Genomic DNA, 72089 nt, shown 5'->3' with positions numbered 1-72089 from the left:
GTCCTAAAGACATAAAATCTAATTCTATAATGTTTTTCCTGGCTCAGGACAATCGTTGTTGAGTTCTGTTACCAATCTCCCGATGCAGTAGAGGCTGTCATTGTGACAGTTTTACTGTGGAAGCTTATTGGGGAAAAAAGGAGCAAGAGAGCCATCAAAGCCTCCATCTCCATCCATCCCTCTTGCAGAGGGACCTTTAAACCAAGGGCTTAGCTGAATTATATACAAAATGTATTCAGGACAGGGGTTTTCAAACTTGGCCCTTTTATGACTTGTGGACTTCAACTCCCAGAATTCCTCAGCCAGGCAGCCAAGTTTGAAGACCCCTGATTTAGAACAACAGACTCCATCCACCAGTGGCTATTCCTCACGATGCCATTGAGAAGGAATCCCATTGCTTTCATTTTCCTTTGCACAAGATTGTTCGTCCTGCCTCCGTGCAACCGAATCCCAGAATCGATGCAGATTTATCTTAATAAACAGAATGACAGAGTTGGAAGGGACCTTGGAGGTCTTCTAGTCCAACCCCCCCACCCCCACCGCTCAGGCAGGAAACCCTACCCCATTTCAGACAAATGGCTGTCCAATCTCTTCTTTAAAAAAAATCTTAAAACTTAAAAATAACTTCACGCTTATGGAAAACTGTCCAAGCAAAGGCGGGCATTTTTTGTAATACAGGTAGCCCTCAACTTACAACAGTTCATTTAATGGTCATTCAAAGTTACAACAGCACTGAAAAAAGTGACGTCTGAGCGCTTTTCACACTTAACAATCTTTGCAGCATCCCCATGCAGCATTATGTGATCAAAATTCAGATGCTTGGCCACTGGGTCATATTTATGATGGTTGTGATGGCCTGGGGCCACGTGATCCCCTTTTATTTATTTATTTATTTATTTATTTATTTATTTATTTATTTATTTATTTATTTATTTATTTATTTATTTATTTATTTATTTATTTAATTTGTATACCGCCCTTCTGCCAAAGGACTCAGGGTGGTGAACAGGGCAATACATAATAAAAACAAGATACAAAAATTTAAAATTATTAAAAAGTAATTAAACAGCGATGCCCGTAATAAATTAGTACAGATTAAAAGTTAAGACCAATTTATAAAACCCAACCCCATCCCATCAGGTCAGGCCGGCCTGATTCAAAGGCCTGTGACCTTCAATGGGGAAGCCAGATTCACTTAACAACCATGTTACTAACTTAAGAACTGCAAGTGATTGACTTAACGATTGTGGCAAGGGATGTCATAAAATACACTTATCTGTCTTACTTAGCAACAGAAATTTTGGGGCTCAGTTGTGGTCCTAGGTTGAGGACTACATGTAAAGAGAAAAGACAAGGGGCTAAATAAAGCTGATCCTTCGTTGCCAAGGAACCAACCGTTTTCCACCTGTGTTAATAGTTCAGGAAAGCTCCTGTCCCGAGATATGAAGTTGTCCCGTTCAATCTTCAGCAAAGTAGTTCAATCATTTTACAAGACCTTCCCCTTTTTGAGATAAGAAGGTCTTGCCCTAATGCTAATTCGAATAGCACTTCAGCCATCCATCCATGAGTTGGCAGAAAATTCTACTGCAGTGTTTCTGAAACTCAGCATCTTTCAGCTGTGTGGACTTCAACTCCCAGAATTGAAGTCCACAAAGCTTAAAGAGGATCAGGTGGAAAAGCACTGCTCTGGAACATGACTGCAGAATGTAGAACATAGAATCAAAGGGCTGGAAGGGACCTCAAAGGTCATCTAGTCCACATGCACACACACACACACACACACACACACACACACACACTGCTCAAGGCAGGAGACCTTGTATCCTCCAGGTCAAATAGTTGTCCAGTCTTGAGAAGCTCCAGGGATGGAGCCCCCACAACTCTGGAAGGAAATTCTATTGTCTAATTGTTCTCAGTGTCAGAAAATTTCTCCTTAGTTCTAAGTTGTATCCATCCTCCCTTTGATAAGCTTCCCTCCATTGCTTCTTCTGGTGCGTTGGACAATAAATCCATCCCCTCTTCTCTGTGAAAAGGTAAAGGTAAAGATTTTCCCTATCCAGTTATGTCTGACTCTAGGGCAGAGGTACCCAACCTTTTGGGCACCACGGACAGGTTCCGTGGAGAGAGGTTTTTCCGTGGACCGGAGGGGGCTTTGTGTGCTGCCTGCATCCCACAGATGAGGCTTTGCTTGTTTGTGTGGACTGGTTGCTGGCATGCCACAGCCCGGTTCTGGTCCACGGACTGGGGGTTGGGGACCCTTGCTCTAGGGGACAGTGTTCATCTCCGTTTCTTAATTGAGGGAGCCAGTATTGTCCGAAGATGCTTCTGTGGCCATGTGTCCAGTAGGACTATATGCCGAGGTGCATGGAACGCTGTTACCTCTCACCAAAGCGGTACCTATTTATCTACTCACATTTGCATGCTTTTGAACTGCTAGGTTAGCAGGAGCTGGGGCAAAAAAGGGGGCTCACCTGGTCAGGTGATACTTGGGTTTCAAACTGCCAAACTTCTGGATGACAAACCCAGCATCTTAACCCCTAGGCTACCACTCCCCTTTCTCTTCTCTGTAACAACCCTTCAGCTGGATGCAAAGGAATATGCAAGGGAAGAAGGCTGAATGCAAGGGATTCCACACCTGGAATACAGCATCCAGTTTTGGTCAGTGCATTACAGAAAAGATGTTCAGACTTTAGGAAAAGTGCAGAGAAGAGCAACTAGGATGATTAAAGGCCTGGAGACTAAAATATATGAAGAACAGTTGCAGGAACCAGATCTAGACAAAAGAAGGACTAAGGGTGACATGATAGCGGTATTCCAGCATTTGAGGGGCTGCCACAAAGAAGAGGGGGTCAACATATCTTCCAAAGCACCAGAAGGCAAGACAAGAAGCAATGGATGGAAACTAATCAAGGAGAGAAGCAACCTGGAATTAAAGAAAAACTTCCTAACAGTGAGGACAATTAACCAGTGGAACAGCTTGCCACCAGAAGTTGTGGTGCTTCAGTCCTGGAGGATTTTAAGATGACATTGGACAGCCAGATGGACGAGAAGGCCTCCAATATACCTTCCAGCTCTAGTCTGATTGATTGCACAAGCGTTAAAAGGTAAAGGTAAAGGTTCCCCCACACATCTGTGCTAGTCGTTTCCGACTCTAGGGGCCGGTGCTCATCTCTGTTTCAAAGCCGAAGAGCCAGCGCTTGTCCGAGGATGTCTCCGTGGTCATGTGGCCGGCATGACTAGACGCCAAAGGCGCACGGAACGCTGTTACCTTCCCACCGTAGTGGTCCCTGTTTTTCTACTTGCATTTTTACGTGCTTTCGAACTGCTAGGTTGGCAGAAGCTGGGACGAGTAACAGGCGCTCACTCTGCTACGCGGCACTCGGGATTCGACCCGCCAAACTGTCAACCATCTGATCGACAAGCTCAGCGTCCTAACCCACTGAGCCACTGTGTCCCGCACAAGCGTTAGTGACCTTTTATTAGCTGAAATATTTCCTCTGAAAAGGCGATTGGGATAAAAAGTCTGCTTTGAATATGACTCCTACGTACATCGGAGGTGGTGTAGGCCTGTCTGATTCAAAGCAAGCAAGGGAAAGCCAATTCAGAGATACCCCAGACACAAGCTAAATTAATGAAATCTGTCTGAATTGCTACGTCTCCAGTATTCCCTCTGTGCACGCATGTCTCTTTCTCTGTGTCTGCTGGTGATAATAAACCCTTGAACTGTGTTTGCATTTTAAATAGCATCCTGAATGATTCATCCCATTCAATAACAAAGGTCAATATTATGTGTTCTATCGTTGTGAAAACACACATTTCTTGTCATTCTAAGCTGCCGGCTAGACTGGGAAGCTGGAAAATCACTTTTTTGGGGGGTGGGAAAGGCAATGGGAAAGCAATTTGGTTTTGCCGTCAAATAAACTGCGTGGATCTGGTCCATGTGGAGGTTGAATTTCACTCAAGGAAAACTTTTTATGCTCATAGTATAAGGGTCTTCAAACTTGGCCCTTTTATGACTTGTGGACTTCAACTCCCAGAGTTCCTAAGCCAGGCACGCTGGCTGAGGAACTCTGGGAGTTGAAGTCTACAAGTCATAAAAGGGCCAGGTTTGAAGACCCTTGTCATAGTAGTTAGGAGCAGCATCTAATTAACTTTACCTGAACATGAAAAAGCTAAGCAGGCTTAGATCTGGTTAGTAAATGGATGGAAGACTAGAACTGTAGGCTAAACCATGCTGGCAAGGAAACAACGCTGACTCCCTCAGTCAAGAAACAGAGATTAACACCGTGCTCTAGAATCAGACACGACTGGACCTGGAAAACCTTTGCCTTTATCTTAAATGTAAGGACTACAATGTCCATCAGCCAAGCTATTTGGCTGCCTGGAAGACAAGAAATTTACAATCCAAAACAGGTGAAAAAGCACTGAGCTGTGGGGGGGGGGGAAAGCTGTTCTCAAGTTGTGTTTTAAAAATACCGTAGAGCTTTATCTGTCTTGCCAGAACGTACTGTGTTCTAAAGCTGTACTCGCATGTTGTTTGACACGTGAAACTCAGAATGTAAAGCGCATTATGTGCTCGCTTCAACCAAACCCACCCCCCTCCCCCAAGCCTCCTCATATGGTTGGCAAACTTTGACCAATTAAAAAAAAAAACTCGACAGATGAAGCCGATTGAACTACAAGGGTTTCTATGGAGATTCTCAGCCATGCAGTTGATGGCTGACTGAGAATCTCCATTGACATTTAGCAATGGACTTTGGGATGAACGCCCTCTGAATGGTGCTGCGGGAGTGTGAACGGATTTGCAGAAAACATTGTAGGCGACAGGAACCATTTGCACTTCGGTCTGAGAGGCAGACAACACGGACTCACGCCCATCAGCCAGAGCCTGTCTTCAACAGTGAAGGGATCCGGGGCAGAAAAACATCCCCTGCAGGCAAGAAGACTCCACACCCATTTGCACTACTCAGGTGACCCTGAGGACACAGAAAAACCTCCAAGCGGCCTCAACAAATCTCTAAATGAATACAAAGGACCAGCTGTCTACAAGGAGTATAAATCTGCCATTCCCCACCATTCAGTCAGAGCTGAAGAAGCTTCTTGGATGAGAAGCGAAATGTCTTCAAAGAAAAACAAGAAAGTCCAGTTGCCTTCTGAAAAAAAAGCACTTTTGGGACAACTAAAGGGTTACAATACTTATTCTCATGGTACCTTGGTGCCTTATTGTAACAGGCATTTTTTAAAAGGCGACAAAAGGTGGCCTCTTCTAATATTTAGTACCAGGTAGTCCTCGACTTACGACCACGATGGAGCCCAAAATTTCTGTTGTTAAGTGGGTTTTGCCCCATTTTACGACTTTTCTTGCCACAGTCGTTAAGGGAATCACTGCGGCTGATAAATCAGTAATCCTGTTTTTAAGTGAATCTGATTTTACTTGATCGGAAGGTTGCAAAAGGTGATGATCACATGACCCCAAGACAATGCCACCGTCATAAAGGTGAATCAGAATTTTGATCACAGGATCATGGGGATACTGCAAAGGTCATGAAAAACTCTGAACGGTCCCTAAATGAACTGTTGCAATTCAAGGACTATCTGCAGTAATACCTAATTATTCATTCAGTTCTGTTATTTTCTCTTTTAAGGACTAATAATATGGATGGTTCGGTTATGGAAAGGAGTTTAGTTCCAAGGATTCAGAATATCTGAGCAGTGCACACCCAAATGCGCCAACTTACACCAACTTTCTTCTCAACGCATGCTAAATAAAGAATATTCCTTCCCCCCCCCCACATTTCTTCTCCACTGAAACCAAAAACTCAGTAATTAGGAGGTGTAGAAACCTAAAATATAATGATATTTATTTATTTATTTTTATTTATTTATTTATTTATTATTTTAACTTATATACCGCCCTATTCCCGTAGGACTCAGGGCGGTTGACAGGGCAATTAAAATCATACCATACAAAAGTTAAAAAATTTAAAACAGTTGGTAATTAAAACAGTTAATTAAATTTAGAGCCCAAAATTTAAAAAGTTAAAACATTAAAACCCAAGTAAAACCCCTCAGTCTAGGCCCGACAGCTCAAAGAGCCAAGTTTTCAGGTCCCGGCGGAATGAGCGGAGGTTGGAGGCAGTCCTAAGTTCCATCGGAAGTTGGTTCCAGAGGGCAGGCGCAACCACAGAGAAGGCCCTCTCTCTGGGAGTCACCCGCCGGCAATCCTTTACTGGCGGTACCCTAAGAAGGCCCTCCCTGTGGGAGCGCAGAGGATGATGGGAAGTTGATGCCGGCAGCAGGTGTTCCCTCAGATAATCCGGACCCAAGCCATTTAGGTTATATTTTAAAAAGAATAACAGAGTTGGAAGGGACTTTGGAAGTCCTCCAATCCAACCCCCTGCTCAAACAGGAAACCCTATACCATTTCAGACAAATGGCCGTCTACTGTCTTCTTAAAAACTTCCAGTAATGGAGCATTCACCACCTCTGGGGGCAGGTTGTTCCACTGGTTAATTGTTCTAACTGTAAAGAAATTTCTCTTTAGTTCAAGGTTGCTTCTCTCCTAGATTAGTTTCCATCCATTGCTACTTGTCCTGCTTTCAGGTGCTTTGGAGAATAGCTTGACTCCCTCTTCTTTGGGGCAGCCCCTGAGATATTGGAAGACTGCTATCATGTCCTTCCTCGTCCTTCTCTTCATTAAACTAGATGTACCCAATTCCAGCAACTGTTCCTTATATGTTTTAGCCTCCAGTCCCCTAATCATCTTTGTTGCTCTTCTCTGCACTCTTTCTAGAGTCTCAACATCTTTTTTACATCGTGCTGACCAATTCTGGATGCAGTATTCCAAGTATGGTCCTACCAAGGGTTTTAAGGAATTTTAAGGAAATGAGCTTTCATTTTTGGGATGAAAAGTCTCCATGCATCTTTGAATACTGAGACTTGAATGAGTTTTCCTTTCAGTGGGGATCAGGGAATACCCTTCTCCTAAAAGAGACCATGGTTACGGGCAGCTATATGGTTCCCTGTTCACAAGAGTGTGAAGTCACAGCTGCCAGTTCTTTAGCTGGTGTTGCCTTCATACACATGAGTTCTTCACAGGAACCTAGGACATTATAATGTATTAGCATAGTAGATGTGTGGATCCAAGCAGTATGATCTTTTGCAGTTAATATAATAAATACAGGTAGTCCTAGACCAGGGGTAGGCAACCTTGGCTCTTTTATGACTCGTGGACTTCAACTCCCAGAATTCCTGAGCCAGCCATGCTGAGGAGAAAGGGAGAGGTTTCCAAGCTGAGCCATGCTGGCTCAGGAATTCTGGGAGTTGAAGTCCACGAGTCATAAAAGTGCCAAGGTTGCCTACCCCTGTCCTAGACTTACGACCACAATAGAGTCCAACATTTCCATTTTAAGTGAGACATTTGTTAAGTGTGTTTTGCCCATTTTATGACCTTTCTTGCTACAGTTGTTAAGTTCGAATCACTGCAGTTGTTAAGTTAGTAACATGGTTGTTAAGTGAATCTGGCTTCTCCATTGACTTTGCTTGTCAGAAGGTTGCAAAAGGGGATCACATGACCCCGGGGCACTGCGACCGTCATATATATGAGCCGGTTGTCAAGCGTCTGAATTTGACCATGAGACCACAGTGATGATGCAACAGTCATAAGTGTGAATACCAGTCATAAGTCACTTTTTTCAGTGCCATTGTAACTTCAAACGGTCGCTAAATGAATAGTTGTAAGTCGAGGACTATCCAGGGCTACCTGTATAGGATGTTAATTGTCAGAAAGCAAGCCATTTAGAATAGATCACCTGAACTCAGTGCACACAGAGATGGCTATTGCACTGTTTTAATTGGTCTTAGAATCTTGTTCTATGGAGGGAAAATTCTGGAGAACTGATCTACTGGAGGTGACCAACCTTCATAGGAGCTTTGCCCTTTTAAAAAAAAAATATCACACTTTTACCATTATAGGCCGGTTGGTTTCTCTTTAACTGTTTGGGAGTGTTTTTTGAAATTACTCAGTAGAGGGAGCCTTCAGCTGAATTTCCTTCCATGAACAGGATAATTTCCCACTGCACTTTCAGCTGATTGCAAGAGATAATAACTCACTCATCAGTCAAAGCCTGACTTTTTTTTCCTAGAGGTTCCTCTTCAAATACTTATCTTTTCCAATGTGTGTGTGTGTGTGTGAGAGAGAGAGAGAGAGAGAGAGGGAGAGAGAGAGAGAGGGAGAGAGAGAGAGAGAGAAAGAGAGAGAGAGAGAGAGAGAAGATAGATAGATAGATAGATAGATAGATAGATAGATAGATAGATAGATAATAGATAGATAGATAGATAGAAAGAAAAGAAAGAAAGGAACAAAGAAAGAAAGAAAGAAAGAAAGAAAGAAAGAAAGAAAGAAAGAAAGAAAGAAAGAAAGAAAGAAAAAGAAAGAAAGATAGATAGACAGCCATCTATCTGAAATGGTATAGGGTATAAGGTCTCCTGCCCGAGCAGAGCATTGAAAAAGAGAGAGGGAGAGAGAGAGAAATGATAGAAAGAAAGAAAGAAAGAAAGGAAGGAAGGAAGGAAGGAAGGAAGGAAGGAAGGAAGGAAGGAAGAAAGGAAGAAAGGAAGAAAGAAAGAAAGAAAGAAAGAAAGAAAGAAAGAAAGAAAGAAAGAAAGAAAGAAAGAAAGAAAGAAAGAGAAAGAAAAAGAAAGAAAGAAAGAAAGATAGACAACCATCTATCTGAAATGGTATAGGGTATAAGGTCTCCTGTTTGAGCAGAGGGTTGGGAGAGAGACACAGAGAGAGACAGCCATCTATTTAGAGGGAGAAGATGACAGAAGCAGATGAAACTCACTATTAAGTTTCTGCTACAGGAGGTTGGTCCAGATGGACAAAGAGTTTGATCTGCAAAGAAACTTTGCTGGAGTCAGTTGCTAATGCTACCCAGGGTGCATGATCCAGAAGTACAAGAACTCCAGAAGTTGTGAGTGCTCCATCACTGGAGATTTTCAAGAAGAGTCTGTCTGGAATGGTACAGAGTCTCCTGCTTCAGCAGGGGGGGGTTGGACTAGAACAGGGGTCCCAAACGCCGATCCGTGGCCCAGTATTGGACTGTGGCCCATTGGGAACTGGGCTGCGCAAGCAGTGATCAAGCGTGCGAACTTGTGAAGTCGCATTTGCGCAAGCGGCCGTGCACACGCGAAACCATCCCCTCTCTCCTGCCTCGTTACCACCGGTCCACAGAGCCGGAAAGATTGGGGACTGCTAGACTAGAAGACCTCCAAGGTCCCTTCCAAACTATTCTATTTTCTATATAGGTAAAACAACAAAAGTAGTTGTAAGCATGTGGTGTAAGTTCTTTTTCTTCAGAAGTTCAGTTTTGTTGGGTTAAATCAGCGGTCTTGAAACTTGTCAACTTTCAGACTTACGGACTTCAACTCCCAGAATTCCTCAGCCAGGAATTCTGGGAGTTGAAGTCCACAAGTCTTAGAAGTTGCCAAGTTTGAAGACCCCTGGGCTAAATATATAGGCTGTGCATCGCACCTAACAAGACAGCTCCATTCCTCTTGACTACATATGACCTTTCCGTCTACCAAGCTGAAAAACATTCCTGGCAAACTATTATTCAGGGGCAATATATATATTTTTCTTGCTATTGTCTACTCTGACAGCTGTTTGGTCATCAGTGCACAGAGAGGCTTGTCATGTTTGTACAATTAATTGCATTTGGTAGGAAGCGCGGATGATACGGTCATGGAAATAGATGTTTATTTCCCAGATCGTGGGCTTGCCTGATTATTTTTTCTTCAAATCAAGAGTACAAGGAGCCTTTGGACTCAACAAAAACAATTGAGCCCAAAATTCCTGTTGCTAAGTGAGATATTTGTTAAGTAAGTTTTACCCCATTTTATGACCTTTCTTGCCACAGTTGTTAAGAGAATCACCACAGTTGTTAAGTTAGGAACACAGCTGCAAAGTGAATCGGGCTTCCCCATTGACTTTGCTTGTCAATAAGGTTGCACAAGGTGACCACACGATGTGGGGACACCATAAGTGTCATAAATATGAGTCAGTTGCCAAGCATCTGAATTTTGATCATGGGACCACGGGGATAATGTAACGGTCGTAAGTGTGAAAAACAGCTCTAAGTCACCTTTTTCCAGTGCCGTTGTAACTTCAAACGGTCACTAAATGAAATGTTGTAAGTGGAGGACTATAAGTAGTTGAGAGAAATCACGGGGAACATCTAATTAAATTCTACCTGCTTCTTCAGAGAGAGAGAGACAGAGAGAAAGAGAAAGAGAGAAAGAGAGACAAGAGAGAGAGAAAGAGACAGAGAAAGAGAGAAAGAGAGAGAGTCACACACAGAGACAGAGACACAGAGAGAGAGAGAGAGTGAAAGAGAGAGAGACAGAGACACAGAGAGACACAGAGACACACACACAGAGACACACACACAGACAGAAAGACAGAGAGAGACACAAACACACACACATACACACACACACACACACAAAGAGAGAGAGAGAGAGAGAGAGAGAGAGAGAGAGAGAGAGAGAGAGAGAGAGAGAGAGAGAGAGAGAGAATGTTCATATGCACACATAAGCCAGAACATACTATCAAAATGGTGAACATAATTAAACTTACCAAAAAGGAGAATATTTGTAGCTCAGGGTTGACATGAGGGGTCCCTGCTGTTCTCTGAGCTTGGTGTTTTTTTTGTTTTTTTTTTTTACAGATATTCCATTTCCCAATGAAGGGAACATTGCCCTGTCAATGTTACTGATGTTCTCTGGTTGGGCTGTTTACTGTTAGCTAGTTTGACAGTTCCTTGACTGGGGTATTGTTTACTTCTTGATTGTTGGTCTGAGGTTAATCTTGGTGTTAATCTATGCTCATCTGCCTGCTGATTGCTGGTGGGGAGGTGTTTTGGTCTTTTTGTTCCCTATTTTCCAATAATTCCAGTATCTCAGGGGCTGCCACAAAGAAGAAGGAGTCAAGCTATTCTCCAAAGCGCCCGAAGGCAGGACAAGAAGCAACGGATGGAAACTTATCAAGGAGAGAAGCAACCTAGAACTAAGGAGAAATTTCCCAACAGAACAATTAACCATTGGAACAACTTGCCTCCAGAAGTTGTGAATGCTCCAACACTGGAAGTTTTTAAGAAGAGATTGGACAACTATTTGTCTGAAAAGGTATAGCTTTTCCTGCCTGAGCAGGGGGTTGGACTAGAAGACCTCCAAGGTCCCTTCCAACATTGATTATGATTTATTTGGCTTGTTGGTTGTCTCTTTTGCACAGTATGCATATTGCTTATGGTTATATTTCTATTATTTTCATTTTAATCCTGAGCTACAAATATTCTGCTTTATCAAGTTCACTACATTAAGACATTGTATTTATTGCCTACAGTTCCAAGCAGTAGGATTTGTTTTTATCCATTGTTAAACGTTTATGTTGCATTATTATGTTTCATTTATTGTTATGAGTCTTCAAGATTCTTCTAATTGTGATGGGATATACATTTGGGAGGAAAAAACACCCTTCTTCTTCTCTCAAGCCATTATAATAAAATAACAGAATAACAGAGTTGGAAGGATCCTTGGAGGTCTTCTAGTCCAACACCCTGTTCAGGCAGGAAGCCCTGTACAAAATGATTGTCCAATGTCTTCATAAAAACTTCCAGTAATGGAGCATCCACAACTTCTGAAGGCAAATAATTCCACTGGTTAATTGTTCTCTCTCAGGAAGTTTCTCCTTAATTCCTGGTTGCTTCTCTCCTTGACTAGTTTCCATCTGTTGCTTCTTGTCCTGCCTTCTGGTGCTTTGGAGAATAGCTTGACTCCCTCCTCTTTGTGGCAGCCCCTGAGATACTGGAACACTGCTATCATGTCTCCCCTCGTCCTTCTCTTCATTAAACTAGGTAAAGGTAAAGGTTCCCCCGCACACGCATGCTAGTCGTTTCCGACTCTAGGGGCCGGTGCTCATCTCCATTTCAAAGCCGAAGAGCCAGCGCTTGTCCGAGGACGTCTCCGTGGTCATGTGGCCGGCATGACTAGACGCCAAAGGCGCACGGAACGCTGTTACCTTCCCACCGTAGTGGTCCCTATTTTTCTACTTGCATTTTTTACGTGCTTTCGAACTGCTAGGTTGGCAGAAGCTGGGACGAGTAACAGGCGCTCACTCTTGTTACGCGGCACTCGGGATTCGACCCGCCAAACTGCCGACCATCTGATCGACAAGCTGAGCGTCCTAACCCACTGAGCCACCGCGTCCCTCTTCATTAAACTAGACACACCCAATTCCAGCAATCGCTCTTCATGTGTTTTAGCCTCCAGTCCCCTGATCATCTTTGTTGCTCTTCTCTGTACTCTTTCTAGAGTCTCAACATCTTTTTTACATCGTGGTGACCAAACCTGGATGCAGTATTCCAAGTGTGGCCTTACCAAGGCTGTGAGAGATACTGCAGTTTCTGGAGTTTGCTGAAGGAAAACGAATAAGAAAACTGGGAAATCCTTCTCTTTCTCTTTCCTGTACTCGATCCGTGTGATGTTTAGAAAAAAAGAAGAAGAAAAAATAAGCAAAAAAGGCACAGGTACTCCTCGACTTAGGACCACAATTGAGCCCAAAATTTCTGTTGTTGTTCCGTTGTTAAACTTCTTGACGTTTGTTAAGCGAGTGCTGCCCCATTTTACAAGCTTTCTTGCCACCGTTGTTAAGTGAATCTGGTTTCCCCATTGATTTTGCTTGTCAAAAGGTCACAAAAGGGGATCATGTGACCCCCTGGGACGCAGCAACGGTCATAAGTATGAACCACTTGCCCAGCATCTGAATTTTGATCACATGACCAAGGGGATGCTGCAGAGGTCGTAAGTGTGAAAAACGGTCATAAGTCACTGTTTTTTTCAGTGCCGACCTAACTTTGAATGGGCACTAAATGAACTGTTGTCAGTTGAGGATCTCCTGTGTGCATTTGGCATTGGGGATATGATGCCCACACATTTGAAATGGTCACGCATTTGAAATGGTCTGCCGTGTTCTTCTTCCTCTTCTTCTTCTTCTTCTTCTTCTTCTTCTTCTTCTTCTTCTTCTTCTTCTTCTTCTTCTTCTTCTTCTTCTTCTTCTTCTTCTTCTTCTTCTTCTATTTATTTTATTTTATTTCCATTTATATCCCGCCCTTCTCCAAAGACTCAGGGCGGCTTACAAGCTTAGCAGTAGCCTTCATTCTATGTATATCCCTGCTTATTAGGGCTTTCACACACACCCCAAGCGGCATTATTACAAAGTCAGCTTAATTGCCCCCAACATTCATCTTCTTCTTCTTCTTCTTCTTCTTCTTCTTCTTCTTCTTCTTCTTCTTCTTCTTCTTCTTCTTCTTCTTCTTCTTCTTCTTCTTCTTCTTCTTCTTCTTCTTCTTCTTCTTCTTCTTCTTCTTCTTCTTCTTCTTCTTCTTCTTCTTTTTCTTCTCCTTCTCCTTCTCCTTCTTCTTCTTCTTCATCATCATCATCCTGTGACCTGGCCATCGAAACTGAGCGATTATGGATGAAATGTGTAACAGTGATACCCATTGTCATTGGGGCACTGGAAACTATGTCCAAAAACTTTGCAAAATACATCAAGAAATTGCAGCTTCCTGCAATAACTCCAGCAAAGCTACAAAAAACTGTGCTACTCGGAACATCTTACATTTTAAGGAGATATCTGGTTGATACCTAGGATGCTGGCAGCAACCCGTGTCAACCATTAGTGCCAGTCAATTAGAGTGTTTAGTTGACTGAGTTTCATGTTTTATGAATAAAAGTTTTATTTAATAATAATAATAATAATAGATCCTTTGGGAACCGGAGGCTGCAGCAAAACAGCATCTGCCCAGAGAGGAGAAATACGTCTCTTATTCCAGTCTCTGTTGTTGGCAGCCGGAGGGTCGGAGAAACACTTTGAAATCGTCCTGTTGCATAAATAACGTGATATGTCAGCATGCTGTGTTTGGACACGCTGCTGAAATATCGTGTGCCAAAAGATGAGCTTATAAACATTAAAGCCACATGGGCTCTTCAGCCCAACCGTGCTGGCCTGGCTGCTGGAGCACCACTCATGCGCCAAGCTCTGCTGGAGACTTGGCCGGGGGAGAAAGAGGGGCAACGCACCCAGCCTGACCTCCCTGCATGTAGCCGGCTGGACTGCTGGGGTTGTCCAGAAGGCAATCCAGACCGTTTACAATAGGCCTTGGCTCATTTATCAAGCCGTAATTGGTTGGGCTCAAGGGGAGACCCTGACGGTGTCAATCATTTCTGCCTTACTGCAGCGGTTCATTTTTACTGCCTGCCTGTCGGAGGAGAGATTGGCTGGACTGTGAGGTGGGGCTGGAGATAGAAATCCTTGGATTAGGAATTTTATTTGTATGAGGGGATGGTAAACTCAGACGACACGTTTGTTGAATAAGCACTGTTGAACTGTATTAAAAAAAAAACCAATACAAACTTACGAAATAAAATAAAAAAAGAAATCCTTGCTGAAATGAGAGCCAGTCTGGTCTAGTGGTTAAGATGCTGGCCTAGAAACCAGGAATTGGTGAGTTCTAGTCCCGCCATAGGCATGAAAGATGGCTGAGTGACTTTGGATCAATCACTAGGAGACAGTGAGTTCTAGTCCTGCCTTGTACATGAAAGTTGGCTGGGTAACTAGGCCAATCACTGGGAGACTGTGAGTTCTGATCTTGCCTTAGGCATGAAATCCAGCTGTGTGACCTTGGGCCAATCAGCAGGAGATTGAATTCTAGACCCGCCTTATACATGAAAGCTGGCTGGGTGACTTTGGGCCAATCACCAGGAGACTTTGAATTCTAGTCCCACCTTATATGTGAAAGCTGGCTGGGTGACTGTCTCTCAGCCCAACCCTCCTCACAGGGTGGTTGTGTGGAAAATAGTAGGAGGAAAGTGTAATGGATGTTCACCACCTTGAGTAGTTTGTAAAAATAATAAAGACAGAATACAAAATGAATAATAATAATAATAATAATAATAATAATAATAATAATAATAATAATAATAATAATAATAATAATAATAATAATAATAATAATAATAATAATAATAATAATAATAATAATAATAATAATAATAATATAATGGAGCAAACAGAACTGTAGAATTGAATAGGGAGGGACCATAGAAGTCACCACTCTATGATCCCCTGGTCAATGTAAGATTCCCTGAATAATCTCTGGCAGATAATAATAATAGAATAGAGCTGGAAGGGACCTTGGAGGTCTTCTAGTCCAGTCCCCCGCTTAAGCAGGAGAACCTCAGACAAGTGACTGTCTAGTTTCTTCTTAAAAATCTCCAGTGATGGAGCACCCACGATTTCTGGAGGCAAAGCTGTTCCACTAGTAGTTAATTGTCCTCACTGTCAGGAAGCTTCTCCTTAATTCCAGGTTGCTTCTCTCTTTGATCCGTTTCCAAAACATTGTTTCTCGTCCTTCCCTCTGGTGCTTTGGAGAATAATTTGACCACCCTCTTCTTTGTGGCAGCCCCTCAAATACTGCTATCATGTGGCCCCTATTTATTCTCTTCTTTAGACTAGCCAAATTCAAGTCTTTATCCAGTCTTTAAAGACTTTGCTTTCCTTGTCAGGATAATTTCTCAGAAGGGGCGATATTTGCATAATTAATCAACTAAATGAGTATCCAACATTTGACAGACAAAGCTTGATTTCATTTCAATGCAAATGGTGGGCAGCATTGCAGACAGTGGCCGCTTTTATTGATAGACCCTCTTGATTTCTCTGTTAGTGGCCCGTCAAGGATCTTAGGTAAAGGTAAAGGTAAAGGTTCCCCCCGCACATGCATGCTAGTCGTTTCCAACTCTAGGGGCTGGTGCTCATCTCCGTTTCAAAGCCGAAGAGCCAGCGCTTGTCCGAGGACATCTCCGTGGTCATGTGGCCGGCATGACTAGATGCCAAAGGCGCACGGAACGCTGTTACCTTCCCACCGCAGTGGTCCCTATTTTTCTACTTGCATTTTTACGTGCTTTCGAACTGCTAGGTTGGCAGAAGCTGGGACGAGTAACAGGCACTCACTCTGCTATGCGGCACTCGGGATTCAACCCGCCAAACTGCCGACCTTCTGATCGACAAGCTCAGCGTCCTAACCCACTGAGCCGGATCTTATTTCCCCATAAAATTTTTTTTTAAAGCCTCGTTCAGGAAACATAACAACTTTAAAAGGGTCGTTAGCTCTTGGCATGACAATGAAGGACTGTATTAGGGGATCTTTTCCTTTTTCTTCCACATTCATAACATAAACCTCTTCTGATTTATTTGAGGGAGGCTGCATGTTTTCTTCCGGGACGTGAGACCCTCCTGGTGTTGCCAAACGGTTTGAGAATTTGACCCGGGAAGGACCAGCCTTTTAAATTACGCTAATTCAGGAAACAGTTGAATTCAACACAGGAGATGGAAAGGTTAAAATGTTTGTGATGAATTATATTAAATCTTTCTATAGTAAACTCTGGAGGAAGCTGGACGTTTGAAGGAATCGACTTATTTCTGGTGTCTTGAAATCCCTCCGGTCTTTTAGAAGGAAATGATCGTTAATCAGACTGGACAACGGCAAGCTAATAAAAGTGGAACATGTTTCCCATTTTTAGCTTTCATTGTTAAAAATTTCCTTCCCCCCACCTTTCCCCCTGGGGCTCTGCCTTAGCCTTCATTCTGAAATAAGACCTGAACTGCTAATGGTGGCTGTGGGACTCTTCTTAAATTCATATTGATTGGAGAATAAAATGGGATCTGGAAGCTTAATTTAAATTAAATTAAATTAAATTGAAGAATATAAAAATGTTTTGGGTTTGTTTGTTTTTTTGCCAAGAAATTAAGCTTTCAGGTCTTTTGTTCTTTGGCCAGCTGTGACCAGGCAGAGCTCTGTGAGAAAATGACAAACAATAATATGAAACATTAATGTAATGTATTGTTATAGAACAGGGGAGACCAACCTTGGCAACTTTAAGACTTGTGGACTTCAGCTCCCATAATTCCCCAGCCAGCCAGTCTTAACGTTGCCAAGATTGGACACCCCTGCTGCAGAGAAACTGATACTCAAGGGAGACTGCCCCTGTACCTGGAGGATCGATTCCTAGCTTTAATTGGGTGATGAGCATAACAATAACGGCCTTTTTTCTTGGGGGTTTATATTGTCTTTGAATGTGATGGCTTTCCCATCCTACACTAGACCACAAATAAGCCAATTAAATTGTTAACTTACTATAAAACCAGTCCTGGGAAACTGGATTGAGTAAATCATGGGTATGTTAAACACATATAGCATAAGCTTATCATGCAAATAGCGCCTTTGCATTCTTCCTCCCATTCTTTGCAATCTTACAGACTTCCCTCTTTTGCAGGAAATTGCAATATCCTGTTAGATCCATCCTGGCCACCTACGATGCATGCAAGCCATAGTTTGCTTAGTTGGGATAAGTCAACACACTGGGGCTTCCCAGGAAAGCAGAAGGCAAAGGCCACTTAATGACCAGCATGACTTACAACTCTGTTTCTGGGCTCACAGTCCAGTTCAGTCCATTTGTAAGTTGAGGACCACCAGTAGTTTGCAGTTGTTTCTCAATTCATATCTGTACGTGTAGATTATGTATAGATTACAGGTAGTCCTCGACTTATGACCACAACTGAGCCCAAAATTTCGGTTATTAAGCGAGACATTTGTTGTGAGTTTTATCCCATTTTACGACTTTTCTTGCCACGGTTGTTTAAGGGAATCACTGCAGTCCAAAAGTGAGTAACCCGGTTTTTAAAGGGAGTCTGGCTTCCCCATTGACTTTGCTGGTCAGAAGGTCACAAAAGGTGATCACGTGACCCCGGGACACCGCAACCCGTCATAAATATGAGTCAGTTGCCGAGCCTTTTGGACACGTGATGAGGGGGATGCTGCAAAGCTTGTAACTCTGAAAAATGGCCATAAGTCACATTTTTCCAGTGCCGTTGAAACTTTGAACAGTCACTAAATGAACTGTTGTAAGTCGAGGACTACCTGTACTGTAGTTAGTACACGGGTTCCCAATCCCCGGTCCATGGACCGATACCAGGCCACAGCACGCCAGCAACTGGTCCGCACAAACAAGCAAAGCCCCATCCTTGGGATGCAGGCAGCACACAAAACACCATGCATTTTCTGCTCTGTGGAAAAGTCTATCTCCGCAAAACCGGTCCCTGGTGCCCAAAAGGTTGGGGACCTCTGCTGTAACATATTTAGATTTGACCTGTAACATTGTTAATGATGCCTATAATATTGTCTCTTTGGGGGGGGGGTGCTCCTCAGGGTACCGTCAGCTAAGCAATGTCGGCTGGCGACCCCCAGGGGTAGGGCCTTCTCTGTGGGAGCGCCAGCCCTATGGAATCAGCTCCCCCCTGAGTTACGGATGGCCCAAAATCTCCAATCCTTTCGCCGCGGCCTCAAAACACTCCTATTCCACCAGGCTGACCTGGACTGACAGGCATTTTAATTAATTATATTTACAATCTTTAATTTATTCTTAGTTTTTAATTTTAATTTATTGCACGGATGATTTTAATTTTATTTTTATCTTAATTTCTGTACTTATTATATGTTTTGTTGTTAGCCGCCCTGAGTCCCTCGGGAGATAGGGCGGGATACAAATCCCATCAATAAATAAATAAATAGGCACGTGGCTGCACAGAATCAGGGTAATTTTGGAGAAAAACCTACTTCAACTGTGAGCATCTTAAATACTGTGACTAAGCTACTGTAATTTGCCAATAAAAGTGGTGAGGTTCATCCAGGGCCAGACGTGAATGGTAGCCATTTAAGAGTCTATCCCATTGTAGGGAAAGAGCAGGCTGAGCTGAAGGGCAGGGTTAAATGTGTCATGAATTTGCACTCCTTGCATTAGCACAAGACGCCTCTCTGTGAATTCCGTTTATCTAGCGCCGATTCAGCTTTTTACCATTCATTGACTAGATCCTTACAGAGAGGTAGCGATGATATAAACTCTTCCGTGCTTTGATTTCAACCAAATGCTTTTGGTTATTTGATGTCCACCCTGTGGGATTCTAAAGTCCTTCCCTTTTTGATCGCCGTCATTGGCTTCCAGGCTCGACGTGACGACAGCACTGAAAATAGCGACATGGCCAGTTTCCACCCTTACGCCCAGTGGTGGGATTCAAATATGTGAACAACCGGTTCTCTGTGTGGATGCTGCTTCTGGAAGTCCATTCCGGGCCTGGGAAACAAAAAATTAGCTACCGGTTCTGCCCAAGTGGTACGAACCGGCTGAATCCCACCACTGCTTACGACCATGGCAGCCAGTGATGGCGAACCTTTTAGAGACCGAGTGCCCAAACTGCAAAACAAAACCCACTTATGTATCCTTGGGTGCCGGGTGGGCGTGGCCCATTAGGTGGGCGTGGCTGCAGCGGTAACGGTAGACTGGGTGGGACTAAAAAGTTCAATCAATCAATTCCAACTTTGCGAGATCTTTTTTTCCCCCGCGAGAAGTTGAAATTGATTGATTGAACCTTTTTTTTTTTTTTTTGCACACGGCAGCGGAGGCCTAAAGTGAAAAGGTTTTATGAAACCCAGCTGAAGGCCTAGGCCTGGGGCGACAGCGCGCGTGCCCACAGAGAGGGCTCTGCGTGCCACCTGTGGCACGCGTGCCATAGGTTCGCCACCACGGATGGCAGCACCCCCATGGTCACGTGATCCAAATTTGGATGCTTGGCAACTGGTTCATCTTTCTCCCTCCATCCTGGCCAATTTTTACAGAGGGACGACTGAGATCATTTCAACAAACTGCATCACTGTTTGGTTTGGTGATAACAACGCCTCAGATAGAAAGTCTATACAGAGAGTGGTAAAGACATCCGAGAAGATTATAGGAAACTCGCTTCCTGTGATTCAGGATATGTGCTTACAAGCGCTAAGTGCTTAGTGCTCTAAGCATTGTTAGAGACCCCACACGCCCCCCCTTCACGGTCTGTGTCTGTTGCTCCCCTCTGGGCGGAGGTTTCGAAGTATTTCCAGCAAGATGGCCGGATTCTGTAACAGCTTATATCATCTGTCTGGTAAACTTGCAACATTCGTTTTTCTTGCCATGTACATGTATACATCCGAACCAGACCGTCTTGTTTCTCTGTGTCATAGAATATATATGTGGGTTTGTCGGTAGAGGCATAATTTATTTTATTTTTTATTTTTGTCATGTTTATGCAGTGTATATTGGAGATAGTTACCCTTTGAGAGCTATATGCAACGAAATCTCATTTTAATGTATGCTGATTAGTGTACATTTAAAGTGACAATAAAGCTTCTATTCTGTTCTGTTCTGTTCTCTATAAAGATACATTCCATTCCATTCTATTCTATTCTATTCTATTCTATTCTATTCTATTCTATTCTATTCTATTCTATTCTATTCTATTCTATTCTATTCTATTCTATTCTATTCTATTCTCTATAAAGATCCTATCCTATCCTATCCTATCCTATCCTATCCTATCCTATCCTATCCTATCCTATCCTATCCTATCCTATCCTATCCTATCCTATCCTATCCTATCCTATCCTATCCTATCCTAGTTTAGTCTAGTCTAGTCATATTTATGACAGTTGCCGTGTCCTGGGGTCACGCGATCCCCTTTTGAGACCTTCGGACAAGCAAAGTCAGTAGGGAAGCCAGGTTCATTTAACAGCTGTGTTCCTAACTTTAACAACTGGGGTGATTCACCGTGGCAAGAAAGGTCGTAAAACGAGGCAAAATTCATTGAACAACTGTCTTGCTTCTCGACAGGCCTTCTGGGCTCAGCTGGGAACCGTAAGCCAAGGGCTACCTCCCAGAGGGCGTCATACCAAAAGCCGCCTTGTAGCCTGCCCGGAGGCAGAAGCAGGTCCTTCTTCCCAGCGACTGTTTCATTTCTTCACACGCTTTTGCCCTTTGTCAAGGAAGGAGCGTGTGGGCTGTGTTTAGCATCAGTCCATAAATAAAGGCCCTGGAGCCATCAGTGTCGGCTCTTGGCGGGGTTCAGAGTTCCCCGTGGCTGCTTTAGCAAATGACTCATGCCAGCAAGGTCAGATGACCCACTGCTGGTGACAGGACAATTGTTTTTGGACAAAGGATTTGCAGCCGCATTGACTCCCATCGGTGGATTTAAATAGTCCTTCTGCTATTATGGGATTGGCCTCTACTGGGTGATACCTCATGTTTATAGGCTTGTATTTCTGTCCCAAGAAAAGGCCAGGATGGGGGTTCTTCCTGGTTCTATGTATACAGGTAGTTCTCTCATGGTACAGCCATTTGTTTAATGACGGTTCGAAGTTATGACACCATTGGAAAAAAGGGATGTATGACTGGTCCTCGCACTTACGACTGTTGCAGCATTCCCCATGGTCGCGTGATCAGAAATCGGTCGCTGGCATGTACAGGTACTCCTTGATGTACAACGAATCATTTAGTGACTGTTCAAAGGGAACTATGACCGTTTTTCACACTTACGACCTTTGTAGCATCCCCATGACCATGGGATCAACATTCAGATGCTTGGCCACTGGTTCATGCTTATAACTATTGCAGTGTCCCGGGGTCATGTGATCCCCTTTTTTGCAACCTTTTGACAAGCAAAGTCCATGGGGAATCCAGATTCGCTTAACAACCGGGCTACTAAATTATCAACTGCAGTGATTCATTTAACAGCGGTGGCCAGAAAGATCATAAAATGGGGCAAAACTCACTTAACAAATGTCTCACTTAACAACAGAAATTTTGGGCTCAGTTGTGGTCGTAGGCTGAGGACTACCTGTATTCATGAGGATTGCAGTGGCCTGGGATCATGTGAATGTCGTTTGCGACCTTCTCAGCCGGCTTCCAACATACGATGTCAAAGAGGGGAAGCTGGGCTGTCTTGACTACCTCATTTAAGAACCATGGCAAGGAAGAATGTAAAATTGGGTGCAAGTCACTTATCAACTGCCTTGCTTAACCATGGAAATTGTGGCCCTAATTATGGCTGTAAGTCGAGGACTTCCTGCACGGTACATGTGGATTGGATAGGGGGCGCGGGAGGAAGTGCAGAGAGAGGAAGAATTAAAAAAAAATATCAAATTGGTGGTTGCAATGTTATGATTAAAGCCTGACCCCTTTTCACACACTGCATCACACAGAGGCATTCAGAAGGAATGGCTGAAATAATGCCCATGATGATGAGATGAAAGCTTTGCCTGTTTTTGTGTGTGTGTTGCACAGGCAGGCCTTCCATCACACCACTGGGTGTGCCACTTTGGTCTTTTTCACTGTGCCCTGCAGATACCTCTGATGGCACACATTAAAAAAAGGTGGGGGTTCAACGCTACGATTGCAATCATCACTGTAGCACAGGGGTCTTCAAACTTGGCCCTTTTATGACTTGTGGACTTCAACTCCCAGAATTCCTCAGCCAGGCATGCTGGCTGAGGAATTCTGGGAGTTGAAGGCCACAAGTCATAAAAGGGCCAAGTTTGAAGATCCCTGCTGTAGCATTTTGATGTTGCTGCAGGTGATGTTTACTTCAACCCAGAGTCCAGTTAATCTGAGGGCGCCACAGATTAATTTAGGCAGAAGCCCACAAGTCTTAAAGTTGCCAAGTCTGGACCCCCTTGCTCTAAAACTAAACATTGACTGTACTGATGCAATAAATTGAACTCAGATATTGGATTTTTTTTTAATGCGTTCAGACATCACATGGAATCATGAGTCGGCACAATTCCCCCTTCCCGACTGATCACTGTTAAAAATTAACCAAGTTTACCATGTTGTGCAAATGCATCAGCTAGGTCTTTACCTGACCTGCTTAAATGTGTTGCATGAGAACAGCCACTGAAAGTAAAGCCCCTGAAGGCAAGACAAGAAGCAACGGATGGAAACAAATCAAGCAGAGAAGCAACCTAGAACTAAGGAGAAATTTCCTGACAGTTGGAACAATTAATCAGCGGAACGACTTGCCTCCAGAAGTTGTGGATGCTCCAACACTGGAAGTTTTAAAGAAGAGACTGGACAGCCATTTGTCTAGGATGGTACAGGGCTTCCTGCTTGTGCAGGGGGTTGGACTAGAAGACCTCCAAAGTCCCTTCCAACTGTGTTATTCTGTTATTCTGTCAAAGTCACATTCCCCTAATTTACTCCTTCGTTACTTTTTCATATCCTGGAAAATCTCTCTTGCCTAATGGCTCTTATCAGACCCTGTCCAAGTTACACCTCGGTCCTTCCCTTGGATGCCAGATGTAAGTCCCAAACGTTGCAATTAGCTGTTGCTTCATAATTTACGAAACCTCACTGATCTGTCGGGAACCAACCCCTGCCCTGGAGGGCTGCGTAGGACATTGTGTGCATCTAACATTCGACAAACAAACCACATATTTCTCTTTGACAAAGGAAATGACCAAAGCAGGAAGCTTTCCTACCAGTTTGTTTCCATATATAATGAACTACCTTTGGCCAGCTTCCTGATTATATAAATAACTATTGCTGCATTGAAATAGTTACTCCACACTTGGTTGTGATGAACTCACGGCAGGGCACCATTGTCTTCACTGTTTTTTAAGCTTCTGATGGGGCTCCAGCAATCGGAGTAGGACAACGATGAACAATTCCAAATTCTTTTTGGAAGCTCCTCACCCACTTCTTAGCACTACTTCAATTTCCCCAAGACGTCTGAAGAAGCTGGCGCGGAAATGGCAATCTTTTCAACATGAATTTGTTTCGCCTGCATTCTGAGAAACTTGGCAAAAATTAAGGCTTATTTAAATGCTGGCACTCAGGTTTCACCGAAGGAGCAAACTGCCTATTCAAAAGCAGATGCTTGAACAAATATCGAGAGAAAAATCGAGAGAAAAAAAATCACAATATTTTCTTCTACTCCTAAACATTGTGTAAGAGGTTTTTCTTTTTCTTCTTTTTACCCTTGGCAACATCCGAGACATCCTCGAACTTCTCCAAGTAGTCCTTGACTTACAACCATTCGTTTAGTGACCATTCAAAGTTACCACGGCCCTGAAAAAAGTGGCTTATGACCATTTTTCGCACCTATGACCGCATCCCCACGGTCACATGATCTAAATTTGGACACTTGACAGCTGGCTCACATTTTATGACGGTTGCCATGTCCCGGGGATCATGTGATTCCCCTTTCGGTGACCTTCTGACGAGCAAAGTCAGTGGGGAAGCCGGATTCACTTTACAACTGTGTTACTAACTTCACAATTGCAGGGATTCGCTTAATGACTGTGGCAAGAAAGGTGGTAAAATGGGCCAAAACTCACTTAACAACTGTTTCACTTAGCCACAGAGATTTTTGGCTCAGTCGTGATCGTAAGTCGAGGACTACCTGTACTTCAGAATGAGATCTTACCATCTTCTTTCCAACTTATCAACAGAGCCTTGGTGGAGCAGTGGGCTGACGCCTCCTTAAGTAACACCAGCTGCCTGCAATTAGTGCAGGTTCGCATCCCACCAGGCTCAAGGTTGACTCAGCCTTCCATCCTTCCGAGGTAGGTAAAATGAGGACCCAGATTGTTGGGGGCAATTAAGCTGACTTTGTAATAATGCCACTTGGGGTGTGTGAAAGCCCTAATAAGCAGGCATATACATAGAATGAAGGCTACTGCTAAGCTTGTAAGCCGCCCTGAGTCTTCGGAGAAGGGCGGGGATATAAATGGAATTAAAATATATAAAATAAATAAATAAAATAAACTTCTTTGTCCTAGCTTCACAGTGCTATAACTCTTCATTGGGAGAAGGTTTCTCTTAAATGTTTGCGTCAAATTTGCTCCTTATGAAAGAGATCATCCTGTGTCCTTTTGTTTGACACAGTCTCCTTCTTCTCCAGCCAGTGGCCTGACGTCTGAAACCATAATCATGTCTCCTCTTAATTGTCCATTCTCCAGTAAGCAGACATCTTCCAATGCTTGGTCCCAAGAGTTAGAGTAGACTAGACTAGACTAGACTAGACTAGACTAGACTAGACTAGACTAGACTAGACTAGACTAGACTAGACTAGAATAGAATAGAATAGAATAGAATAGAATAATGGAATAGAATAGAATAGAATAGAATAGAATAGAATAGAATAGAATAGAATAGAATAGAATAGAATAGAATAGAATAGAATAATAATGGAATAGAATAGAATAGAATAGAATAGAATAGAATAGAATAGAATAGAATAGAATAGAATAGAATAGAATAGAATAGAATAGAATAATAATGGAATAGAATAGAATAGAATAGAATAGAATAGAATAGAATAGAATAGAATAGAATAGAATAGAATAGAATAATAATGGAATAGAATAGAATAGAATAGAATAGAATAGAATAGAATAGAATAGAATAGAATAGAATAGAATAGAATAATAATGGAATAGAATAGAATAGAATAGAATAGAATAGAATAGAATAGAATAGAATAGAATAGAATAGAATAGAATAGAATAGAATAGAATGGAAGCTGGAAGGGACCTTGGAGGTCAACTAGTCCAGCCCCCTGCTCAAGCAGGAGAAACTATACCACCTCAGACAGGTGATTGTCTAATATTTTCTTAAAAACCTCCAGTGATGGAGCGCCCACGATTTCTGGGGGTGGGGGGGTAAGCTGTTCCACTGGTTGATTGTCCTCACTGTCAGGAAGTTTCTCCTTAATTCCAGGTTGCTTCTCTCTTTGATCAGTTTCCAACCATTGTTTCTTGTCCTTCCCTCTGGTGCTTTGGAGAATAACGTGATCCCCTCTTTTTGGTGGCAGCCCCTCAAATCCTGGAATACTGCTATCATGTCACCCCCTATTTCTTCTTTTCTTTAGACCAGCCAAACCCAAGTCCCGCAGTCAAATTCCAGTTTCCAGTTTCCAAATTCTCTTTGCCCTTCTCACAATACAGCATCCCAAATTGGGTACATTATTTTTAAACACAGCCGGGTTGACAAAGTATATAGCTGGATTTTATTTGTTCAGGATTTGACACAATGTTCCTGGTTAATGCAATTTGAGAATCCATTACCAGTAATCTCTACAGCAGCTTTTTTATTTCGTAACTTCCTCACTTGAGCTTCTACCAAATGTCCCAATCAAATATATGGGGTGTGGAGGGGTGATTGGGGATAAAACCATTAATAAAATTCATAAACAAGAATGATTATGTTTAGAGAGTCCAAAGTTGCAATTGTTTTATAAACACCACAAACTAAAGAGCTAAACCTGCTCTCAGTTTGTAGTGGATTTTACTATTGAAAATTAAGCCCAACTCCATTAGTGGTCAAAAGTACAATCGTGAATATCTAACATCTCCCCTCTTATTTATTTCCTGCCTTTACTATTGTTTATAAATAACACATGGTGGTAAGCATACCCAATGCTCTTTCCTCCTCCCATTTTCCCCATGACCACCAACTTGTGAGGTGGGTTGAGCTGAGAGTGAGTGACTAGCCCAAAGTCACATAGCCAGCCTCTATGCCTAACATGGAATTCAACATCTGTCAGAAATGGTGTAGGGCAGTGATGGAGAACCTTTTAGAGACTGAGTGCCCAAACTGCAATCCAAAACCCACTTATGTATCGTCGGATGCTGGGTGGGCATGGCCCATTGGGTGGGCATGGCCGATTGGGTGGGCACGGCCCATTGGGTGAGCATGGCCCATTGGATCGGCGTGGCCATTGGTGGTAACGGTAGACTGGATGGAATTAAAAAGTTCAATCAATCAATCAATTCCAACTTTGTGACACCTTTTTTTCCCTGTGAGAAGTTGAAATTGATTGATTGATTGCAACTTTTTTTTTTTTGCACAAAGCAGCGGAGGCCTAAAGTGAAAAGGTTTTATAAAACCCAGCTGAAGGCCTAGGACTGGGGCGATGGCACACATGCCCACAGAGAGGGCTTTGCATGCCACCTATGGCACGCATGCCATAGGTTTGCCACCATGGGTGTAGGGTCTCCTACTGGGTGGGGGGGTTGGACTAGATGACCTTCAAGGTGCCTTCCAACCCTGATATTGTATTCTATGTCCCAGTGATTGTCCCAAAGCCATCCAGCTGACTTTCAAGCCTAAGGAAGGGACTAGAACTCATAATCACTTTCTGATTGGCTCAAAGTTACCCAGCCCAGCAGGCTTTCAAGCCTAAGGCGGAATTAGAACTCAAAGTCTCCTGGTGATTGGTCCAAAGTCATCCAGCCAAGTTTCATACTTAACAGTTTACACCCTGCTGCTTTCTAACCTGGTGCCTTAACTGTTAAACCAAACTGGCTCTTTTTGTGCGTAGCGTATGGAAGAAATTTCAGAATGGATAGTGATGCTTCTTCAGAATTTACAAAGGAGATTCTGGGAGGGGGGGGGGAAGCAGTGCCCTCTCATGATGCACCTTGACCTGGATTGCTCTTCCTAATTTGTGTAGCTCTGTAGATCAGGGCTTTTCAACCTTTTCACCCATTGTACCACTTTTACGATATGGCAACATCCGAGTACCACCAGTCACCTAGCAAGGTGTCAAAAACTTGACCAAAAAAAAAAAAAAGGAAAAAAGTGATGTAGTCGTCGACTTACAGGTAGTCCTAGTTCACTTAGCGACTGTTCAAAGTTACAATGGCACTGAAAAAAGTGCCCCCCAGGACACAGCCAAGCAAGACACCTACCTGCCCACCCGGCGGCACTCTTCCTCCTCTCCGAGGTTTTCATTGTGAGCATTTCTGTTTAGGATTGGCAGCAGGGGTGGGGTGGGGGTGTTTGGTTTTTATTCCCCCCCCCCCTCTGCTGGGTAGTTACAGCAGGTCACTTCACATGACCCTGGAACACTGTGACCATCATAAATATGAATCAGTTGCCAAGCATCTGAATCTAAATCACAAGAGCCTGGAGATGCTGCAACATTCCAGCTGATTGGTGCTTCTTCTGGGCACCAGGATCAGCGCCGAGCTCCAGCTGGATCCTGGCGCTGATCCTGACGCTTCTGCTGAGCCCTGACAGCCCCGAAGAAGCACTGATCCTGGCGCTTCTGCTGAGCCCTGACAGCCCTGCAGCTCCAGCCGTCTCTTGCTCAGGCTTGTGCGGTGCTGCCACCGGTTCAGCTCATTCCCCTCCCCCGCTACCACTTTTCTAGGATGGTCGCGTACCACCTGCCAGGTGCCAGTGTACCACAGGTGGTACCTGTACCGCTGGTTGAAAAGCCCTGCTGTAGATTATAAGTATGTATATTTAATTTGTGAATTTGTTAAATGTCAATTTAATTCATTAGTTCAATTAATTTAATTTATTAGATAATTATGCTTGTGCATAATAGTCTGAATGTTTTAATTCACCCACATAGTAAGGAGCATAGGTCTCCAGACCTGATAAGCACCTGAAGGCAGGACAAGAAGCAATGGATGGAAACTAATCAAGGGGGCGGGATCCAACCTAGAATTAAGGAGAAATTTCCTGTGTGAGAATTATTAAGTAGTGGAATGACTTGCCTCCAGAAGTTTGGGCGCTCCAACACTGGAGGTTTTTAAGAAGAGATTGGACAACCATTTGTCTGACATGGTATGGGTTTTTCCTGCTTGAGCAGGGGTTTGGACTAGATGACCTCCAAGGTCCCTTCAAATTCCATTATTCTGATAGCACATGATGGAAGTGCCAAGACACTTCCCCCATTTGAGTCTGTGCAGGAAAGAGCCCTACTTGACAGCATTCACATGTAGCTTTTTAAAAATGGCAATTAATTCTGTAGTCTCGCTGATGTTGTCTAGACTCAAAAACCAACCCAGGTTGAATAGCAGGTCCCTGAAAATCCCAGTCTGCGTTGCCAAGTTGGAAACCATCCCTCTTGAAGGCAAGAACAGGTCATGAGTTCTCCAAAACTTTAAAAATTAAGCTCAACTCAATGTGTTTATGTCTGTTTGTGTGTGGAGGGGTGAGGAGGGGGGGACTTGAACTTTTTAGGTAAAGGTAAAGGTAAAGGTTCCCCCGCACATGCGTGCTAGTCGTTTCCGACTCTAGGGGCCAGTGCTCATCTCCGTTTCAAAGCCGAAGAGCCAGCACTTGTCCGAGGACGTCTCTGTGGTCATGTGGCCGGCATGACTAGACGCCAAAGGCGCACGGAACGCTGTTACCTTCCCACCGCAGTGGTCCCTATTTTTCTACTTGCATTTTTACGTGCTTTCGAACTGCTAGGTTGGCAGAAGCTGGGACGAGTAACAGGCACTCACTCTGCTATGCGGCACTCGGGATTCAACCCGCCAAACTGCTGATCGACAAGCTCAGCGTCCTAACCCACTGAGCCACTGCGTCCCTTTGAACTTTTTTAGGAACCTCTGAAACTCCATTTTTTCCACCTTTAGTTCATGGTGCATGTGAGGGAGGCGGCCCCGTTTGGGTTTTTAATAAATTAAATCACCTTGGTGTCAGATGTTACCATCGTCTTTATTAGGAAGTGGAATAAAATTGCACACAAAGGAGTCGTTTTTAAAAAAAAAAGAGGAAGGGAAAGAAGAGGAAGAATCACCGTGAACGCAACATAGATTTCAATCTCTTTTGGATGGATCTCGAGAGAAGGGAGAAAGAGAGACTTGGGTCTGAGGTCAGGGCTCCCAAATCCCTTCCTTTTGATTGGTGAAAGAATATTCAACATTTAGAAAGTCAAAGGGCCAACAGAGTCAGCAGCAAAAGACGGCAGGCTGGGGGGTGTGGGGGGGTGTCACCGGCAGCCTCCATAGAGAAGGAAGGAAGGAAGAGGTATTTCCAAGGAACAGAAAACCATGCTGATTACAAGAAACCTGGCAGCTCCAAGGGATTAAAGTCCGGTGGGGTTAAAAAGAATTCCTCAGTTTTCCGAATGGAAGGCTTTAGGCCAGGGCCAAGGCACACCAGGAGTCTTGACGAGGGCCAACGCTTAGACCCAACGGCTGGGACATGGCAGATGCTGGGAAAGTGTAGTCTTCGGGCTCATACTTGAACTGGGGATGGGGGTCCTCCAGCCCGTTTTCAGGATGACTTGGAGCCTGCAGAGATCGGGAATCAGTCAGTGAGTTCATCCCCACAGATAGGGCGGCTGGCTGGCAGTCAAACGCCACCATCCCAAATCCTTAAATCTCCACCCAGGCCAGAGCACCAAACAGCACCAACCTGACTGGAGCAACACAAAAACTGTCGGCCACGCTACCACCCGCCTCGCTCCTGAAGCCTGGCACTCCACAAGCGGTTCCATCCACAGAGACATCGACCTACAACCAGCCTACGAACCCCTCAGGATCCAAATCAGCTGCACAGCCAGCCAGAGACAGCACTGACCTGCAACCAGCCCCACACAAGACCGCCCCCTCCCTCCCATCAGTTCATCTCCCAATGTCCCTGACCTAATGTAGCCTTCCCATCACAAGACCCATCAGAAGCCCCTCGCTGGTGACTCCCAACTGACCCGTCACAAGAGCCTCACTTGACACACCCACCCCTGAAGCCCTTAGAAACAGAAGATCACTGACACTGACATCCCCCTTAAACTCCGCTGAAGATGTTACCCAGCCTGGTAATGAAACATTTGGAAACCCAGGAGCTTGGAGAACGAACCTCCAAGCTTATCTTACATCTGAGCTACAGATATTTGCCGCTATTGCAAATAAGGCATTCTTAAGACCTTTGTTGGGTACTGTTCTGGCTCTTGTTACAGGGAGTCCTTGATATACAACCCTTCATTTAGTGCTCGTTCAAAGTTACAATGGCCGTACAAAAAAAGAGGGACTTGCAAGCAGCCCTTCCACTTACTACTTTCCCTTTACATTGCACGGTTCCATGATCAAAATTCGGGCTCTTGCAACTGGCATGTGTTTAGAATGGCTGCAACATGCCGGGATCAAGTGATCCCCATTTGTGGCTTTCCTAGTCAATGTGTGGGGGGAACCAGATTCACTTAATGACCACATGATTCACTTAACGTTGAAGTGATTATCTTTTAATAACTGTGGCCAAAAAAGGTCGTAATATTGGACACGACTCGGTCTCCATGGGTTACTTGCTTAGGCTTCTCAATTTTGTAGCAAATTGCTTTTTTTTAAACACACACACACACACACACACACACACACACACACACACAAACACACAAACACAGCTGTTTTTGCAATGTGTCTATTGAAAAAAAATGACATAAAGGTTTGCTAGGAATCCAAGTAGTTCCTCAACTTGCAACCATTCATTTAGTGACTGTTAAGATATACGGCACTCAAAACAAGTAGCTCACAATCCTTGCAAGTTGTGTGTTCAGAATTTGGGCACCTGGCCACTGGCGTGCATTTCCAGTGGTTGCTGAGTGACCCATTTGGGTCACATGATCACTACTGGCGACCTTCCCGGATGGCTTCTGATAAAATCAGTGGGGGAAAGTCAGATTCACTTAATGACTGCACTACTCATTTAATGACCATGGTGATTTATTTATTTGTCCCCGGCCAAAAAAAGCCATAAAATTGGGCGTGGCCCACTTAAAACCACCGCCCCGCTTAGCTACGGACGCTCCGGTCCCAAATTGCGGTTGTAAGTTGAGGACTACATTGGTGTCTGGTCCCTGCTGATTGTACTGACCTGGGAAGTTGACACTATTGCTTGTCCCGGATATTGTGGGGTAACGGCGGGTTCGGTTTTTAAAGTGACTGTGCTCTCTGAGTTTGTAAGTGAGGAAGGAGAATTGGTAGTTGAAGTTGTGGAGCCTGAGAGTGATAGAAAATATATATAAATATGTATATTAGAATGTATATATTAAGGAAAGCTGATCATGCAATTATCAATCCACAATTGTCTCATATGGTCATTCATTAGTATTTCACTGCTTTATACTATCCAGGGGTAGGCAACCTTGGCTCTTTTATGACTCGTGGACTTCAACTCCCAGAATTCCTGAACCAGCCGTGCTGAGGGGAAAGGGAGAGGTTTCCAAGCTGAGCCGGGCTGGCTCAGGAATTCTGGGACTTGAAGTCCACGAGTCATAAAAGAGCCAAGGTTGCCTACCCCTGCACTATACAGATAGTCTCCTACTCACAATCCTTCGTTTAGTGACCATTCAAAGTTATGGCGGCACTGGAAAAATTGATTGAAATCATTTTTCACACTTATAACCGTTGCGGCATCCCAGGGGTCACATGATCAAAATCCCAATGCTTGGCAACTGGTTCATATTTATGACGGTTGCAGTGTCCAGGAGGGTGACGTGATCCCCTTTTGCGACCTTCCGAGAAGCAAAGTCAAGGGGGGGGGAGCCCCTTAACAACTGCATTTATTATTAAGTTAACAACTGCAGTGATTCACTTAACAACTGTGGCAAAGAAAGGTGGCAAAATGGGGCAAAACTTACTTAGCAAGTGTCTCGCTTAGCAACAGAAATTTTGGGGCTGTGGGCCTAAGTCGAGGACCACCTGTATGACGATGAAGGCCAAATGCCATTCCATCTGGTTGTCTCCTGGTTAGGATTCTAACTTATCTTTCCATTAACCTATCCTAGTGCCGTTCCTGTTCCCATTTCTATTTTTAAAATCAATTTATAAGTTGCCACATTGATCAAAGGAGCTCTCTGCAGGCTCAGGAAAATTAAGCATTAAAAGCAGAAACCCTATAGTAAAAGGGAGATTATTCTCAGACCCTGTCAGTGAACAACACCACGGTAAAAAAACAGTTTAAAACAACTCTTTTGACACTGAGAAGGCATTGTTAGCATTGAAGGGGGAAGCCCGGCGTTTTCACAAATAAAACAGAAAACCTAAATAACTCTGAGTAACTTAATGAGAGTTACTGCGTTCAGTGGCCATGAAATACCATGAATACTTGCTAACTGCTGGATAAGAAAACATTTCAGAATTGGTGGGAGTTGAACTGAAAATACAGGAAGAGGGCAGAGGTAGCAGAAATCTCCAAAAATGTCTGCCCTACAACATTTTGTTTGGATTCCCATTTATTTACAGTCATGCTGCCAAAAGCACTCAAGAAGGTTTACGGTTCAAAATGACTGAAATCAATCTTTAACCATCATTCTTTGTCAGAGCTAGGCAAAATCATGGGGAGTGATCCATCTTGAAATTGCAGTGCTTCGGGCTAAGAATTTGGATAGGGCAAGGTTGAAAATAAAAACACAAATCCTGGTTGTCCCAGAGCTGCCAAAAATGTAGTTCACAAATCAGATGAAGCTAATAACTACCACCTAGGTACATCTCTAGAACTAAGATGTAAACTAAGATCTGCAAGCCACAATGGATGCGTTCACACAATACACTAAGCCAGCATTTCCCAATGGGACTCTTGCTATATGCATTGGGACTCCGTATGCTTTTATAGTATTCCAACATGTCTCGATCTTTCTAAACTGGACACAGCTAAGCTAAGCTAAAATCAACCAGACTACATTATCTGTTATCTGTTGGAATTCAGCCAAAGCATAACTTAATCAAATCTAGGTTCCCCCTCCTAAATCCTTATCTTCTTTCTTTCTGCTCGCCTTCCAGAGAATTTAATAGCACCAGCACCTAGACTTACATACCGCTTCATAGTGCTTTACAGCCCTCTAAGCAGTTTACAGAGTCAGCCTATGGCCCACCGCAGCTATCTGGGTCCTCATTTTACCAACCTCGGAAGGATGGGAGGCTGAGTCAACCTTGAGCTGGTAGGGATCAAACTGTTGGCAGTGAGCAGAGTTTATCTGCAATACTGCATTCAAACCACTGCATCGTGATGGCTCTAGAGAAACAACAAAACTTTTGGGGACTTCAAGATGTCTTCTACTGCAGTGGCCCCCAACCTTTTGGGCACCAGGGACTAGTTCCATGGAGAGAGGTTTTTCCATGGACCAGTGTGTGTTGTGTGTGTGTGGTTTTGTGTGCGGATAGACTTTGCTTGATTGCGCAGCTCAGTTGTCTGGCATTCTGCAGCCCAGTGCTGATCCATGGGCCAGGGGGCTGGGGACTTCTGTTCTACTGTTTTGAAAAATGCTATGCATTCTGAGAAGCAATAATAAAGATAGTCCCGACTTATGACTGTTCAATTAGGGACCGTTTGAACTTCTGATGGACCTCCTCAGGGCTATTTATAATCTAGATTCAAAGTTCCAATGGCCATCCATCCCACCCCCTCCCCCTGTATTTATGGCCCACTTGCTGCATCCCACAATCACGTGACCACAACTTACGAAGTTTTCTTGCTTGGAACTGGCCCCTTACTTCTGGTTTCCAGCCCCCCAAAAAACAAAACAAAAAAACAAACCATTAGGGACAATGGATACCTTTGATGACACCCCCCCCCCATGTTTATTTAACAGCGCAGCGATTTGCTTAACCACCAGTCCAAAAAAGGTTGTAAAATCAGATGTGCTTACACACCGATCCACTTAATGACCAGCACGACTTAACACTGTAATTGTCAGCTCAATTATGGACTACCTGTATCTCTAACAAATAGAATATCCCCAAAGTATTTTTTTTTCTTCAAGAGGCAACTGGACTCTTTTTTGGTTTGTCCTTGAAGATGTTTCGCTTCTAATCTAAAAAGAAGCTTCTTCAGTTCAGAGCTGAAGAAACTTCTTGGATGAGAAGCGAAATGTCTTCAAGGAAAAAACACTTGAAGCCTCTTGACGATGCACTTTTGGGACAGCCATGACTTGGATGACAAAGAATCTCCGCAGACATTTAGCTGTGCGCTAACAAATAGAATAATGAAACTTACTGTTTGCTGAGGATTTGCTTTTACTGACATTTTTAGGTTTCCGTTTTCTGGTCTGGATGCTTTCCTTTTTCATGGCCAGAGGTCTTGGCACCTTGACATAAACAAACAAACAAACAAAAAGGCATAAGCCTCCAATACTTTGCGTTTCTGCTTTAGGTGCCTAGAACACATTCTTTTCTGCATGCGGACCTGGAATTTGCAAACAATATATCTAACGTCCTTGTCCTTCACTGCAAACTGTTTTCCTCAATGGCAGTCCTTGGCTAGTAAATGAGTGAGGCACAATCTTTGGAAAACTTCCCAAATGATATATTATCTTCCCCCCCCACCCCAGTCCTCCTTCTCTGCAACAACCACACTGCCAATTCCAAGGGTGCTTTTTTCAGGAGGCAACTGGACTTTCCTGTTTTTCTTTGAAGATGTTTCGCTTCTCATCCAAGTAGCTCTGACTGGAGGGTGGGGAATGGAAGGATTTTTATACTCCTTGCAGAGAGCTGGTCATTTGCCTTCTTTTAGAGAGTCACTGAGGCCACTTGGAGGTTTGTCTGTGTCCTCAGGGTCACCTGAGCAGTGCAAATGGGTGTGGAGCCTTCTTGGCTGCAGGGCGTTTTTCTGCCTTGGGTCCCTTCACTGCTGAAGACAGGCACAGGGGATGAGTCTGTGTTGTCTGCCTTTCAAACTGAAGCGCAAATGGTTCCTGTAGCCTTGCAATGTTTTCTGGAAATCCATTCATACTCCCGCAGCACCATTCGAAGGGCGTTCATCCCGCTGCACTCTACAGGAGCCATTGGCGCTTCAGTTTGAGATTCAGTTAGCAACAGAAATTCTGGCCCCAATTGTGGTTATAAATCAAGGATTCCCCCATCCCCTGCTCAAGCAGGAGACCCTACACCCAGTGGTGGGATTCAGCCGGTTCGCACCGCTTCGGTAGAAGTGGTAGCTAATGTTTTGTTGCCCAGGCCCAAAACGGACTTCCAGAAGCAGCATCCACAGAGAACCGGTTGTTCACATATTTGAATCCCACCACTCTGACTGCACCTTCCCAGATAATTGGCTCTTTGGTCTCTTCTTAAAAAATTCCAGTGGTGGAACACCCACAACCTCCAGAGGCAAAGCCGTTCCACTTATTAATTGTTCTCACTGTCAGGAAATTTCTCCTTAGTTCTCAGTTGGATCTCTTCTGCCTTCTTGTCCTGCCTTCAGGTGCTTTGGAGAATAGCTTGACTCCCTCTTCTTTGTGGCAGCCCCTGAGATATTGGAACGCTGCTATCATGTCACCCCCTAGTTCTTCTTTTCACTAAACTAGACATGCCCAATTCCTGCAACCGTTCTTCATACGTTTTAGCCTCCAGTCTTCTAATCATCTTTGTTGCTCTTCTCTGCACTCTTTCCAGAGCCTCAACATCTTTTTTTACCTTGTGTCGACCAAAATTGAATGCAGTAATCCACGTATGGTCTTAGTAAAGCAGTACATACAGTAGCAGTACTGATGCTTCATATGATCCTGATATTATTATTCCTTTGTTGTTGCAACCTAGGATTGCATTGACCATTTTTGGCAGACGGTGGCTAGTCATGAATTTAAAAGACCCTTGCACCTTGGGAGGAAAGCTATGGCAAACCTAGACAACATATTAAAAAGCAGAGACATCACCTTGCCGACAAATGTCTGTATAGTAATGAAAGCTATGGTTTTCCCAGTAGTAATGTATGGCTGTGAGGGTTGGGAAAGATGGAAGGCAATAGGAGAAGGGAATGGCAGAGGAGGAGATGGTTAGATGGTGTCATTGACGCAATGAACCTGAATCTGGGCAAACTTAGGGAGACAGTGGAAGATAGGAAGGCTTGGCATGCTATGGTCCAGAGGGATGTGAAGAGTTGGACATGGCTTAGCAAACAAAATCCAAGCAACTATTCCTGAGCGATAATGACTGATAATCAATACATCAAAGTGTTAAAAAGGTAATAAATGCAGGAAATTATGCTCTCCTCTTACCCCATGGAGTTTCATGTATAATCCACAGGCGTTGCACACCGGCTCCCCTTCTGCGTTCCGTCTCCAGAGGGTTGTGTTGGTTGTGTGACAGTTAGTGCAACAAAGACCAGCTCGACGAGTTGAAGACTGCCAAGGAAAAGCAGAAAAATAGTCTTAAGAACAGAAGCACATTTTTGGAAGGAGCGGGGGGGGGGGGCAAGAAAAAATATATGATGAGGCATCAATTAGGAGGCAATCAAAATTAAAACCATTTCCCGAAACATGCAAAGCCTTGATCCCACATTAAAGACAACACAACTCATTGGAAGCAATAACAATCTGCTGAGATCATGTCTTTTTGCAGTGTGCATGGTTTTTTTTTCCTCTTTGAGGTTGTGACATACTCTGCTAATATCTCTTTAAATCCTCTTCCCTGAATTTAAGTGGACTTTTGCCAGAGAAATCTTTCACAAAGCACCAGAGGAGAAGCTCTTAAGTCAAAAAAGATTTAGCACTGTGTGTTCTCTCTCTCTTTCTCTCATCTCTTTCTAGCTCTCATGTATTTGTGTGCATATACACACAAATCTATCTGTCCCTCCCTCCCTCCCTCCCTCCCTCCCTCCCTCCCTCCATCCATCCATCCATCTATCTATCTATCTATCTATCTATCTATCTATCTATCTATCTATCTATCTATCTATCTATCTATCTATCTATCTATCTATCTATCTATCTATCTGTGTAATCCAAGCCCCACATGCTTTGATGTGTACCAAAACAACAACAACAAAAAAAAAACAAACAAACCCAGGCTTTTGCAAAATTCAAGAAAAGTTCTAGGTGCTTTCAGAGTTGTTTGAATGAGTGACTCATGAAAGCAGCTGCATTTTTGTTTTGCCTTGTGGTGCTAAATAACCATGCGAGTTAACCAACTTTTTATTCCTACTCCAAGGCAAAGAAATACATACGTGATAAATCAAAGGACAACTTTAAAACATAGCTCATAGGTTTTCCCGAGATCAAAGTTCATTGCATCGGCAAAAACTCTCTGCCTCTTTTGCGTTGAACGTTTTTAGAATTTTGAAAAAGAGAAGGCCCTTAAGCTGTGCAAACAGATTTGCATTAAGATCATTTCTCTGCTCTGCTCTGAAGAGTAGGAAACAGGTCCTTAATCATTCATTTAGTGATTGTTTGACATTACAGTCACACTTATGACTATTGCAGCATCCCTATGGTCATGTGATCAAAATTTGGGTGCTCGGCAACTGGAATGTAAATATGACCATTAGCTAGGAGAAGCAACTGTGAACATCTAAATGTTTCTACAACATGGCTACAACATCCAACAACCATCACCCTCGGTCACCCCAACAGGGTCTATGACAAATCACCACAGCCAAGTCACCACAGGACAACAACTCACCACAGGCCAATTCACTGTGGGACAAGAGTTACACCAATATCAAATAAATGGTTGAAAAAGAATTATTAAAGAAAGGATGCCAAAGGAGGGGAAAAAATGAAATGTGAATGACAAAAATTGAAATGTTTTTGCATTTTTAATTTTATTTATTTATTTATTATTTATAATTGAAATGTTTTATTTATAATTTTATTAATAAAAATAATTAAATTGAATTGTTAAATTGTCCCGTGGGGGAGTTTTTCCACAGCGAGTTGGTTGTGGCAAATTGTCCTGCAACAAGCTGGCTGTGGTGAGTTGGCTGCAGCAAATTGCCTCATCCCGACCCAAACAAGAGGATACTGGGAATTGTAGTTCAGCAACAGTTGGAAGGCTCCCGTTTCCCCGCTAGCCTGACCTTTCCTTGACATGCTGGCTGTCAAGGGACAATTTTTGGGTGGTGGGGAGGATCTCCACAGCACAAACGTCTCCAAAAGACTGCTTGCAAAGCTACTATCCTCCTTCGACAGGCTGACCCTCGTCTCGCTTCAGCTCTCACTTCAGGTGCTTCAGGAGTACCTCGCAACCTTTGCGAGAGAGAAGGCCTCGGCCTGTGATGGTCATAACCCAGCTGGTTTGGAAATTATGTACGCGCCGAAGAATTCCATATCTGTTTACTTTACTATTAAAAACTTGGGACCACAAATGATAGATGAAGTGAAAGAAGCAGGAACTCAAATGCCCAGCTCGGCAAACTTCATAGCACGGATCAGCATTTAGAGAAAATGGATGACGTGACAAGGCAGAGAAGACAGTTCAACATTCAGATCGCAAAAACAGTTGTGAAAGTAGAAAAGGCAGCCATGGTGGAAGCTGCCTTGAGGCTCTTTCCTGGCCTTGCAAAAGAGTTGTGGTTGGCTTCTTCTAGCCGGACTTCATGCACCTCATCCAATGCACCGAGAGGTCGCCCTTAGCTGATACAGATAGTCCTTGACTTACAACAGTTCATTTTAGTGACCGTTCGAAGTTACACCGGCACCGGGGGGAAAAAGGGACTTAGTACCGTTTTTCACCCTTACGACTACTGCGGCATCCCCATGGTCACGTGATCAAAATCTGGACGCTTGGCAACTGACTCACGTTTTTTATGACGGTTACAGTCTCCCCGGGGTCATGTGATTCCCCTTCTGCGACCTTCCAACAAGCAAAGTCAGCGGGGAAGCCAGATTCACTTAACTACCGTGTGACTAACTTTAACAACCAGTTCTCATATTTGATGCAGGCCTGGGCCTCCAATGCCTAGAACAGATTTCCAAAAATGGCACCCTGCACTTCCGGTGGGCTGTTCTAGGCCTGGGAGGACTCCTCCAGGCCTCCGAGGCCTAGACTGGACTTCTGGAAGCCAGCTGGTTCTCCGAATTCAGGTAAATTTAGCTATCAGTTCATGCAAACCGGCTGAATCCCATCACTGGTCACGGCTCACTACCAGGCTATGGCCTCTTGGCCATTGGGCCGCATGAGTAGCTGGGCAGTTGTAAAATGGGGCAGAATTCACTCAAGAGCTGCCTCGTTTAGCAGTAGGATTTGGGGGCTCAATTGTGGCCGTTAAGTCGAGGATTATCGGTGTGTTACAGCACACCGCCCTTTAAGGAAGAAGCCTGCTCTTCTAAGCAGACTTGAGCAACACATTCCTTTGTTTTGACATTTGGCAACACCAATGAAATGGGGAAAAAAAAATCTGTTTGGCTAATGGAAAGCGGGGGGGGGGGGAACCCTCAAATCACTCCAATGTTTTTTCCAGAACAGAGAGTGAATTTCTCCTCCTTCTTAGGTCTCTGTAAAGGGTTGACCTTGCCCGAAGTTGCTGATTTCATTGCCGTCTGTTTATACAAAACCAGGCTGAGTCCTTAAGCAGAAAGCTAATCACCAACTGTCTAAAACAGCCCAAATGCAGTTGATAAGCCCTCTGCATGGTGAGTTTCCAAGTGTGTTTATTCAAAACACGCCCAGAAGTTTCACCCGCTCTCTAAAGCAAGAGGACTTTACCGGTGATGCCTTGCTCCAGAGGGTTTCCCACCCCCCACCCCCGCCTCCCTTGTAGTTTATTGCAAGAGAAGAAAAAAGGAAAATAAACGCAGAGAACAGAGATCCAAGAAGCGGATCAAAACAATGACATCCTCATCCCAAACAAGAACAGAAACACAGCTCTCATGTTGTAAGGTTTTTCTTGATTCAAATAAAAACACTGCTCGTTTGGCTCTCTGAAGACTGCAGTGGAAGGAGGGACAGGGAAGAAAGAGACCACTGAGACATCTCCCCTTTTAATAGTTTTATCTGCTCAGCGTTTATCTACTAAAGGCCAACTACAGGAGGCACATGTGAGGTTTCATCCATGGGACTGTACAACCCCTCCTCCCTACGTCTACTACAAAACATACTTTCCCCTCTGGTTGCTTTCAGTTATACACACTTCAAAGGCCAAAGAGACATTATCAAGACTCTGGAAAGTTCAGTGTTTTAAATTTCAGTAGGGGGGGTCTCAAGGACGAGGGGATATTTTTGCAGCCCACGTGGCATGATCTATTCTCCAAACAACTGAAGGTGGGGAAAAAAATGCTATGTTCTTGAATGTTTGGTGAGTAACCCTGGAGGACGTGCAGACACACACACACAACAACACACACACACACACACACTCTGCTAGAATGAAGCGAGAAGCTTCGAATGGCAAAACATGGACCATTTACAGCTTATCTTGGCCCATGGTTTTTCCAGGCTGAATCAGTGTGGTTTGAGCACATGTGAAGCCTGAGCAGCGGAGGCCGAGAAGCTGGCTTGTTGGTTTTGGTTTGATGGCCCACTTTGTATCGGTTTGCAGAGCACAAACAATTATTTGAGGTACAAACGGTGTAAAAATATTCTGGAATTCTCCCTCCTATAACCTTTATTGTCATTGTTTACTGTGAGCACACTGGCAAATGTTACAAATTCTGTTGCCTGCTCTCAAAATAAAGTATATATCAACTCATACACATACATAACACACATATACACATGCTATATACAATCTGTATCTGTATCTGTATATCTCTCTCTCCATATCTATATTTATTTACCCCTGTACATATATATTCATATATATACATATACATGAATGGGAGATCTGTACACAGGTAGTCCTCGAATTACAACCATTCACTTAGTGACTGTTCAGACTTACAACAGCTCTGAAAAGTGACTTATGACCACTTTTCACACTTCTGATCATTGCAGTATCCCCAGGGTCACATGACCAAAATTCAGAGGCTTGGCAATTGGCCTGTATTTATGACAGTTGCGGTGTCCTGGAGGGTCATGTGATCACCTTTTGTGACCTTCTGATAAGCAAAGTCAATGGAGAAGTCAGATTCACTTAACAACCGCAATGATTCATTTAGCAACTGTGGCAATAGGGCAAAACTCACTTAACAACTGTCTTGCTTAGCAATGGAAATTTTGGGCTCCCTGGTGGTCATAATTCAAGGACTACCTGTATTCACAAGGTTTGTGTCAACACCACTGCCCGCACAACGCTTGCGACAACGGTGGCACGAGGGAGGGTGAGCATGTGCACACTGCCCAGCTACTCATGCGGCCCAATGGCCAAGAGGCCATAGCCTGGTAGTGGGCCGTGACCAGTGATGGGATTCAGCCGGTTTGCATGAACCGATAGCTAAATTGACCTGAATTCGGAGAACCAGCTGGCTTCCAGAAGTCCAGTCTAGGCCTCGGAGGCCTGGAGGAGTCCTCCCAGGCCTAGAAAAGCCCACCGGACGTGCAGGGTGCCATTTTTGGAAATCTGTTCTAGGCATCGGAGGCCCAGGCCTGCATCAAATATGAGAACTGGTTGTTCAGTTATTTGAATCCCACCACTGGCCGAGGCCCATAGTTTGGGGGCCTCTGCTCTATAGGCAAGGGAAATTGCTAGATGCTTTATATATGACTGGCCAAGATCAGCTTTTCCCTTATTATTTCAAAAACCTCCAAGCATGGAAATCCCATTTCCCCTCTCAGACTGAGGGTGTCAGGACAGCTAAACACATGTTAGAGATACTATCAGCGAGTGTGGAGGATCCTTGAAACATTCCTAGAAAAGCAACAACTCAGCCTGAGTCAGACTTACCAGTCTTTTCTGTGGCTTGATAAGAGGCCTGTTGATCCCATTCATTTTGTGATAGAGGCCACAGGCATTGCACAGATAATGCCCTGTGCCATCTTTCCTCCATAACGGGGTGGACATGGCCCCACAGTTAACACACTCTCGGCCATCGGGGAATTCCTCCAAGAACTCTGAAATGAGGGGGGGAAAGAGAATTGTGAGAACTGAACCTCGGGTAGCATCACGTCAACCCTTGAAGGAAGATCGAAATTGCTAATACATGCAGTCCTCAACTTACAACAGATCATTTACTGACCGTTCAAAATGACAAGGACACTGAAAATCAACGACCTCTGACTGTTTTTCACACTTACGACCATTGCAGCATCCCCATGGTCACATGATCAACATTCAGACTCTTGGCAACTGACTCATATTTATTTACGAGGGCTGCAGTGATCATGTGATCCCTTTTTGTGATCCCTTCTAACAAGCAAAGTCGATGGGGAAGCCAGTAACTTAAGAACTACAGTGATTCACTGTGACAAGAAAGGCCATAAAATAGGTCAAAATTTACTTAACAAATGTCTCACTAAACAATAGAAATTTTGGGCTCAATTGTGCTCATAAATTGAGGACTACCTGAACTATTTTTTTATTATAAGGCTACAATAACTGAATGTATCTGAATGTGTTTTCTTTTTGTGTCTTTATCTTTCTGAGAAAAAGGGAGGGGTTTGTCCAAGATGCTTCCTCAGGTTACAATTCTATTCTGGATTTCTGTTATCAGACCCCTGCCTTGGTTACAACTCTTCTTTCTGTTCTTCAAGATTATTCCTTCAACCCATTACACATCAAGACACACAACCCATAATCTAACACTTGTACTAATGCTTTACTGATCCTATCCATCAGTGGATCACAATATATGTGTCTATCTGATGGACTCAAAAGGAGGATTTCAGCATTTCTGCCTCAGAGGACATGGTAGACCTCAAACTGTCCCTCTAGGACAGTGGTGGCGAACCTATGGCACGCGTGCCAAAGGCAGCACGCAGAGCCCTCTCTGTGGGCATGTGCGCCGTCACCCAGCCCCGCCTCCCCCGTGGCCCCCTCCTCACCAGTAGCCCCCCCAGAGTCACACCCGAGCGTGGCCTGCGCGGAGCAGCGCAGCCAAGGACATAGTAGCCAGGCACCGGGGACAAGACTCTGCCCTCACGTCCTGTCGTGCGCAGATGCTGCTGCGGGGCATGGGCAGAAGGTGTGGCTGCCATGGTGCTACTGGGCCGCCTGGGCAATATGCTGTGGTGGGCTATGGAGGTGGTGGGTGGCCTTGTGAGCAGGCAAGGCAGGGGGCGGAGGGCAGGTTTGGGGCATTAGTCTCTAAAAGGTTCACCATCACTGCTCTAGAAAAACAGAGACTTTACCAATGTCGTTAAACAAGAGATGACTAAAGTCACATATACCAAAAGGTTTCAAGTTCTCTAAGAAGCCTTCAAAAATATTTTTAACACACAATTGTTAACTGATCCGGTACTGACAAATCTGTCTCATTTGTAGCCTGCATCTACATAACCCATCGGCTTTCCCTTCCTAGATCCGAATTTAAATCCTACATCAGTGTAGCCCAGTGTTCCACAACTTTGGCAACTTGAAGATTTTGTGAACCTGATGAAGCAAGTTTCAGCTCACAAAAGCATCTGCCTTTTAATAAAATTTGCTAATCAAAAAAGATGCTACCAGATTCCTCTTTTTTTTTACTATGATAGATGAACAAGACTTTCCTACAGTGTCCGTTGTATGCCAATGCAGTGCATGCTTAACCCCCAGAAATTGTGGGTGCTCCATCACTGGAGATTTGTAAGAATAGACTGGACAATCACCTGTCTGAGATGGTATAGGTTCTCCTGCTTGAGCAGGGGGCTGGACTAGAAGACCTCCAAGGTCCCTTCCAGCTCTATTCTATTCTAATTTCTAAGTTCATGTACAGTCCCTGGGACTTATGCATTTGCTTAGCCCACATTCCATTTATTTATTTATTTATTTATTTATTTATTTATTTATTGATTGATTGATTGATTGATTGATGGATTGATTGAATTTATATAGCCGCCCATCTCAGAAACAGAACAGAATCAGAACCAGAATCAGAATACAACTGGTAGGGACCATCTAGTCGAGCCCCCTGCTGGAGCAGGAGAACCTATACCATCTCAGACAGGTGATTGTCCAGGAGATTCTTAAAAACCTCCAGGGATGGAGCACCCATGACTTCTGAAGGCAAGCTGTTCCACTGGTTAATTGTCCTCACTGGTAGGAAGTTTCTCCTTCATTCCAGGTTGCTTCTCTCCTTGATTAGTTTCCATCCATAGTTTCTTGTCTTGCCTTCTGATGCTTTGGAAAATAAGTTGACCCCCTTCCTCTTCGTGGCAACCTCTCAAATACTGGAATACTGCTATCATGTCCCCCCTTTAGTCCTTCTTTTCTTTAGACTAAAAGCTAAAGGTAAAGGTTCCCCCGCACACGCGTGCTAGTCATTTCCAACTCTAGGGCCGGTGCTCATCTCCGTTTCAAAGCCGAACAGCCAGCGCTTGTCCGAGGACGTCTCTGTGGTCATGTGGCCGGCATGACTAGACGCCAAAGGCACACGGAACGCTGTTACCTTCCCACCGCAGTGGTCCCTATTTTTCTACTTGCATTTTTACGTGCTTTCGAACTGCTAGGTTGGCAGAAGCTGGGATGAGTAACAGGCACTCACTCTCTTACGCGGCACTCGGGATTCGACCTGCGAAACCGCCGACCATCTGATCGACAAGCTCAGCGTCCTAACCCACTGAGCCACCACGTCCCTTAATTTAGACTAGCCAAAGCCAAATCCTGCAACCATTCTTCATATAGTTTAGTCTCCAGGCGTTTAATCATCAGTTGCTCTTCTTCGTACTTTTCCCGAAGTCTCAACCAAAGGCTACTCTGGACTCTGAAACTTGTTGATTCAATGTGTTCTATAAATCCAGACAGTAGACTACTTTAATTTGATATCCAGGTTTTAAGTGTGCGAATAGAGCCAGTGAGGTGATTAATGTATACCAGCCTAGCTGAGCTCCACTAAGCCAGACTTTCCCTCTTCCAACACCATAAAATCTGTTGTGCTACAACTGCCATCAACCACTGTTTACATCAAAGCTGTACTTCCATAACTTATTTGGAAGACACCAGTTTTTTTAAAAAAATATTTCTATAGGGTAAAAAAGGGCAGGAACCTACACTGCTCATAATACAGAGGTAGTCTTTGACTTACAACTATTCATTTACTGATCGTTCAAAGTTAACAGCTGAAAAAAAATTGACTTATGGCCATTTTTCACTCTTATGGCCATTGCAGCGTCCCCATGGCCACATGATCAAAATTCATACGCTTGGCAACTGACATGTCTTTATGCCGGCTACAGGGTCCTGGGGTTATGTGATCGCCTATTGTAGGGGTAGGAAAACCTCGGCTCTTTTATGACTCGTGGACCTCAACTCCCAGAATTCCTGAGCTGGCCATGCTGTGGGGGAAGGGAGAGGTTTCCAAGCTGAGCCATGCTGGCTCAGGAATTCTAGGAGTTGAAGTCCACAAGTCATAAAAGAGCCCAGGTTGCCTACCCCTGACCTACTGTGACATTCTGACAAGGTTTGAAAGTCAGACTGGTTGACAAGTGTCAAAAATGAGGCCAATGGGACTAGGGGCACAGCCATCAGAACATTAAATAGTAAGTAGCTTTTCAGTGTTCTCTTATAACTTCAAACATCGCCAGGTGTCTAATTGTAAGTCAAGGAAGACCTGTATATTCTTTTGTTGTTATTAAAAATCAGTTCAAACCAACAGCTTGAAATCTACTCCTTTCTCCCTTGCTCAGCGTATACACAGAGCCAGCGCAGCATCACGGAAGAAAATGCGTGGATGAATTCTAAAAAAGAAAGGCCACCATCTTGGTCTTGAGGAAAAACAACCTATATGAAATCCACTCCACACCATGCCTTCTGCAGGCCAGTTCAACAGTTTTATAACACTGGGCAAGGTTTTGCATTTCTAGGACGTTTCTTTAGGGAAGCTGGCAAAACTCCAAAGGAATTATAAAAGAATAAATATGGGAGGTGGTCAAGCCACTTTCGCAATAGTTCTAAGCTTTGGAATGTGGGTGTGGACATGCAAATGAGCCGCTCAAATAAAAAAAAATTAAATTTGGCTGCATGCGAGATTCTTCCTTCACAAAAACCCACAACAACAGGCAAAGCATTGTTCCTTTCCTCTTCCCAAGAGTTTGCATCAATGCAATTTAATGTCACCAATGCATCCAACAGGATTGAGTGTCTGCTGCTTCAGTCTAAATCTAAAGTCCTGCTAAAGCTAGCCTAAAATCACCTAGACTGGCAGTTCTCAAAATATTTTGGTCTCGGGAACCCTCCCCCATTCTATAAAATGATTAAGGGGTCCAAAGAGCATTAGTTTGCATGGATTATATCTATTGATATTTGGTGATGATGTTACTTAGTTGTGTCATGAAATTTCTGCAAGCAAATAACCAAGCTTAGAGAGCACCAAGGACTCCACAGTTCAACCCAGAGATATACACATTCTCTTCTATTCATATTTACTCAATTAGAAATTAGAACTGAGAAATATTCAAATATGTATTTGATTTCATGGAACCCCTGAAAAGAACCCAGGGTTCCCCCCCCAAATCACATTTTGAGAACCGCTATCTTAAAGGGTTGCAATGTATGGCAGTGAAAGCTGGACCATAAAAAAGGCTGAGTGCCAAAGAATTGAGGCCTTTGAACTATGGTGCTGGAGAAGACTCCTACAAGTCCCTTGGACTGCAAGGCGATCAAACCGGACAGTCCTAGAGGAGATCAATCCTGACTGCTCTTTAGAAGGCCAGATCCTGAAGCTAAAACTCAAATCCTTTGGCCACCTAATGAGAAGGAAGAACTCACTGGAGAAGAGCCTAATGCTGGGAAAGGTTGAGGGCAAGAGAAGAAGGGGACGACAGAGAATGAGGTGGCTGGATGGAGTCACTGAAGCAGTAGGCGTGAGTTTAAATGGACTCCAGAAGATGGTAGAGGACAGAAAGGCCTGGAGGAACGTTGTCCATAGGGTCGCGATGGGTCGGACACGACTTCGCAGCTAACAACAACAAATCCTAAAGTAGTGCAGATGTGAACCACCAATCATGTTTAGCTCTCTTTCTGATCTCTGTCTTTTTAAAAATCCCATTTGCCTGAAGAAGTGTTCTCAACATTCAAATGTGTGGAATGTGGAATGTTTTGTAGCCTTGAAGTGGGTTAATAAAAGATGTTGGATGGAAAAAGCAAACACAGGATTCCATCTTTTGCTCATCCAGGGTCTGTGTCTGGGTAATGTAACCTGCTTGAAGTACAGTGGTACCTTGGTACTCCTCCTTAATTTGTTCAGGGAGGTTCAATGAGTACACCATGAGTACCAAACAATTTTTCCCCATAAGGAGTAATACAGTGAGGCAGCCGATACTGACAAGTTCTACCTTGTGCATTGAGTACCAAACAAACAATGAGTACCGGGACAAAATGTTTATGTCAAAATTTATTTGAATACCAAATTTGACGAGTTTCAAAGCAGTTGAGTACCAGGGTACCACTATAAGTTTTAGTTGTTTGGTGATAAGTCCATGAGTGTGATTGCAACAAAGATAAGGGTGCTAGAGGATAAACCATATGATGAACAATTGAGGGAACTAGGTATATCTAGTCTAACAAAGAAGAATTGGGGTGATATGATAGCTGTCTTCCAGTACTTGAGGGGCTGTCAAAGAGAAGAAGGGGAATCCACATATTCTCCAAAGCACCTCAGGGCAGGAGAAGAATCAATGGATGGAAGCTTATCAAAGAGAGAAGCAACCTAGAACTAAGAGAAATGTCCTGACAGTGAGAACAATTAATCAGTGGATTAATGACTTGCCTCCAGAAATTGTGGGTGCTCCATCACTGGAAGTTTTTAAGAAGAGATTGGACAGCCACTTGTCTGGAATAGTATAGGTCTCCTGCTTGAGCAGAGGGGTTGGACTAGAACAGGGGTGTCAAACTCAATTTCATTGAGGGCCGCATCAGCATTGCGGTTGCCCTCAGGGGGCCAGGTGGGTGTGGCCAGGGTGGGCATGGCCAGAGTGCGTATGGCCTATTGGGTGGGCATGGCCAGCTCTACATCGTTCGCATCAAGGGTGCCTATGGGGGCCTGGGCAGGAGTGGGACAGATCTGAGGGTCTCTGGCAGGAGGAGGGTCTCTGGGCCAGGGCCAAGGCAGTGGGGGCCGTTCCCTCACTGTTTCCAGGATGGCTTCGCGGGCCACATGAAACCACTTCACGGGCCGGATCCGGCCCCCGGGCCTTGTGTTTGACATGTCTGGACTAGAAGATCTCTAAGGTCCCTTCCAACCAAGTTCTACCAAGAAGGAGATATAACAGTAGAAGAGGGGGGATCATTATGGAGAAGTACTGTTTGATTAGCTGTTGGACCTTGCTTTAAAAATGCTTCTAAACTGGAACATTTTAGCAAAGACAAACCTGGCAGAAAACAAAAAGAAAAAGAAAAGAAGAACTCTCTATCTTGTTCATCTGAAGAAGGAAGTATTTCGGTCACTGGCAAGGAAAGAGACAAATAGCAGGGACTAGAAATTGAAATGTTTTCTCCCGTTGCACGCAGCAGTTAGGTTCTCGCTTTCGAACATGGAGAAACAAAGGCAAAGTTAATGATTACGAAGTCTCCTTTGCAACTTCAGTTCTTGCACGCCTTAAACTCGACGTTACAGGTACACTGTACACACTCACATGGGTGCAGAAGAAGGGCACAGAGGTAGATGACAAAAGGACAGTCTGAATTCCTTTGTTCCAAAAGTCCCTGCTTGTAATTTGTACAGAATCGGTTACAGGTGGGCTTTTAAATATTTGGACACCAGAAAGATATTTTTTTTAAAAAAAGGATGTTCATCTAGATCAGGGGTAGTAGGCAATCTTGGCTCTTTTATGACTCGTGGACTTCAACTCCCAGAATTCCTGAGCCAGCATGGCTCAGCTTGGAAACCTCTCTCTTTTCCCTCAGCATGGCTGGCTCAGGAATTCTGGGAGTTGAAGTCCACGAGTCATAAAAGAGCCAAGGGTTGCCTACCCCTGATCTAGATTAATGGCAGCCACTTGAAGATGTGTGGACTTCAACTCCCAGAATTCTCCAGCCACCTATGAGAAATATTGGTCTATGTCTACGAGCCATCTCTAATTAAATAAGAACAAGAACATCATGCACCATCCAATTTTTTTCTCCCCTTGAAAGCAAATATTGAAAGTCAGTTCTCCAGCATCACATTGAATTCCAAGCAGGTTTTTTTGTTTATATGTTTATTTTTAGACAAAGTAATATTCCTGCCTGCCTCAGTCACAGGATGACTCCAAAACCTATTTGGCCATTTATCTGACAAAGACACAGCTAGTCCTCACTTTAGAACCATTCATTTAATGATCATGTTCCAAAGGCACTGAAAAAGTGACTTATGACCATTTTTCATACTTATGACCGTTGCAGCATCCCCATGGTCACATGATCAAAGTTCAGATGCTTGGCAACTGACTCATATTTGTGATGTTTGCAGTGCCCTGGGGTCATATGATCACCTTTTATGACCTTCTTACAAGCAAAGTCAATGGGGGAGCCAGATTCACTTAACGACCATGTTCCTAACTGAATAGCTGCAGTGGTTGACTTAACAATTGTGGCAGGAAAAGTCCTAAAATAGGGCAAAACTCATTTAACAACTGTCTCACTTAGTAACGGAAAGCTGAATTGTGGTCGTCAGTCGAGGTGTATAACGCAACATGTGCCTACGATATTCCTAATACATCGTGAATTTGAGCAGCAGTTTTCCCATGGGCTGTCTTAACCTCCTAAATTGGAAAATACGTTCAAAAGAAAATGCACTAGTTCAGGGGTCTTCAACCTTGGCAACTTTAAGACTTGTGGAATTCTAGGAGTTGAAATCCACAAGTCTTAAAGTTGCCAAGGTTGCTGGCTAAGGAATTCTAGGAGTTGAAGTCCACAAGTCTTAAAGTTGCCAAGGGTGCTGGCTAAGGAATTCTGGGAGTTGAAGTCCACAAGTCTTAAAGTTGCCAAGGGTGCTGGCTAAGGAATTCTGGGAGTTGAAGTCCACAAGTCTTAAAGTTGCCAAGGTTGCTGGCTAAGGAATTCTGGGAGTTGAAGTCCACAAGTCTTAAAGTTGCCAAGGTTGCTGTCTAAGGAATTCTGGGAGTTGAAGTCCACAAGTCTTAAAGTTGCCAAGGTTGAGGACCCCTGCTCTTGCTCATGATAAATTGCCCTCTTGAAAGACCAGCTACGTATAAAACCAATTATCTACACCAGACCCAAAGCAAAGGGTAGAATTTTTCCTATGTAAAAATGTGGATGGAAGAACACAACAGAGTGTTCAGTTTCAGAGAGATCCTGGAACATCCTGATCTGAACAGCGCAATCCGAGAAAATCACCACCGAGTATCAAATTACTTGCCACCTAATAGTCGGAAATCTGGGTCACGTTCACCCAAAGCGAGACAAACCTGAGAATATTACTCCAAGTGCTTCAGCAGCCAGTAACATGAGATTATTCACATTACTGAAGCAAGTGTTTATATAGGCTTGCATTTCATGAAATCTTATCCCAAAACTAGACCCAGATAAAGGTGGTCCTCGACATACAGCCATTCGTTTAGTGACCGTTCAAAGTTGCAACGGCACTGAAAAAAAGTGACTTACAATTGGTCCTCATACTTACGGCCGTTGTAGCATCCCCCCCACCAGGGGTAGGCAATCTTAGCTCTTTTATGACTCGTGGACTTCAACTCCCAGAATTCCTAAGCCAGCCACGCTGAGGGGAAAGGGAGAGGTTTCCATGCTGAGCCATGCTGGCTCAGGAATTCTGGGAGTTGAAGTCCAAGAGTCATAAAAGAGCCAAGGTGGCCTACTCCTGCCCTCCACAGTCATGTGATCAGAATCTGGGCGCTTGGCAACCGGAATGTATTTATGACAGTTGCAGCATCCTGAGGTCATGTGATCCCCATTTATGACCTTCTTAGCCAGCTTCTAACCAGCAAAGTCAGCGGAGGGAAAGTCGGATCTGCTGAACAACCATGTGATTCACTTAATGACCGCAGTGATTCACTTAATAATCATGGCAAAAAAAGTGGTGGTCAAATCACCCATGACTCATTTAATGACTGCCTTCCTTGGTCACAAAAATGTTTGGTCCCCATTGTGTTTGAAAATGAAAAATTGCCTACACCGGTACAACAGTTCATTTAGTGACTATTCAAAGTTGCAACAGCACCTAAAAAAGTGACCATTTTTCACTGTTGCAGCCTCCCCATAGTCATGTGGTCAAAATTCAACCGCTTGTGCTCACTGACTCATATTTATGAAGTTGCAGTATCCCGGGGTCATGTGATCTCCTTTTGCGACTTCTGATAAAGCGAAGTCCATAGGGAAAGCCAGATTTACTTCGTAATTGCAGAGATTCACTTAACAAAGGTGGTAAGAGAGGTTGTAAAATGGGGCAAAATTCACTTATCAAGCATCTCACTTAGCAACCAAGCTTCCTGGTCCTAGTTGTGTTGTAAGTCAAGGACGATCTGTACTCAGTGCTTCCAATTGATTTTATTGAAGTCCAGGTTTTTCAATTTCACATTCTAGAACAGGCATGTCAAACTGCCGGCCTGCCCGGATGTGTCATGCTGAAGCCGCGCCCACCCCATTGCCAGCAGTGGGGAAAAAGTCGCGATACGTCGTGACATGTCACGTGACGTTGCGAGTTTTTTTAAAAAAATCCCATTTATATCCCGCCCTTCTCCGAAGACTCAGGGCGGCTTACAATTTAAGCACAAACCAATGTGCTTAGCAAGTTTGACACCCCTGTTCTAGAGAAAGGAAGGATATTTCGAATCAATGACCTCATTTACAGCCATTCATCTTCAGGCCAATGGGCAGAACTGAATTTCTAATATTTTCATGTGTTCGAACCATTTGGTTAACTGTGGTGAAAATATCAAGATGGTGGGCACAACGGTGTGATCGAAGTTTGCAGGGTTGTTTTTTTTTTACTGTGTGTTGCAAGCCAAAGAGGATGGCAAGGAGGGCATAGAATTCTTGGGTTGTCTGTTAATTGGGAAGTTTAGGCCGATTAATCCACAGTCTATGGGCTGCATACCCCTGTGGCATTCCACAGGTAGATTTTAGATGTAAAATATCTAACTATCTTAGATAGGAAAGAGTGCAGAGAGAAGAGCAACAAAGATGAGTAGAGGGATGGAGACTAAAACATCTGAAGAACGGTTGCTGGTATTGGGTATGTCTAGTTTAATGAAAAGAAGGACCAGGGGTGACATGATAGCAATCTTCCAATATTTGAGGGGTTGCCACAAAGAAGAGGGAGACAACCTATTTTCCAAGGCAGGACAAGAAGCAATGGATGGAAACTAATCGTGGAGAAAAGCAACCTAGAAGAAGCAGAAATTTCCTGACAGTGAGAACAATCAACCAGTGGAACAGCTTGCCACCAGAAGTTGTGGGTGATCCAACACTGGAGTTTTTAAAGAAGAGATTGGGTAGCCATTTGTCTGAAATAGCACAGGGGCTCTGCTCGATCAGGGGATTGGACTACCTTCAAGGTCCCTTCTAACTCTGATATTCTATGTTCTATGTTCTATATCAGACATGCGTGTTGGAGCTTTTTCCCCATTGCCGGCAATTGTGGGCGCGGTTTCCCAGTGACGCGTCTGGCTTGCGGGCTGGCAGTTCTATATGCTTCCCAAGAACGGCAAACAGAAAAGAAGAGATAAAACATTCCAACTTGAGGTATTCAGCTATCAAAAGAACCTTTTCTGTAAAGGTCGTATGTGACCTGCCAAAACGCCTTTTGTGATTTTTTGAGGCCCTGGAACAAAAAAGGTCCAAACATCCTCCTCCTCCTCCTCCTCCTCCTCCTCCTTCTCCTCCTCCTTCTTTTGCATTTTGGGAGAGATTTAAAGTGCAAAGGTGCACTTCAAGCCTTCCAGATGTTTAAAGAAGTTAATTAAAAATCCTGAAGCTAACCTCTGATAATTGCTATGTTCTCACTCACCTGTGCAAACTCTGGAATGGCCCTTGAGTTAAGGTATACATCTTTGCATTGTACCTTTTAGCACTTCTCTTTCCTACATATTGTCAGATCAACTGCTCTTTTTGCTAATCGGTCCCAGTTTTTAATCCTCCAGAAATCACAACTACAGTACAGTTCCCAGAAATCGGTCACTTAGCAACCATTTAAAGTTACAAGGGTCAGCCCATCCCTCTGGTCATGGGGTCACATCATGGACACATCAGCAACTGACCCTCATTTATGACCATTTGCAATGTCCTAGCATCACATGGCCACAATTTACAACCTGACCTGGGGGTGACTTCAGGTTGCTGGCATAAAATAATAGCTTCACTTAATGACTGCCACCATTGCTTAACAATCACTGCAAAAAGGTTATAAAATCGGGCATGATCACGTGATGAGCCACATAACAGCTGGCAGAATTTATGACCGTATTTCCAATTATTGTTCATAAGGTGAAGTGTCTATAACCTTTGACTTACAAAATTCTGGGAAGTTTCCTTAAAGAAACTCACCAACGTTGGGATCAGCTACCTTTCCAATGGTTTCACTGGTAAAAATTCTTTCCCAATTTGGATCGATTTCTAGAAATAATTTTTACCTGGCTGCATATTTTCAGAATAATCTGGATTTTAAACAAGCAATTATCCAGGTTCCATAGAATTATAAATACCTACGGTATTTTCACGGATAGCCAGTGGCAAGAGAAGACAAGCTTCTTCTAAACATCCGCAAAGCTCTCAAAATAAACCAAGCTTCACCTATTGTGTATATTCTTCCCCGGTGATTTGACAAATGGCATCTGAGTTTAAGATCAGAGCACAAAAGATAAAGGATTGTTATGTTGTGGCTTTTTAAGGTTGGAAGCCACGCAGAGGGACTTGTTTGTGAGTTGAGCAGCCATTTAAATTTGCCTAATAAAAATAAATACATACCAATAAAGGAGAGTATTTATTGAAATTAGGGGCCTTTGCTGCTCTCTGAGCTGGCTGGTTGTCTTGCAGACGTTTCATTACCCAAACACTGATGATGTTACCTAGTTTGGTTATGGAATGTCTGCAAGACAACCACCAAGCTCAGAGAGCAGCAAAGGCCCCTCGAATAAAGAAAAGTTCACTCTTATTCTGTTACTTTCAACTTCACTTTTAAGAGGTAAGGTAAAGGTAAAGGTTTCCCCGCACATGTGTGCTAGTCGTTTCCAACTCTAGGGGCTGGTGCTCATCTCCGTTTCAAAGCCGAAGAGCCAGCGCTTGTCCGAGGACATCTCCGTGGTCATGTGGCCGGCATGACTAGACGCCAAAGGCACACGGAACGCTGTTACTTTCCCACCGTAGTGGTCCCTATTTTTCTACTTGCATTTTTACGTGCTTTCGAACTGCTAGGTTGGCAGAAGCTGGTAGAGTGGCCTATTTTTCCCCCCTCCTTTTTGATTTCAGCACATCAACCTATTCTTTTCCAAGCCTCTTAATTTCTCGTCTTTTTGCTTCTAAACCCCCGCAATAATTATCTTGTCTGCTACGCAATGGCAGAAACTAATGGCCGTTGATTTTTCTGCAGGACACGGAGGGTGTCTTACTAAAATTTAACACACACCCCCTCCAAGCAATACCCCCCTCCCCCTTTCATGCCGTTTGCAAGGGCCGGGTGACACGCAGCCCAGCTTGGTTGTAAAAATAAATGATCGAGATGATGTTATTGTAAGATGATAAAAGGGGAGGACAGGGAAGATGAGGAGACTTCCCTGATTTCAATCAAACCATGTTGCTTGTTGACTGCTGGCGACAGGCAGGCTGGACCAGGCCTGCTGGAATGTCTTGGCTGACGGAGAAAGTCGGCGTATACTGAACTCTGCGTATCAATCACTCCGACAGCTTAGACCTGACAAATGACAGACTCTCTACAGAAGTAAGTTCATGTGTGTGTGTGTGTGTGTGTGTGTGTGTGTGTGTGTGTGTGTTTGTAGTGGAGAAGTGCGAGAAGTTACCTTTCCCGTCCATTTTACAGCTTTACCTCACCCAAATCCTGACTTAAAGGCAAGACAAAGACGAAGGGGTCAACTTATTCTCCAAAGCACCAAGAGGGCAGGACAAGAAGCATATGGATGGAAACTAATCAAGGAGAGAAGCAACCTGGAATTAAGGAGAAATTTCCTAACAGTGGGAATAATTAACCAGTGGGACAGCTTGCCTTCAGAAGCTGTGGGCGCTTCACCACTGGAGGTTTTTAAGAAGAGACTGGACAGCCAAAATGGTATAGGATCTCCTGCTAGAGCAGAGGGCTGGACTGGAAGACCTCTGAGGTCCCTTCCAGCTCTATTCTATTCTAGTCATCCTTGTTCTCTACTAGAATAAGCCCTAGGCAATGATTCGGGGTTACAGCTGACCTATTGTCTTTGGTGGGGCCATCAAGGCTACGTTGATTCATCCAGAAAGCTCATTTCCAATTGAGAAGAGAGGTTTTGCTTTCCTTTCCATCAAAATGGATGGAAGTCCCAGGATCAACAGAGGGATTGGATGAACAACCGAAGGACCAGGTTAGTCGATAATCTGTTGGGCCAAGTATATAAAGCAGTGATGACCATGACATGCTTCCAGGTGACCTGAGAGAGCATTGAGACACCCGAATGTCATTATTACAAGGAAGCTCTCTCAAATATGGCTGACAATTATAACAACTGGAAGCTGTCATTGGTCACCAAAGCTGGAGACACCCTAATGTCCTCATTCCAAGGAATCTCCCCCAAATATGGCTGACAATTATAGCAACTGGAAGCTGTCATTGGTCACCAAAGCTGGAGACACCCTAATGTCCTCATTCCAAGGAATCTCCCCCCAAATATGGCTGACAATTATAGCAACTGGAAGCTGTCATTGGTCACCAAAGCTGGCGTCTTTACTCGCTGTGGGCTACAGCCCAACTCTTCACAGCCCTGATGGGAGGAACTAAGACAGAACAGCCTAGAGGAGGCCTGTAGTTCAATTCTGATCAAGGGGAAAGCTGAGAAAATGATCCTTCGATAAAAGTACTGGTGGGCCTAAGCAAGTCATTCGTTCAAATAGTTAATTCCAAAGTGATTTGACCAAGCTGCCAATTTCACAACCAGGTTTCCAATTTGTTTTTTTAAAAAGCTTTCCTTTGATTCCATAGGCTTATTGACCTTATGAAAGCACTTTTCTCAAATCAGTCCCAAACCTACAGATAATCCTCGACTTACAAGAATTCATTTAGTGATCGTTCAAAGTTACAATGGCAAATGTCTCATTTAACTTTTTTTGGGGGGGTGTCAATTGGGGTCGTAAATCGAGGACTACCCGTATTGATTTTCTGAATCAAAACTTAAAATCACCTGGAAAATGCAGACATGGGACAATAGGCATCTGCCTAGTAAAGGTAAAGGTTCCCCTGCACATGCGTGCTAGTCATTTCCAACTCTAGGGGCCGGTGCTCATCTCCATTTCAAAGCCGAAGAGCCAGCGCTTGTCTGAGGACGTCTGCGTGGTCATGTGGCTGGCATGACTAGACACCAAAGGTGCACGGAACGCTGTTACCTTCCCACCGCAGTGGTCCCTATTTTTCTACTTGCATTTTTATGTGCTTTTGAACTGCTAGGTTGGCAGAAGTAACAGGCGCTCACTCTGTTACGCGGCACCCGGGATTCGACCGCCAAACTGCCGACCTTCTGATCGACAAGCTCAGCGTCCTCAACACAATTGACTATTTTCTGTAACACCATTTTTTTGTGTTGTTGTGGTACAGCAAGGTTAAAGGAAGCAGGAAAAGATGGTAGTAGGTAGTAGGTTGTAAGTCCTCAACTTACAGTTCATTTAGGGCACTGTAAAAAATGAACTTATGATTGTTTTTCAGTTACGACCTTTACAGCATCCCCATGATCATGTGATCAAAATTCAGCTGCTTGGCAACTGGTTCATACTTATGACCATCGTTTTGTCCCAAGGTCATGTGATCCCCTTTTGCAACCTTCTGACAAGCCAAGTCAATGGGGAAGCTGGATTCACTTAACAACCGTGTTACTAACTTAACAACTGCAGTGATTCACTTTACAACTGAGGCAAGAAAGGTCATAAATGGAGCAAAAACTTACTTAACAAGTGTCTCACTTAACAACAGATATCTGGGGCTTAATTGTGGTCATAATCACCTGCACTGATTTTCTGAATCAAAAGTTCAAAACTCCCGGAAAATTGAAATATGGGGCAACATGCATAGTAAGTCATTACAATCGACTGTTTTCTGTGATCCCCTGTTTTTTGTGTTGATGTGGTACAGCAAGGTATAAGGAAAAGGGTGCATAACTCTATCAGGGTTGAGCCTTGCTCTTAATCCAAAAACTGCTGCTGCTGTTGCATATGGAACTTTGTGGCTGTGTTTGTGGAACACAGAAGGCAACCACTTCTGCGTGTCCTGCCAAATAAATCCAAGGTTATACCAAGGATGTGCCCTACAGCAACACCACGGAGGTGGTGGCAACCGAGAAGGAGAGCAGATGGAAGAGAAGCAGGAACTCTGGAAAATGCATCCATCACTGCCACCACGACAGCAGCAACATGTTTTTTGCAAAACAGCTTGGTGCCAAGGAAAACACAAGCCTTGTGCCATTTTTAGAGCTTACTGAAGGATGATTTCTGTTGGAAGGGGTTAAGTGCTGGCCCTGAATACTCCATTTGACCCCGGCTTGCCCCGTAAATTTGCAGACTGAGGAAGGGACAGAAATCCAGGCCATTCTGGTCAATTTCAATTATTGACCCAGTGTAAGGAATGCCAGATTGTTCTAGTGGTTAAGACACCAGGGTAGAAGCCAGGAGACTGTGAGTTGTAGTCCCGCCTTAGGCAAAAAACCAGCTGGGTCACTTAGGACCAACCACCAGGAGACTGTGACTTCTAGTCCTGCCTTAGGCATGAAAGCCAGCTGGGTGACTTTTGCCAATCCCTCTTTCTCAAACCTACTCACCTCACAGGGTTGTTGTTGTGAGGAAAATAGGAGGAAGGAAGGAGTATTATGTTTGGTCACAGCCTTTCAAGTTATGTGAAAAATAATAAAGGAGAAAGAAAGAAAGAAAGAAAGAAAGAAAGAAAGAAAGAAAGAAAGAAAGAAAGAAAGAAAGAAAGAAAGAAAGGAAGGAAGGAAGGAAGGAAGGAAGGAAGGAAGGAAGGAAGAAAGAAAGAAAGAAAGAAAGAAAGAAAGAAAGAAAGAAAGAAAGAAAGAAAGAAAGAAAGAAAGAAAGAAAGAAAGAAAGAAAGAAAGAAAGAAAGAAAAAAGATACAGAGAAGCTGCTATTTCTTAATGCTTCTGTACTTGACCCAATGTCCCTCTGTTGGCCCATCCCTTTGATTGATCCCTTGTTAAAGGTTTGATGTCCCCCCCCATGAATTCCCTATCTATCATGGCCACTGCTGAGAGTCTAGAGAATGGATGCCCAAATAGCTGGAGTTTTCAGTCTTGGACAAGATATGTTCTCAGAATTAACTTTCCACTCTCTTTCGCTTCAGTCCCAGCAATTTCCTCTTTTGCCCTGTTCCTCGCATCTTTGTTTCTGATAGCCATAGGTGAGGATCCAAAGAAAGAGACGAACTGACTGTAACTATGTGACCAAGATGACACAAACGTGTATCCTGACAGGCCAGCTTAAGAAGGAAGTAACTCATGTTGATGTCTGATAATTCTAATCTTCTCCATCAAGAGAAAGTTTCGGTGATTCTGCACAATTTCTTTTGTCCTGCAAGTATTTTTGACAGTCTCCTAAGCCAAAGAACATCTCAAAGAAGAAGCAAAGTTGATGTAGGTTGCCTTAAAGAGATTCTGATCAAGGCCTATCATCATTTAGGAAGAGATTGGAATTCTGTTCCGTTCCATTCTGTTCTGTTCCGTTCCGCTCTACTCTATTCTACTCTACTCTACTGTGCTCTACTCTGCTCTACTCTGCTCTGCTCTACTCTACTCTGCTCTGCTCTGCTCTGCTCTGCTCTACCCTACTCTGCTCTACTCTGTCCTGCCCTATCCACTCCACTCCATTGTACACCACTCCATTCTATTCCATTCTACACCACTCCATTCCATTCCACTCTACTCTACTCTACTCTGCTCTACTCTACTCTGCTCTGCTCTGCTCTGCTCTGCTCTGCTCTGCTCTGCTCTACTCTGCTCTGCTCTACTCTACTCTACTCTGCTCTGCCCTGCCCTATCCACTCCACTCCATTGTACACCACTCCATTCTATTCCATTCCACCCTACTCTACTCTACTCTACTGTGCTCTACTCTGCTCTACTCTACTCTGCTTTGCTCTACCCTACTCTGCTCTGCTCTACTCTGCCCTGCCCTATCCACTCCACTCCATTCTACACCACTCCATTCTATTCTATTTCACCCTACTCTACTCTACTCTACTGTGCCCTACTCTTCTCTATCTCCAGATGTTCAAAGCTCCAGAATTTCCAGTGGCAACTATTCCCACCTGCTTCCTTCCTTATAACAGATGTAAATCTTTTGCACCAGGCTGGAGATGCTACAACAGGGCAAAGTCGATGGAAGAATGATTTGGAAGAGCCGAAAATGTAATTTTGATGTATCCTTTCTTGGGCTACCTACATTCAGTGTCATATTGGTTGATGGTGCAGCCGCTCTCTTGGTGGTACAGATGTTGGCAAAGTGTTTCAGGAACATTTCAGAAGGCTTCCAGGAGCAGCAGGTCCATCATCCCAGCATCCTATATCTACACAGAGGGTCGGCACAACACAATGGTCCAAAGTAGTACAAGTGGTCCTCGACTTACAACCATTCATTTAGTGACCATTCTAAGTTACAACGGCACTGAAAAAAGTGATTTATGAGTGTTTTTCACACTTATGACCATTGCAGCATCACCATGGTCGTTGATCAAAATTCAGGCGCTTGGCAACTGGCGTGTACTTATGACGGTTGCAGTGTCCCAGGGTCACCCTTTTGCGACCTTCTGACAAGCAAAGTCAATGGGGAAAGCCAGTTCGGTTCACAACTGTGTTACTTAACACAGTTACCTCACCTTAACAACTACAGCGATTTGCTTAAGAACTGTGGCAAGAAAGGTCGTAAAACGGGGCAGCACTCCCCTAGCAACTGTCTTGCTTAGTGAACTATTGCGCTCAGTTGTGGTCGTAAGTTGAGGACTGCTTATAGAATCGGACCAAGGTAGGTCTGTCCCATTTCCCACTACAGTCAGCTCATTTCTCCCAGCAGAACCAGGACAAACATCATGATTGTCTTAGGGATAAAATGAGGGAAGATTCTATGGATGCTACCTTGAACTTCCAGAGAAAAGGCAAGATAAAAATGCTACAAAAGAAATAAACATCTGCTATTGCACCACAATAGTCCATCAACCGAAACATGATACTAACTGGGATTGTATTCTTAGCCTTGGCAAGGCGGGTTGTATGACATGTGTGAGTTCCGGCACCTTTTTCTTATACAAAAAAAGCACTGTGTGTATGTATGTGTGTATATATATATTCTCCGTTCAAAGTTACAATGGCACTGGAAAAAAAAAACTTATGACCATTTTTCACTTATGACGGCTGCATCCCCCTTGTCACCCTGATCAAAATTCAAATGCTTGGCAATTGGCTCATATTTATGACGGCAGCAGTGTCCGGGGGGGGGGGGGTCAAGGGATCCCCTTTTGCAACCTTCTGACAAGCAAGGTCAAATGAGGAAGCTGGATTCACTTGGTAACGGGGTTACTAAGTTAACACTTGCAGTGATTTAATTAACAACTGTGGCGAGAAAGGCCATAAAGTGGGACAAAATTCACTTAACAAGTGTCTCGCTCAGCAACAGAAGTTTTGGGCTAAATTGCGGTCATAAGAAGAGGACTGCCTATATGGACACAGAAGATGTTATTTCCAATAGGATTCCTTCCATCCTGAATTTCACATCCAGGTGATATTTTATCTCGGAGACAGCATCTTTAACAATAGCTTCTTTTCTGTCTGAACTATAACCTAGCATCAGCTTTGACTGGTTAAAACAACATCCGTGATATGACCCAAAGGTTAGAGTCAATTTAACCAGGGACAGGTTAGATTAATTTTAATTAAAATGGTGCATTTTCATCTGACCCTGGATTCTGCTTAACTCAGAAAGTGAAAAATTGCAATTTACTTCCAGCTGATGCCATATATATTTTTTTAAGATTTAAAGACAGACGCCAAGACATTGAAAAAAAATAAAAAAAATCCTGTTCATTTGCGGTCCAATCAGATCCTGAGCAGAGCAAATTTGGAAGCTATTTCATTGATTTTTCTCTCTGGCTCAAAATACGTTTGTGGTTATTGTTCTGGAAAGTGTGCCGTAAAAGTAGGAAACATTGGAAGAAGAATCGGCAGATCTCAAACAGTAAAGGCTACAGACAGTCCTTGAATTGCAACAGTTTTTTACTTAGTGACCATTGGAAGCTACCACAGCACTGAAAAAAGTGACCTTTTGACCAGTCACGTGATCAAAATTGGGATGCGTGACATCCGATTCATATTTATGACAGTCACAGTGTCCCGGGGTCATGTGATCCCCCTTTTGTGACCTTCTGACAAGCAAAGTCAATGGGGAAACCCAGATTCCCTTAAAAAAAGTGTTTCCTGCACTGATTCACTTAACAACTGTGGCAAGAAATGTCGTAAAATGGGGCAAAACTCACTTAACAGCTGTCTCACTGAGCAACAGAAATTTGGGGCTCAGTTGCGGTCACCAGTTAAGGAGTACCTGTGTATTAATTCTGCAAAAGCTATGTGAACACCCCAAGATTTTATCTCTTTTTCAACCTGGTTTGGGCCATAAATAGAAACTTTTTTTTTAACTCTATAAATAGAAGTTATTTAACATCAGCCTACACATTCCTTGCAGGGCTTTGTAATCGTGGCTTTTGATTAAACATTTTGCAAGGTAATCCCAAATGTTTTATACTGAAGGTGGTAGCAGAAAAGGCAAAATAACATAAAAATGTCTTGGGGGGTGGGAAATCAAGCAAACTCAAACTAAATCTTGACCACCCCCCTGCAATCTAGCTAGAAGTAAAAAAAAAATGCCTCCAGTCAAGTTTACACGGATACAGCCCTGTCGTTTTCTTAACAAAGGGATAGAAATAGCTTGTCACTGTCCTCTGGGATGTTTTTTTCAATTTCCCAGTCTAATTTACAGTCTTCGTTTCCGTGTTGTCACCCCTCCAAGTACTAGCCAGGACTGATCCTGCTTAGCTTCTAAAGACAGAAGCTCATATTTGCTCAAGGGTGAACTTTGAATAAGGAAGAAACAATTAGTTCACTATTCACACAATTCAATCTTATATTGTGTGTAGTGTGATTCAGGCATACCCTTTATTTGGATGCTGGCTTTTCTTCTTAAATCAAATTATTTCTTCCTAACCCACTTCTATTGCGTGCTTACATCTAAATCTGCTCTCTCTTCCATGAATTTTCCTACCAGTTGGAATTATTTCCATTTTTTTTTTCCAAAGGGTTGAAGTTGAATGAATCTTAAACCAAAAGATGAACATTTTAAAACCGCTTTTTCTAATTTGAGTGCCCTGAATCCACCTAAGGATGGAGAATTTGAAAAAGAATCAGTGAAAGAGTACACATGAAAGCAATCAAATATGCATTCATTAGAAAAAAGAATGTGCAGGCTTAGAAGATAATTATTCTGCAGCTTTTAACTTGCTAAGCGATACATTTAAAGTGATTTAAATCACCCAGTTCAAGGGATGTGGTTTTTTAGATGAAGCTTATGATCTTTATCTTAAATGGATCCATTATTTAATTTTTGTTTTAAAGAGGCTTGTTAAAGTCAGAGTCATTTTTATTTTGGATTTTCATTTTAAGGGATAAATAAAAATGCTGGGGGAAGTAATTATGTAATTTTTTTTAGCGCAGCATATACAACACTTCCAAATATGCAATATTTTGATGCTGGTTGAAAATTGGAATTTATATTTGAAATGGGGGTTTCATGACACATAAATTGTTTTTGCACATTTTAATAAAAATAAGAAAAGAAATAATAATAATCCTGGAAAGATGTCACTTTGTCAGTATGCCACAAAAATCGTTAAAGGACCATACACATGGGCTAATAAAAACACCCACATAAGAATATAGAGATTCCAGCCGAAGAATCAGAGGGGAAGAAGAAAAAAAAACCTGATGCGTTTTTTCATAGAACTAATTTCCATTTAAGGAAATTTGGGATTAGGGTCCGGCTTCCAATTCACTGGGCACCAGACTGCATATTCTTTGCCAATTGCACTCTTATATACTCAACCATACTTAAAACGCCTGTGTTATTAAAGACGAAAGATTGCTGCAATATTGTTTCGTTGGATTTTAGCGAAAGAGGCAATTAAATCCGGCTTCCGAATCAGTCCCGCAGACTGGGAGAAAATAAAATAAAAACGGAGAATGCATAACGGAAAAAAGCGCAACATTTTTTTTCCTGCTTCGGAGTTTTAAAAATTTGGGAGTAAAAAAAAAAGAGAGAGAGAGAGATCCGGGAAAAAATACATAGTTTTGAAAACGGCTGGGATTTTGAAGTACAGAGCCCAAATCTCCTAATTCTGAAAACTCTCGGCGTCAGCATTTACTTCAAAGCAGGAAAAAAAAAGTCTGTGAAATAAATAAATCGGGACGGGAAACGCGCCTTTAATTCGACGGCGCGTTTCGGATAAAGGAGAACAGAGCAAGAAGGGGGCGAAAAATACGGGAAAATCCGACGCGCCCGAGACCGCAACAAAAGCCGTGAAACTGACCTGGGTTTTTTTTTTTTTTTTGCGAAACCCAACAACGACAAACCAACAAACAACGCTAAGCCGGCGTCAAAAGGGCTGATGGGCTTCACCCCAAATTAACTCAAGCTCCCCTTGACTAGCCGCGCGCCAGTTTCGGGGAGTTTCTCGTCGGAGAAAACTTCTTGCGCGCTTTCTGTGTCGTGTGAACTGAAAGCCAAGCGGCTTCCAAAGTCCCGTGTCCGCGTGATTTTTCAGGATCTCAGCTGATGGATGCCATGGAGGGCGATTCTTGGTGTGTGTTTGTGTGTTTGTTTGTGTGTGTGTGTGTGTGGGGGGGGAAAGATAGACCACGAGATTTTCCTTTAGTGATTTAGGAACTCTGTTGGCTTCTAAACTCATTTTTTCCCCTCCGAAATTACTTAAAAAAAATAAATAAAGCGGAGCGGCTATAAATCTGCTCCCTTCCTTGAAACGCCAGCCCGTGTCCACTCCTGAAGTCAGTATAAAATGGATCATCAGCGAAATAGGGGTTGAGAAAAACCTCTTAATTTACTGCTTTCATTTTAACCCCGCGGGATTAAAAAAAAAAAGCAAAAAAAAAAAAAATCCCCCGGAGTTTCTCGCCTCTCTTTCGCCTGAAAACGGTCCCTTTTCTAGCCACGACTTTGCTTTGAAACTTTGCAAGTTTAAAAAGGGAAGAAGAAGGCGCTAGTCCCTGGAGAACCGAGATTCGGTGTAGTAGGAATCGGGCCCCCAAAGAAAGCTCAGCGGTATTACAGTCAGTTTCCCTGCCCCCCCCCCCCCCCGCCTCTTTCTAGCGGAAAAGTCGAGGGAATTTTATTTGGAATAAAAGTAGGGTTAAGAATAGGCTGGGATGAAAGAAGGGGGAAAGTTAAAAAGACTAGGCCGTTATAAGTCCCCCCCCCCATAGCCATCCAAAAAAAAACCCCCAGTCCTTTAAATGTACAGCCCTTTCCACAAGTCAGCAGAAAAATCTTCCCCAGCTATGTACAGGTTTTTAGATTTTCAACTTTTTAAAACAACGAAATCAGCTTCAACTAAAATTGGGAGCAATCAAAATATCCCAGCCTTTGGAAGAAGCATTTTCAATGTACAGACTTTTTTTCTTTTTTTTCCCTTTTTTTTTTTAAAAAAAAATCCATGTTTCAACACTGGTGTCAGAATAGGAGTTAAGTCCTTACTCTTCAGTTACAACTGGACTCGTCTGTTCAATCAGCTCTCTCTTCCATGAATTCTCCTACCGGTTGGAATTATTTCCATATTTTTTTTTGAAGTTGAATGAATCTTAAACCAAAGGATGAACACTGAACGCTTGGTCGTTCAGAGCAGTGTATCTCAACCCTGGCATCCTGTCTAGAATTCAACTCCCAGAATTCCCCAGCTGGGGAATTCTGGGAGTTGAAGTCCACAAGTCATAAAAGGGCCAAGTTTGAAGACTCCTGTACTATGAGCATAAAAAGTTTTCCTTCAGTGGAATTCAACTTCCACACGGACCAGTCCATGCAGTTTATTTGGCAGCAGAACCAAAGTGCTTTCCCATTGAGAAAATCTACCTTAAAGTGAGGTGCTAGTCCCTTTGATGGCAATGAAAAGAAAAAAAGAAAAAAAACCTGGAGAGGGTGAGAAGGGAATTACATTCCCTTGGGTATGTCTAGTTTAATGAAAAGGAGGACTAGGGGTGACATGACAGCAGTGTTCCAATATCTCAGGGGCTGCCCCAAAGAAGAGGGAGTCAAGCTATTCTCCAAAGCACCTGAAGGCAGGACAAGAAGCAACGGATGGAAACTAATCAAGGAGAGAAACAACCTCGAACTAAGGAGAACAATTAACCAGTGGAACAACCTGCCTCCAGAAGCTGTGAATGCTCCAACACTGGAGGTTTTCAAGAAGAGATTGGACAGCCATTTATCTGAAATGGTTATAGCGTTTCCTGCTTGAGCAGGGGGTTGGACTAGAAGACCTCCAAGGTCCCTTCCAACTCTTGTCATTCCTTTAACTTCTCAGGCATGAAAACTTTCCCCAAGGCTTACATTTTGCTGAGCTGAATGTTATCTAAATAACTTATTTTCCCACTTGGGCTGGCTTTTGACAGGCCCTGCAAAGGGGTGGGGTGGGGATGGGGGTGGGGTGGGGTGGGGGGGAGATCCAAAGGCATTTTATGCTGATGAGGTATGCGTGCTGATGTGTGCACACACACCATGCCCAGGTCAAATCTCAAAGTCACAAACTCCAAAGTACACTTGGCAACAGGTCAGGTGTGTTCAAGTCAATGCACGTTTGGTTCAATTACGGCTGGGTGGCACCTTATTATTTTTTTTCCAGCATCTGTGCAACATGTGATGTGCAAACGAATGGGGCTAAACTTAGATCCTTCTTTAAAAGGAGGGAACTCTGGAAATAAAGCTCGGCATTCTACAGTTTTGTGTCTGGCCAGGGACACTTTGCATAGAAACTAGTTAATGGGTACTTTGGTCTTCCTTTGGAATTCATCTTTAAGAGGTCTTCAAAACACTTTCCTGTAATGACTCTTTGTCTGTTTCCATCGCGCACTTAAAACCGCTCAGCTTTTCCTGTCTCACTTGGGTCCTACCGTTATAGTACTCTGTGATTTGAGGTGAGTTGCTTCGTAAAAATCACATCCATGAAAAGATACTAACAGACACGCGTGCCTCCGATGCAGAAAATTACACCAGCACGAAAGCGTCTATGGAGAGTCTCAATCATCCAGGTTGTGGTTGTCCCAAAGGTGTTTTTTTTTTTTGCAAAAGGCAACTGGACTTTTCTTGATTTTTTTTTCTTTGAAAACATTTTGCTTCTTGTCCAAGAAGCTTCTTTAGTGAACTGAGAAGCAAAATGTTTTTTTTTTAAAAAAAACACCAAGAAAGTCCAGTTGCCTTTTGGGGGGAAAACCCCACCACCACCTCTGGACACTAGCATGGAAGTTGCTTAGAAAAATCAGAAAATCCTAATGGACATAGCATCCGACACAACTGATCCATACTTAAGAAGTGAGAAATACTGGACTATATGGACAACCGGATCCCCACATTCGCTAAATAAATAATATTGTCTGTCTGCTTGGTGTGAACTCAAGTCATTCTTGTCTGCTCAACATCTCACTGCTTAGCACAATCTGTGAATCAGGTTTGCAAGTATCTTTTCCCTATTCTAAGCTCTTATTTTAAGCAAATGTTTTGTTGACATTCAAGGTCATCCAGCCATTTTTGTTAGTGGCTTTCACACTAAGAATAACAGAATTTAACTGCTAGAACTGTATCCCACCCTACAATCATATTAGAAAATGCCAGAACTTTACAGTTTCTAGTCCTCATTGTTATAGAAATTACTTTCTTATCTTCAAGCAGCTTTTTATCAAATACTTGCAAGCAGCTTTTGATAAAGATTGTGGAACATAAAGTTCTGGCAATTATTATGATTTATTAAATTTATTGGCAGCCCATTTTTTTCCACAGAGTAACTAGATTTTAATTCCCCCCCAGACTCCCCATCTTTTAATTAATATTTTATGTTGTAACTCATCCCCTTGTAATGCCACTATTCAGACAACAGATTTGAAACCATTTCTGAATAAAGCACAAAACTGGGAAACACACCTTGGAGCCTTTGTTAAATTAACTTAAGTGCATGAGAAGATTCCATAATATAAACCAGATGCCAAAAGCCTCTAGTCAAAAGGCTTTTTGCAAGTATTTGATAAACACTTGAGTCTGTAACAAGGATTTCAATCAATCAGGATAAGAGCTGGAAGGGATCTTGGAGGTCTTCTAGTCTAACCCCCTACTCAAGCAGGAGCAGGTGACCCTATACCACTTAGCCATCAATAGGTCTGTTCTCTACTAGCAATACAGATGTGCCCAGATTGTTCCCACAAGTTTTTCCCTTTAGGAAAATCATGATAAGCCACCCGTGTGTGGATTTCCACGTGAAACACAGATAGATGTTGCTCTGAACTAGATCTTCCTTTTCTCAGCACAGAATTATTTATGCAACATTTTCAGCTCTTGGCTGAATCTAACTTGTCCTTCTCACTGCCCCCTGGAAACGCTGACTATGGTGTGATTCAAGCATCTCTGCAGTTTGTTTTTATGGCTGTTCCCAAACTCCGCAGCTTACAAGAGACGCTACCAGAAAAAGCTTTATTGTCACACCATTCTTTAGACCTAAATCACGGGTGGCAAATCATTACAGGAGGCTGGCATTGCCACAATTAGGGATAGGACAACCAGTTTGGTCTAATGGTTAAGGCACCAGGCAGGAGATCATGAGTCTGAATCCTGTCTTAACTGTGAATGCCAGCTGGTTTATTTGAGCCAAACACCAGGAGACTGTGATTTCATGCCTTCACACCGTAGGCATGAAAGCAGCTGCGTGACTTTGGGCCAAGCACCAGGAGACTGAGTTCTAGTCCCACCTTAGCCATGAAAGCTGGCTGGGTACTTTGGACCAGTCCCTTTCTCTTAGCCCAGCCCACCTCACAGGGTTGTTGTTGTTGTGGAGAAAATAGGAGGAGGAAGGTGTATTGGATATATGCGCTGCTATGCAATTTGTAAAAATAACAAAGGCAGGATACAAATAAAAAAATAAATACATGCTACATACCAAACGTGGATCTCCGGCCAGGCAAGGCTGCTTGTCGTGTCTGAAGGCTATGCAAGACGCTGCTTTCAAAATGGCTGGCGGGCCAGGATGGAGGCATCTCCGCTGGGTTCACATAAGCACCGGGGTACGGGCTGGAGTAGGATCCATTGACAGAACGCATCAGAGTGTTGCCGTACTGGTCACGCCCTCCAGCGCCCAGCAACAGTGGACTTTGGTAGCCCCCGTCTCGACCAGGGGTGCTCCCCCCAGGAGGGCTGTGGGTGTAGGAAAAACTGGAGGGTGGGTGAGGGCTGCCAGCATTGAAGTGAGAAGCCTCAGCGCTGGCTGGCTGACCCCACCCAGGGTGGCCACCCAGAGGATGGCCTTGGTGGGTGGGATCGCAGCTTTGCAGGTAAGGTAGGCTTTGGAGCATGGAGGAAACTCGACTGGTGGGGACGTACACGGCCGGGCTTGCTGGGGAATGCAGGAAATTGCTGGAATCATGGGGGTAGGCTGACTGGCCAGGATTTGGAGCAAGTGCCAAACTCTGGTACATTTTATGTCCTTCAAAGCACAGTCGACACCGGATCAAAGCAAGTGGTCAGTACTCAGTCAAAGGCAAGCCAGCAACTTGGATGGGAGAGACAGTTTGGCGAAACTTCGGGGCTGTTGCAGTCAAAGGAGTTGTCAAGCACCTGGAAAGGGGGAAAAAATAAGAAAAAAAAATCAAGACCCCCAGCTACAAACACCAATCTATTTAACTTCTTGTTCTAGATCTGGAAGGTGGATTAGAACCAGCAAAGAGGCAGGGGAAAACCAAACAAACACGGAGCTCATGAGATCTAAGTTTAGAAGTGTCAACTTTTAGAAACCTGGTTTGGCAAAGTTTTCCACCTGGATAATTCTCCAGATAAAGCTCCTCATCCTTTTCCTTATGGAGGTCAGGGCAATAAAATGATAGACATCTGGCTGAATGCTACCTGTTTCATCTTCTCAAAGTCATCTCTGGGTCATCTCCTCAGGGAATTGTCAGTTCCACACTTCCAACAGGGAAGTAGCATGTAAATTACCTTTCCCCCCCCCCAAAAAAAAAAACTTCCCAGCCTAGCCTTACAACATGGGCTTTCCAGGTGGTCCCTCTTCCATATATATTAATGAAGTCCAACTAGAGAGAAGAAAAACTGTGCCCTTAGAAGTTGGAATCTTCTCCCCAAGGCTGAAATTGTGGTTAGGACTACATTTTCCAACCACAGGCTTAAAACATCCTCCTGGCTACTTGGGCCAACACTAGAATTTTACAGAAGGTTGAAAGGGCATTTCCCCACCTTTAAACATCAAAATCCTTCCACAAAGGGGCCCTTTCTTTGCTAATCAGTAGCTTTTGTGTAAGTAAAGTACCTTATGACAGGTAAGAGGGTCACCTTGTGAAGGCCAAGGCAAGAGGTGGGAAATGACTTGAAAGTGAGTAGCCCAAATATTCAAGAGGAATTACTTCCAAGAAGCAAAATCTCCCCAGGACAGTGGATCTGGGTTGCTTTGCAATCTAAAAGCCCTGAGATCAATTGGATAAGTTGCTGATTAGATATTTCTCTAGTCATTACTACTTTCCTACCTGGGTTGAATCTTAAAAAAGGGCAATTTTAGATAGCAGTTTGCAGCTTACGGTATTCTTGAAGATGCTTACAACTGCATGCTACGGTGATTGCAAGCGTGTATCTCTGACTGAAGATTAACAACGGGTAACTTAAGATAATGTGAATCCTAAATAACCATGGTTAATCTTAAATTAAGCTTAAATCTTAAATGAATAGGGACGCGGTGGCTCAGTGGGTTAGGACGCTGAGCTTGTCGATCGGAAGGTCGGCAGTTTGGCGGGTCGAATCCCGAGTGCCGCGTAACAGAGTGAGCACCTGTTACGCGTCCCAGCTTCTGCCAACCTAGCAGTTCAAAAGCGTAAAAATGCAAGTAGAAAAATAGGGACCACTACGGTGGGAAGGTAACAGCGTTCCGTGCGCCTTTGGCGTCCAGTCATGCCGGCCACGTGACCACGGAGACGTCTTTGGACAAGCGCTGGCTCTTCGGCTTTGAAACGGAGATGAGCACCGGCCCCTAGAGTCGGAAACGACTAGCACGAATGTGCGGGGGAACCTTTACCTTTACCTTTACTTAAATGAATAATACAAATAGCCCTCGATGTACGGTCACAACTGGAGCCCAACATTTCTGCTGCTTAAGTGAGACATTTGTTAATTTTGCCCCATTTTACAACTTTCCTTACAACAGGTTACCAAAGGATGTGAATTAAACCCCTGCAGCTTATTAAGTTAGTGACCCGATTAAGTTAAGTGAATAAGGCTTCCGGGTTGACTTTGCTTGTCAGAAGGTCACCAAAGAGGATCTCGTGGCCCCAGGACACTGCAACCGTCATAAACATGAGTCAGTTGCCAAGCGTCTGAAGTTTGATCACATGACCGCGGGGATTCTGCCAAGGTCCTAAGTGTGGGAAAAACGGGTCCCACGTTGCTTTTTTCAACGCCTTTGTAACTTTGAATGGTCGCTAAATGAACTGTTGTAAGTTGAGGACTGTCTTAAAACACCCTTCCCCATCTCCTGGATATGCTGTGACTACAAATTCCCAGCCAGCAAAGGGATTAGCTGCAGGCAAAGGTCAACATATGAATCTGGATGCTAATTGGAAAAAGTTGCATTAAACATATGGGTATAATCATATGCTTTGCTTTTTAAAATTGGAAATAACAGCCTTGAGAGATACAGTTAGGAGCACGGCAGAGGGAAAGAGGGAGACTCTTAGTATCAAAATGTTGGAGGGGTGTCCTTGAAGCCATCCAGACCAACCCCTGCTCAGTAGGAACCCACGTTAAAATGCTCAGAGAGCTGTCCAGTCTAACTACCATCTTCTTTCATGCTTTCCAAGTTTCCTACATCCACGGCTATGATGAATATCCCCAGAGAAGCTATCATCCTCTCAAAAACAATCCTGGTTAGGATTGTTTTTGTTAGGAGTGATTATGTTACCCCTAACTTGGTTAATCCTGGTTAGGAGTGACATAATACAGAGGATGCCCCTGGAGGAAGATTGCCTTAACACAGAACATAGAATAATAGGTGGGAAAGGGATCTTGGAGGTCTTCTAGTCCAACCCCCTGCTTGCCCCTAAGGTTGGACAGAATCGGACGTATGTCTAATGTCTGAATAGGGTGGCAAATTTTAAAAACTCCATTTTGATTCAATTGATAAATGTAGTGTGTGCGAAACCGCGAGC

General features: G+C 43.6%; 1 protein-coding gene across 1 annotated transcript; it reads right to left on the bottom strand.

The window, feature by feature from the left end:
- Positions 1-29855: 29855 nt before the first annotated feature.
- GATA5 (GATA binding protein 5) lies at positions 29856-69799 on the bottom strand (the record flags this gene model as incomplete). Its single annotated transcript, XM_081322850.1, has 6 exons — positions 68828-69799; positions 42247-42413; positions 36704-36829; positions 34708-34798; positions 31588-31712; positions 29856-30011 (listed from the first exon to the last, which is right to left on the bottom strand). Exons 1-6 carry the CDS (start codon positions 69360-69362, stop codon positions 29856-29858), a joined length of 1200 nt encoding a protein of 399 aa, XP_081178976.1. The 5' UTR covers positions 69363-69799.
- Positions 69800-72089: the final 2290 nt, after the last annotated feature.

The sequence above is a fragment of the Vipera berus genome, assembly GCF_964194415.1.
Source record: "Vipera berus genome assembly, chromosome: 3".
Classification (NCBI taxonomy): Eukaryota; Metazoa; Chordata; class Lepidosauria; order Squamata; family Viperidae; genus Vipera; species Vipera berus.
The sequence above is the reverse complement of the archived record's forward strand: the minus strand, read 5'-3'. Positions and strand labels throughout refer to the sequence as shown.